General features: G+C 35.4%; 1 long non-coding RNA gene across 1 annotated transcript in view; it reads right to left on the bottom strand.

Moving 5' to 3' along the window:
• Positions 1-71,964: 71,964 nt before the first annotated feature.
• LOC116557584 overlaps positions 71,965-72,089 on the bottom strand; it is an 18,872-nt gene continuing 18,747 nt past the window's right edge. Inside the window, exon 3 of the long non-coding RNA XR_004271587.1 lies at positions 71,965-72,089. This exon is cut by the window's right edge and continues 553 nt beyond it. This is a non-coding gene — a long non-coding RNA (uncharacterized LOC116557584).

Consider the following 72,089-nt stretch of genomic DNA (forward strand, 5'->3'; position numbering starts at 1 on the left):
GATAGTGTTTTAAAAAATCTTTGACTGGGCCTGGTGGCACTTTGAGAGGCCTAGGTGGGAGGATACCTTGAGCCCAAGAGTCTGTGACCAGCCTGGGCAACATAGTGAGAATTCCTCACTTTAAAAAAATTAGCCAGTCATGGTGGTGTATGTCTGTAATCTCAGCTACTTGAGAGGCTGAGGTGAGAGGACCACTTGAGCCCAGGACTTCAAGGTTGCAGTGAGCTATGATTGAACTAGTGCACTTTAGCTTGGGCAACAGAGTGAGAACCTGCCTCAAAAATAAATAAATAAATAAATATAAAAATCTTAAAATATTGAAAGCAAAAACCTGAAAATATGTGTGATAAAATAATACTGACAGGTAAGTATTTTTTAAATGATCCATGTAAACATGATATTTACTTCCATTTTTATACTCCCAAATTTACACAGAAAATGTGTACTTAATAATAAAGCAAGGGTAATAGGTGGTTGATAAAAAAAAAAAATAGAAGATAAACGTACCTGACTCCCCTCACTGAGGCATGCATCCCCTTTTCTCCATTGTGTAGAGTCTGGATTATTCTGTAACTGAATGACGCATAATATGGTTTGGCTCTGTGTACCCACCCAAATCTGATTTTCAATTGTAATCCCCGCTTGTCAGGGGAGGAACCTGGTAGGAGGTGATTGGATCACAGGGGTGGATTCCCCCATGCGGTTCTGATAGTGAGGGGGTTTTCACAAGAGCTGGTAGTTTTATGTGTGGCGCTTACTTGCTCGAGCTCTCTTTCCTGCTGCCATGTAAGACGTGCCTTGCATCCTCTTTGCCTTCCATCATAATTGTAAGCTTCCTGTTGCCTCCCCAGCCATGCAGAACTGGGAATTAGTTAAACCCTCTTTCTTTATAAAATACCCAGTCTCAGGTAGTATCTTTATAGCAGTTTGAAAATGGACTAATGTAGAGCACTAATTTATCACTGTATCAAGTAACTGGTACATGCTGTCCTGCTTACTGATTCATCACATTCTAAATATTTTTAAACACATCAAATAGGTACATAGGACTTAATTATTGTAATTTTTTTAAAAATGTAAATGACCTCCATAAAAATTCCTTAAGGTAAGAAAAGGAAAAAAATACACAAATGTTGTTTAAAATTTTACATTGTTTGTTATCTTTTAGCTGTTTTATTTCATCATTCATCCTTTCTGCTATTTTCCCCCATTTATTAGTTTAATGTGTGACTACAACTATCACACATAGATTGTGGATATCTTCTAAAGCACACTTTGTTTCACAGTACAATGAAGAAAGACTATAAATTACCAATTTGCCAAATGAGGTGTTATCATAACTTTTACTTATAATGTTTTATATTAAAATGCTGTGATGAAATTATATGAAGTCTAATTTATTAATTGAACATATTGATTGAATCAATGCAATTATTGATTGCTTGCTATTAGAATAACATATGTAAAACGAATAAACTCAGAATACCTTCAATAGCTAACTTTAATGAAAGTAACATGTTCAATCTCTCGGCAACATTTTCTTTAGTGCATCTTCTGCTCTGTCCTGGCATGTGGGGCAAATTAATTAAATCTAATAGGAGTTTTTCTGCTCACCAAATAGCTATAATTCATTTTCTCCTCCCATTCAGAGGGACAGAATCTCTTTAAAAGCTAGTAAAGAGAAGCTGGGACGCCTGAATGAATGATTCTGTGGACGCAGTAAGCCTGAATTCACACTTCATTTTACTTGGTGTTGACTCTAGATCTAGTTTTCTGGACATCTTTCTTAGCTTCCCTTCTCTGGTTTCTTCCCTTAGCTCTGAGCCTTAAGTTTGGAGAGAATCAAATCCTTTCCATATTTGGTTTTGAAATAACATTTTTATTTGATTTAATGTCATTTGCCATCATGGAGCTGTTTTCAGCTACATCTTCCTCATTGCATTTGTAGCTTTTGATAGAGCTGCTGAGGTTTGTAGCCTCTGGCTATACCATGTTGATTTCTCGTTTGTTACCTACAATAATTGTGACTAAGTTAAAATGTTCCCTTCCAAGAATTAGTCCTACACTGTTTGCCATTGTGACACACCTCCAGAAAATAAATATAAAATGTATGAAGTCACAAATAGATTGCTTGCAATCCTGTCCTAGTTTTTGTTCACCTTCCTTCTTTATTTACATTAATAAGTGTAGACCTAAGTTCTCCCTCGCAAAAGTCACAAGCAACCTGCAACTTTAGACATCAGCTTTACAGTGTTCACTCCCAAATGTTTGCCAAGTAAGACTCATCCCTCAGCCTTGTATTTCCCAATAATTATTAAATATTTCTTGAGATATGTAGCAGATACTTAATTTCAAATGCTTAGACCTGAATTCTACAAATTCCCTTTAAAACTATCACAATTATTCTGCATTTTCTAATATATAGTTAGAAAGAAGAGAAAAAGGGAAGAAATGAATAAGAAGAAAGGAAATATGAATAGGAAAAATGCTGAGACAGAATTGTAGGTAACACCAAAATTTTATAGAAAATTCAGGAAACAACACTTTTATGAAATAATTTGGTAATTGATAGATTCATAGGAGAATTATTGAGTGAGATCATGGAAGCCAGAAGTGAGAGTTACTTAATTTTAGTCTATATCTACACAAATGGTAGTGAGATAGGTTTTAGAAAAACCTTGTCCAATTTTAAATCAGACAATCCAGGTAGACTTGTATAAAAAGAAGTAAAATCTTTTTGTACCTCAAACTGTTTTCATTCATTGTAGTTGATGAGATGCATTACAATGACAGCCAAAACGCTTGTTTTCACTTATAGCCAGGACCAGTAGCCAAAGGAGGAAAGTACTGTCCGTGCCTAACAAACAGCTATCAAATTATCATATAGCATTACTCTATCAGGGCTAATACACAAGAGTGAAACACTTTTCTCTTCTGAAATATTTTAGCCACCTTGTTGCATCATTTGATGCCTCAGCCATTTACTACTATTGCCATTTTAAAAAGTAAAATTGGGGAGGCATTTGCATAGCATTTTTTTTTTCCTCTGCCCAACTTTCCTCTTGCTGTCCTATTCTTCCTGAATACGATGTTCAATTAGGGAACAGTGGGAATTTAAGATCACTTGAGCTTTCAGGGTTCATGAGTACATGGGACATTGGCAAGATTTCTGGGGATGGAGTGTTCTGATAATAAACAATCACAATATGACTACAAAGAAAAGCTTAAGATTTAAGTGAAGCACTGCAAAACAACTAGAAATAACCTTTTTATGTATACTGTTCATTTATAGCTTCATCTGTGCAGTGTCAGGGACAAACTAAGGTCCCAGCTGCCTTTATTCATTTAATAAATTGTGATAATTAATAGCTATTATTCATGCATTTCAGCCTTTTCACATTTAATAACAGTTCATTCAAATCAAAAATATAAAAACATGATCAGAGTGGAGTGTATGTGGGTGTCACAATGCAAATAGTAGATTGGAAACCTGCTTATGTACTGTCATTTGACTTATTTCCAGCAGAGCATGTTTTCCATTGCCTCTGGAAAATGAAATGGGAAGCATTTCTGTGTAATTTTAAGAAAGATTTGACTGGCATCATAGTCAATTGGCCTCTTTTAAAATTTTTCCTCCTGTTCATTTGTTCAGATATAATTAGAGATTCTTTGCAAAATTTCAATGTCAATCCTTATTAATCTCTAATTTCTAATCATAGGCATAAGGGGTTTTGAAGCTGCATTTCACATTTTATGGCTTTGGAGAGAAAAAAAAATTGACATGCTTTTGGTTCGGTAAATTCCTGAATACATTCCTCTTCATGTTTCCCCCAGGAGACAGTGAGAATAAAATGGACTTTGTGGGAAGTGGAAGCTGAGTTCCAGCTCTTAAAACAATTATGGCTAGATTTATTGGTGGGCGTGATAGTTCTTGGTTGTACAACTCCAGTGAGAAAGAAGATAAATGAGGTGACAGCACCTGCAAGACATAGAGGCAAGATTAGCCAAGAATTAAGAGCCTCTTCTGAGAGTCACAGACACCTCTGAAAAGCCTGGCAAGAGCTAAGTATGTGAGGAGGCAGTGAAGTCTACAGGATGGGAAGTAAAAACAAATTTGCTATTTTTAGGTTGCTACCTGATATGAAATCAAATACTGATAGTTAAGTTATAACAAAAAGGCCAATCAGGAATTTAGTATACTAGTCTTAGCACTTGCTATTTGATAATTATATGTAATTCAGTATCCCAAGATGAGGAAAAATTTTTGGTAGTGATTCAACAGCAAGTTTTTATGCATATACATTTATTGTGATCACTGGTTGCTCTACTACAGTTTCAATAGTTTTCTATGAACTTTAAGGGGACTTACCTTCTATATGAGAATGATCTATATATAAAGTACTTTGTAATCCTAATTTAAAAAACTATTTTTAAGAGCAGTTTTGAGGTAACAACAAAACAGAGAAAAGTACAGAGAAATCCCGTAGACCCATGTCCCTAATTATGCATAGTCTCCTCATTATCAATATCCCCAGTCACAGTGGCAATTTTATTATAATTGAAGTTACATTGACACATTATTATCACCCAAAGTTTGTAGTTTACATTGGGGTTCACTCTTGGTATTGTCTATTTCATGGGTTTGGACAAATGTAATAATGACATGTATCTCCCATAATTTTCATTGACCTAAAAATCCAGTGTACTTTGCCCTTTGAGTTCTCCCTCTCCCCTAACCCCAAGCAATCATTGATCATCTTACTGTTTCCATAATTTTGACTTTTCAAAAATGTCAATAGTTACAATCATATAGTATTTAGCATTTTCAGATTAGCTTCTTTCACTTAGTAATGTGAATTTAAGTTTCCTCCATGTCTTTTCATGGGTCAATAGTTCATTTCTTTTTAGTGCTTAGTGATACTTCATTATCTGGGTGTACTGCTGTTTATTTATTCATTTTCATACTGAAGGACATCTTAGTTGCTTCCAAGTTTTAATAAACTATGTATAAAGCTGGTCTAAACTCTGTGCAGGTTTTATATGTAAATAAGTTTTCAACTCCTTTGGAAGTAAGATAACAGTATGGTAAGAGTATGTTTAGTTTTGTAAGAAACTTCCAAACTGTCTTCAAAAATGGCTTTATTATAGTCTGCATTTCCATTAACAGCAAGTGAGAATTTTTGTTGTTCCACACCCTTACCAGGATTTAGTGTTGTCAGTGTTCTGGATTTTAGCCATTCTAGTAGTAACTAATTGTCCTTTTAATTTGCAATTTGCTGATGGCATATACGTTGAATATCTTTTCATATGCTTGATTGCTATCTGTGTGTCTTCTTTGGTGAGATGTTTGCTGAGATCTTTTGCCCTTTTTAAAATCAGGTTGCCTGTTTTCTTATCAAGTTTTAATAGTTCTTCATGTATTTTAGATAATGGTTCTTTATCAGAGACTTTTTTTTAACTATTCTCCCCCAGTCTGTATCATCTTTTCATTCTCTTCAACATTGTCTTTTATAAAGAAGTTGGTCTTTTGTTGCTGTTTCTTTTGTTTTGTTTTTCTGGAGAGGAGGCCTATGAATATTTGCAACAAACTCCGGAGGGATTGTGATGCACAACCAGGTTTGAGAACCAAAAGCAGAGTTTCTAAATTGACTGAGGTCTGTCTGATTAACTCTTTCATGGATCATGCCTTTGGTGTTGTATATGAAAAAATTATCATCATACCCAAGGTAATTGAGGTTTTCTCCTATGTTTTCCACTAGAAATTTTATAGCATCACATTTTACCTTTAGGTCACTGATCCATTTTGAATTAATTTTTGTGACACATGTAGGGTTTGTGTCTAGCTAGATTCCATTTTATTTATTTTTTTTTTGCATGTGAATATCCAGCTGTACCAGCACCATTCGTTGAAAGGCAATCTTTGTTCTATTGTTCTACCTGTATTTCCTTGTCTCAGGTCAGTGGATTTGATCTGAAATATAGAAATATAGAAATAGTTATATGTCTATTTTGTCTGTTTTTCTGTTCTTTTGCCAATACCACACTGTCTTGAATACTGTTGCTTTATAATAATTCTTGATGTCGGGTGGTAACAGTCTTCAGACTTTTTTGTCTTTTGGTATTGAGTTGGCCACTTTGGGTCTTTTGACTCTGTTATAACCAAGTAAGTCAGAAGGAAAGCGCCACGGTCTGAGTTCCAAATTAAGAGTCCTTTATTTGCCAGCAACCAAGAGACAGCTAACGCTCTCTAAGTAAGGGGCTTGATTCCCTTTTATACCTTGTTTTAGGTAGGGGAAAGGAAGCCTAGCTGAAGCAGAATTTTACAGAAGCAGAACAGGCAAGTTAGATAAGGAAGCTGGTAACCAGGGGACAGGAGGTTCCCAGGATTGTTGGTTGTTAAAGGTATTTCCTTTAACAGCCAAGGAAGGTATTCACAATAGCAGGTAGACTTGCCAAGCAAGATGTGGTTACAGTGGTTACAGGTCCTGTGAACAGTGTGAACCACTTTTAATGGTTCAAAGCTTTGAGAGTAGCTGACCTAGTAATGTACCTGAGGGGCCATGGCAGGGAGGGAGAGGCTCAAGAGAGCTTGTCAGGTTTGCAGCTAAGATGGAGTCAGTTAGGCTAAGCCAGGTTAGGTTATTACACCTCTTCAAATAAACTTTAGAATCTGTTTGTCAATGTCCACCAAATAACTTGGTAAAACTTTGCTTGGAATGGGGTAGAACATTTTTAATTTATTTAGCTCTTGTATGATATATTTTATCAGAATGTTGTAGTTTTCATCTTGTACATATTTTGTTGGCTATATAATGAAGTATTTTAGTTTTTCATTGCTAATGTAAATTATAATGTATTTTAGTTTCATACTCCACTTGTCCATTGTTAGTACATACAAAATCCAAAACTAAAATTTTTGAAATCTGAATTTTATAAAACATTTATTTAATGAATTGCCTGTATTATATATGAAAATGAGCATATTTACATAAGAGTACATGACAAATTATGTTTAAAATAATATTCAGATAAATTTAAGGCACTCTTTGTATGAAAAGTCATTGTCATATCTATTGTTATCATTACAAGTCAAATATTAATATTAAATGGTTATCTATGAATCATATGTTAAATACTCCATTCGTATTAAATACTTCATTATTAATACCATGAAACTTCTTTTAAGCTCTCAATTTCTACAGTCTGGAGTGTGAGTGTGAGATTCACTACTTATTAACTATATGGCTTCTGATTATCAACTTTATCAACTGGAGTTAAAAATGGATTGTTGTCTGTGGGTGGGATGTAAAGATTAAATAAATCAATGTATGTTAAAATTTTACAAAGTTGCTCATAACATGTAAAATAAAAAGAGATCCAGAATAGCTAGCTGCTTTACTACTACCATTACTACCATCACTATTACTACCAATACCGCTGGTTATAATGCTACTATTATATAGCCAAGTGTAATTTAAAAAAGCTCTGGAGATAGAATCAGGAAAACTGAAACTGCCCTAACTAGATGTATAACTTCAGGTAAGTCAAAGAATTCTTAGCCTCCAGGATTCACTGTGTGACATAAAATTCATTTTTCAGCCCAACAAGTATATAGATATATATGAGAAAATATTATGCAATAATTAGAAAAAAGATATATTGACCTAAGAAAATTATAGTGCAAAGAGTATGTTTGTTGCTACAATTGGAATTTCCCTTAGTTATGTAGAATGCAAAGATAAATAACTAATTAATGACCTAAGAGGTCAGTTATTAATGTACATAAAAGTTATAGAGAATATCTTAGAAACTTCCTTGAGTTGTCCTTCATTAACTATAAATTGTTTTCTATGATTTATTCTTTTTTATTATGTAGGCCTTTAATTATTTGACCGACCTCTGTATTTAGGCTTGTCTAAACTTTTTTTTTTCCAAAATAAAGCATGGCAATGCAATCAGGTATTGTTGGTTTTTGAAGATAGCATGGTGACATTTTTTAATTAAAACACTAAATATCTTAAATCTTCAACAATGGCAAAAGAGCTCAGTAAACTATAACATAATAACTTGACGAAACTCTATGTAAGCATTTGGAGTTCTAATTACCAGCTAGGCAGAACTTCATGTAAGAATAATCACTTCTGACTTGTCATGAGCTCATGTTAAGGGAAAACAAAGAGAGTGTAAAAGTTTGCAGGTTATACAAGATTACAAGCATACATAGAAAGAAATATGCCCAGGAATATGGCAAATATTAATTGTATTTACAGTGGATTGTTGAATTTATATTAAGTACTGTTTTTCATCACTAACAAATTTACTTAATTCAGTGTATTACTTTGCTGATAAAAAGTAAAATATTTTAAACTAGTCATCATGCTCTATATTGTCTGCAGTAGTTTTTCATCATTACAACTAAAATTTGTACCCTTTCACCAATACTTCCCCTTTCACTTTTAAGATTCTACATGTGAGATCACACAATATCTGCTATTGTGTGTCTGGTTATTTTACTTAGTAAAATGTCTTCAAGATTCATTCATGTTGTAGAAAAAGTCAGGATTTTCTTTTTTCTAGGATCAATCGTATTTCATTGAGTGTGTTTGTATGTATCTATGTCACATTTTAAAAATCCATTAATCTGTTGACAGACGTAGACCACCTCCATATCTTAGCTGTTGCAAATAATGCTGCAATGAACATGAGAGTGCAAATATCTCATTGAGATGGGAATTTATTCCTTTGGATGTATATCCAGAAGTGAGTTTGCTGGATCAAGTGGTTATTTTTTAAATTTTTGGGAAAAGTGCATACTGTTTTCCATGATAGTTGTACAAATTATCATTCTTGCCAATAGTGGATGAACATTTCCTTTGTTTCACATTGTTGCCAATGTTATTATCTTTTGTCTTTCAGAAAATAGCCATCTTTTTATCTTAGCTTTTAATTTGTTTATTCTTTTTTTAAAATTGCCATTTATGTACCTATGCAACAATTCTGCATGATCTGCACATATATCCCAGAATCTAAAGTACAATAAAATATATATTTTTTAAAAAAGAATAAACAAAAGGAAAATAACCATCTTAACATATGTAAAGACGTAGCTCATGATTTTGATTTGCATTTTCTGATGATTAGTGATGTTGGGCACATTTTTGTATCCATGTTGTCCATTCGTATGTCTGTTTTTTAAAAAAATATCTGTTCAGATACTTTTCCCATTTTTTAATTGGAATATATATATTTGCTATTTAGTTGTATGTTTCTTATATATTTTGGATAGTAGCCTCTTATCAGATATATGATTTACAAATATTTTCTACTATTGTGTAGGTTGCTTTTTCCTTTGATTGATGTTTCCTTTGCTGTGCATGAACATTTTAGTTTGATGTACTCCACTTGTTTATTTTTGCTTTCATTGCCTGTGTTTTGAAGGTCAAATTAAAAAAAAAAAAAAAAAAAGAACTGCAGAGACCAATGTGTAGGACCTTTCCTCCTATATTTTCTTGTAAGAGTTTAATAGAGATTAATAATAATCAATTCAATACATTTTGAATTGATTTTTATAAATGATGTGAGAGAAGGATCCACTGTCATTCTTCTGCATGTGGGTATCCAGTTTTCAAAAAACCATTAAACGACTAACCTTTTTCCCAATTAGCATCCCTGCTGTCAAGGTCATAGATGAATTTATTGTATATAAGTGAGTTTAATTTATGGGTTCTCTCTTTTGTTCCATTGGTCTATTTATTGATTTTTATGCTAATACCACATTGTTTTGATTACTATAGCTTTGTTGTATATTTTGAAATTAGGAAATGTGAGGCTCCACCTTTGTTCTTCTTGCTCAAATTGTTTTAGCTATTCAGGATTTTTTTTGTGATTCTATACATGTTTAGGATTGTTAGCTAATTAGAAATGTGTTGTATATTTGAAATTTGCTAAAAGAGTAGACTTCATGTGTGCTCAACACACACACACACACATACAAACACACAAACACACATGCACAATGGCAACTTATGTGAGGTGATGGCCTTGTTAATTAGCTTAATTGTGGTAATTATTTCACAAAGTATACATATATCAAAACATTACATTTTATACCTCAATTGTATACATTTTGTTCATCATACCTCAAGAAAGCTAGGAAAAATAAAAGAAAAATTAAGCTTCAGTAATGTTTAAAATAAAATTGATAGTGGTATATGTATAACATGTATAGATATGTATAGAGAAAATTCAAAATGTCTAACAGTTACACATTTAAAGGAAGTTTGCAAATTATGCTCTTAAACCTGAGTGCCCATCCCTATTCAAGGTCCTGATGGTAGTGGGGAGAAGGAGGGACCCAATGAACAAGCTTGAAGGGAAGTACAACATCAACAACCATGAAGAAGGTGTTATTCTATATTACAAGGATATCAAATAAGCATTTTCTTTTTATAAAGTACAGATGGAGAGACCAAAAAACTTGTTGCAAATTTGAGTTTCTAATGGTGAATAAAAAATGAACCATTTAATCTACACACAAAGTTTCATCTTGCCTGGGATTTATTCTCTAACAGTAACAGCAAGTACAGTTTTCAAGACTTTTACTCTGTATTCCATTCTAGTAAAGAGGAAATGGAATTCAAGCATTAGCTATAGAAAGGTTTGGTTGAGCCTAGGTCCTATGATGTCAGTGTACATGATCTAGGCAGATATTTAAGTTCTTAAAACTTTAGCATGTAAATCCTTTGTGAAACGTAGTATTTTGTACTTTAAAAATAAAGCATCATTAGTGATTAGAAAAATGCAACTCAAAACAAAAATGAGATACCATTTAAGACCCACTAGGATGACTATAATCAAAAAGACATAATAACAAATGTTGAAAAGGATGTAGAAAAATTGGAAGTCACACTGCTGGTGGGAACATAAAATGGTACATTCAGCTTTGGAATGCAGCTTTAGAAAACATTTGGAATGCCATTTAGAATGACATTTTCTCAAGAGTTTAAAAATAGAATTGCCATATTACCCAAAAATTTTACTCATGGATATATACCTGATATATGAGAAGTTATGTCTACACTGAAACCTTGTACCTGAATCTTGATAACAGCATTATTCATAAGTGCCAAAAAGTGGAAACAACCCAAATGCCCATTAACTGACAAATGACTAAACAAAAACAGTATATTCATATAATGAAGTATTATTCAGCAATAAAAGGAATTAGGTGCTGATATTTGCTACAATATAAATGATAACCTTTTGAAACATGATTTTAAGCTAGTCACAAAAGACCACATATTGTTTATTTCTGTTTATATAAAATGTAAAAAATAGGAGAATTCATAGACAAAAGGATTAGTGGTTCCAAAGGGCTAGGAGTTAGTGTGATTTTTTTGGGGTGCAGAGGATAATATTTTAAAATTGACGTGATAGTTGTGCAATGCTATGAATATACTAAATCCCACTGAATTTTATTAATATTTTTATCCTAAAATGTAGGTTTCTTATGCTTTTATTAAAATATAACATTCATACAATAAAGTATATCTTGTTTAGCGTGTAGTCCTGTGACCTATGGCAATTTCATAAAATTGCATAACCACCATTACAATCAAGGTATAGAATAACACAACACCTTGACATACAAAATTTCTATCCCCACCCAACCCCCCTTTTTTTTAAGACAGAGTCTTGCTCTGTCCCCCAGGCTGGAGTGCAGTGATAAGATCTCAGCTCACTGCAACCTCCACCTCCCGGGTTCAAGCTATTCTCCTACCTCAGCCTCCAGGATAGCTGAGATTACACACACACATGCCACCACACTATTTTTAGTAGAGATGGGGTATTACCATGTTGACCAGGCTGGTCTTGAAGTCCTGGCCTCAAGTGATCTTCTTATACCTTGCCAAAGTGCTGAGATTACAGGCATGAGCCACCATGCCCGGACCCCATGTCCTTTTGAAGTCAACAAGTCAACAACACCTTCCTCCACCCCCACCTCTAGCAACCACTGGTCTGTGTGTTTTTGTTTTAAATCTTCGTAGTTTTATCTTTGCAAGAATGTCTTATATGAAATAATGCAACTTTGAGCCTGCCTTCTTTCATATAGCATAAGGAACGTGAGATCTATTTATGTTGTTGCACGTATCAATAGGTAATTCGTTTGTTATTGAAGAATCCTACTCCATTGGATGGAAGTGTCTGAATTTGCATATACGTTTTCCAGTGGAGGAACACTCTTATTTCCAAGTGTGGTCAATTATGAAAAAGGCTACTATAAGAATTCACATATGGGTGTTTGTATTAACATAAGTTTTCATTTCAGTTGAGTTAATGAATAGGACTGTGGTTGTTGGTTCATATGGTAAATTTATGTAAACTTTTTTTTTTTTTTGAAACAGAGTTTTGCTCTGCTGCCGAGGCTGGAATGCAGTGGTGTGATTCCAGCTCACTGCAACCTCCACCTCCCTGGTTCAAACTATTCTTGTGCCTCAGCCTCCCAAATAGCTGGGATTACAGACATGCGCTACCACACCCGGCTTATTTTGGTATTTTTTTTTTGTAAAGACAGGGTTTCATCATGTTGGCCAGTCTGGTCTCAAACTCCTGGCCTCAACTGATCCACTCATCTCATCCTTCCAGAGTGCTCAGAGTACAAGCTTTTGCCACTGCAACCAACCTATGTAAACCTTTGAAAGAAACTGCCAAACTATCTTTCAAAGTAGCTGTGTTATTTTGCGTTTGAAGAATAGATGAAGCAGATTTGTTCAGCATCTTCCCTATAACTTGTCATGAATGTCAGGCTTTTACTTTTAAAAATATGTATATTTTGAAAAATACCACAAACAACATAATTTTCCTCCATCTTAAACTCTTTTGTAAAAAATTAATTTTTTAATAAATTGAAAAATCTACATGGACCACATAGCAATTTTATTTAGAGAGAAATAAATAAACAGACGTGGTAGTGGACTCTTGTAATCCCAGTTACTTAGGAGGCTGAGGCACAAGAGTCACTTGAACCTGGGAGGTGGAGGTTGCTGTGAGCTGAGATCATCACACCATTGCGTGCACTCCAGCCTGGGCAATAGAGCCAAACTCTGTCTCAAAAAAAAAAAAAAAAATGTTTATATAGATTTACCATATGACCCAACAATCACAGTTGTAGACATTAAGTCTTATGTTAATACAATTTTATTTAGAGATAAATACAATTTCTCAGAAATTGATTTATTATATACCAGGATTTTTCTTTCCTTTGCTCCGAAACACCCATTGAGCTGATCTAAAACCCATTAACTGTAAATTTATTTCAGCTTTATACCAACTAATAAAGTGTGTGTGTGTGTGTGTGTGTGTGTGTGTATATATATATATATATATACACATACATATATGTATATATATATACTTTTATACTCATATAAAAAACATAAAAAGTGTATATATATATATAATAAAAGCATTGAATATATATATATAATAAAAGCATTGAATATATATATATATAATAAAAGCATTGAATATATATATATATATATACTTTTATTAGAAAATGTAGTAAGCAGACTTCTGCCAGCTTTCCCTGAACAAAACGGACTTTATGAATTCCAGTGTTTGCCCACCTTTGTCAGAAACTCAAGTATGCAAAGTTTTTTCAAAGTAAAAAATTATAAAATTTCAACCTCATGATAATTGGTGGCATATATTGAAGTTACACAAGGAACACAATACCCACTTTGTCCCCTGAGTCTTCCTCGGTCATGGAGCACATGAAGACCTCTGTGGCATTTATCCAGCACATTTTGATCCTGGTTTGTATATCATAACTTATGTAAAGTGAAGATGCAGAGTCCTACTATGCTTATAAATTAGCCAGATGACTTTTAGTGTAATCAAAATTGTTTTTATTAGCTTTGACTGTAACTGCTTTGAACTAGAAAATATTTTCAATCCTGGAAAAATTAGCTCTTTTCTTCTGAATGTTGAAAATCAGTCTTTTAATTAGGAAAACATGCATCTAAATATCTTGTTTATTTCTGCAATCATTTTAAATATTTTCTATTCGATATTTTAAATAGAAGAATATTTTAAGTAGTTTGAGTAATAAATGTGTAATTCTTCATATTGTCATTGATCATATTTTAAGCTCTATACATATGTAAGTATTCTACAAATATTTATAGTAAAATTAACAAATTTATCATTAAAGAAAATAATTCTATGGCAAAGATTGTGTTATCAGGAACAAAGATCTTTGGGGAGCATATCATTTTCAATATTTAATAATGTGTTTTATTATGCTTTCTTGCTTAATTAAGTCCTTATGATGTAGCAACTAAAATGTACACAATTCTAACTTCTTTAACCATTTACATGCTTATCCTGTGCCCAGGATAAGTAAGTAAATTGTCTCAATATCTTCTGCCCCACATGTCCCCATTGCTGGAGGGAGCCAGCAACAGAAAGCCCAGTGTCCACAGTCTAACAAGAAGATCCATATTTGTTCATAACTTCGTTCAGCTCCTGTGTTTGAATCTGTATTGAAGAGTGAGAGAGAGGGAGAGAGAGAAATCTGAAAGAGGAAAGATTTCTTATTTTTATATGCCTAGTACCAATAATTGCTCTGAAATTAAATTACAGAGAATGAGTCATAATATAAGCCACCACAATGGCTCTCTAAGGGCTCAATTCACTAATAACATATGCTCATTTGTGTACATTTTCAAGTGTCTGGCTCAAAAGGACCTCATGATCCACTACTTAGGAAATTATAGGTCAGTAATAGCTGTCACCTAAGAGCTTGCTTCCCATTTAATGGTTATTGCAGCTGTATCTGAGACATCACAAAAGGAGAGAAAGGATTAGTGAAGAAAGTAAAATAGAATGAGGGATGGCAATGTGGAGTAAATTGCTTTCCACTGTACATAAAATGGAGGAAGAGAAGGTACTGATTTAATCATTTCTTGAATTTACTCATGATAATACACAAGCATTCAAGTTTAATGTGTACTTGCTATGTAAAAACAAAAACAGATGCAACAAAAAGGCATTCATGTGAAAGTAACAGAAATATGTGTTTGGTCTATGAAAATCATATAAGAAAGTGTCAGAATCAGAGTATCTTTTCAGAATCTCATCTGCTGGATAGCTGAATCCATACTGCAAATGTACTTTTCTGTTTAGTCACTAGTTGAATGGCTTTCAGGATTGATGTGTCTTGTTACTGAGTGGACAGTCCTAAACCCAAAAGCACAAACAGTTAGTATTTTACTCTGCCAAAATTCAAAGCTAAGTATCAGTGTGAATCATTCTGGACTGCAGGCAGGAGCACTGAGAGAGCATTTCTGTCCTCTAAATACCAAAGGTGGCACTCACGGAAAGCAGAATTAAAGATGAAGGCGTTACTGATCACATAGCGTGTTGGGTCCATTAAGGGTTGGCAATACTTGGGAGTGAGTGCTTTTCAAGTCAAAACAAGAAAATGGGGAAAACAGGCGAAAAAGAATAAATTATCAGAGAAGTGGCACACATAGAAAAACACAAGTGTAAGACAAATGTCTCAAATATATGGTGCTGATTGAGGAGTCTGCCAATGGTGAGAGATGGAGTTAACAATTACGTTGGAAACAGGTTATGTACAAAATTGCTTGTAATGATAATTAGTGTTCCAGGTATTTACTATCATTTCCTTTTAATGCTTATAACTGTTCAATGGTTCCCCCAACTCATTTGGTTAATAAATATGTTTTGAGCGAATATTATGGCCAGGTATAGTACTTGGTGCAGTGGTGAACAAAACAGAAAGAACAGAATGCTATGGTAATATGTAAGGAAAAGTTTCTAGTGAGGTTTGAGAGGTCTATTAGTTTCCTATTGATGCATCAAAATTGTATACTTAGCAGCTTAAATAAGCAATAAATTTACTTCTCATTTTTTTCAGGAGTTTAGACACATAACTGGGTTTTTGGCTCAGGGTATTGTAAGACAGAAATCAAGATGTTGGCTGGGATTGCAGTCTCATTTGGAGTTCAGAGTCTGGTATGGTTAGGCTTTGTGTCCCCACCCAAATCTCATCTTGAATTATAATCCCCATAATCCCCATGTGTCAAGGGAGAGACCAGGTGGAGGTAAATAAATCATGGAGGTGGTTTTTTCCCATGTCGTTCTCCTGATAGTGAGTGAGTTCTCAGGAGATCTGATGGTTCTATAAGGGGCTCTTTCTCCTTTGCTTGCCACTTCTCCTTCCTGCTGCCTTATGAAGAAGGTGCCTTGCTTCCCCTTCTCCTTCTGCCATGATTGTAAGTTTTCTGAGGCCTCATCAGCCATGCTGAATTGTGAATGAGTTAAATCTCTTTCTTTCATAAATTACCCAGTGTTGGGGAGTTCTTTATAGCAGCAGGAAAATGGGTTAATATGGGGCCCTTTTACAAGCTTAATCAAAATTGCTGACAGAATTCAGTTCCTAGTGGTTATATGACTGAGGTTTCCTGTGACCTTCTGTAAAGACAGCTCACAGTGTAACTGTCTGCTTTCTTCTAGGCCAGCAGAGAGAGTTCTCTGATACTTCACCTTCTTTTAAGTGTTACTCTGGCTAGGGCAGGCCTACCCTGGGTAATATCCCTTTGAATTAACAGAAAAACAGCTGATCAGTAACCTAATCTTAGAGAGATATTCCATAATATGAGTAGGACTTGCCCACACTCAAGGAATAGAGATTATATAGAGTGTGGGTTATTGTAGACTATCTTTGGATTCAGTGTGTCACTCTAAAATTTCCCTGAGGAAGTGATATACTACATGATACCTAAAAGATAGGTTGAAATTATGCAGGCAAAGAATGGGAGTAGGTTTACTGAAGCTTGGGGAACCAGTATATGTACATCTGGGGGTAGTAGAGAGCACAAAGAATCTAAGAAACTTATAGAATCTTAGCTTAGTTTGAGGGAAGAAACACATATTTTGGAAGAATTTACAAGACCGTGTATGCACTAGCATCAGTAATGCAACACCTGCTTCATTTATCGCCACTTTCAGGCTTGAACTCTATACTACACGAAATTTCATTCTCTTCTTTCATGTAGTCATATTAAATTTCCTTTAGTTCTTCAAAGCCCCATGCTCTATCTTACCCCAGAGTTCCAGTGTAACTCTTTAGCAGAAGATTAACTAAACTGAAATAACAGGGAGGAACAGGAATTATCCTGATGAAATTATCAACAGCAAACACAGGTTAAGTGCCCTTGTTTTGTACTATGTTGGCAGATTATACTGGCACGTACCATCACATACTACACCTCATTGAAATAGTCCATATTTCCATTTTGTGTTGCCTTAACAAACGTAAGATCTGTATTCGCTATTTGCTATGGTCTGAGTGCCCTTCAGAATTCCGGTGTTGAAGCTTAATATCCATTATAGTAGTATTAAGAGGTGGTGCCTTTTAGGAGGTAATTTTCTCACGAGGGCTCTGCCATCACGGATAGATTAGTGCTTTACCAAGGGCTGGAATGAACTAGGCTCTTTCGCTCTTCTGTTTTTCAGCTATGTGAGGACACAGCATTTGAGACACCATCTTAAAAGCAGAGAGATGGGGCCCTGGCCAGACACAAACCTGCTGGTTCCTTGATCTGGGACTTCTCAGGCTCCAGAACTGTAAGAAACAAATTTCTCTTGTTTATAAATTAATTAGTCTATGGTATTTTTTATTGCATTTTAGGTTTTGGGGTACATGTGAAGAACATGCAAGATTGTTGCATAGGTACACATATGGCAGTGTGATTTGATATCAGTACAGGTGGAACAAGACATTATTATATCCATATCAGTTAAAGTTATCAACTAGCCTAACTTGAAGTAATAGATGTTGAATGAGGATTATGATGGCAATGAGGATAAGAACAAGAAGGATAAAAGAAATTAGTACAGTATTAAGAATAAACTTTTAGAAAAGATCAAATTACTTAGCCCCAAACCATGATAACATTGTTTACTCACTGATAAACTGCAGTCAATTTCAGCAATAATTGAGTCAAAGCAAAGCTCAATCAGAATACCAGTAGCCATGAAAAGCTGTTGATTTTATGTGTCTAATGCTGTTTAAGAGCTGAAAGGTTTGCTACATTTTGAACGTATTTAAATAAGCAAAGTGTTTTTTTCATTGCTTGCACTTAACAAATATTGTGCATCAGTCTTTTATTAAAGCGCTTGAAGGTTAGAATGCTACTGAAGAGACATGCTTACTTTGAGGCTATGCGTATACACAAGGAAGAATATACCACTGACTCACTTTCCAGCTCAGTAAGCTTCACTTTGGCCTCCAAAGTCAATTTTTTATTCTTGGTAATGGTTTGACAACATTACACTGATTAAGTTAATAAAAGAATATTTTTAAAAGTCTTCAGATAGAGACTGCTCCCCTAGGAGCAATTATTATTCTTTTTTTCCCCAAAAGTTCTCAGAGTTAAAATAATTCTCAGTCAAAATGTTTTGTGATTAGGTTTGGAGACTATAATAGAGGGGGCAACTCAGAACCAATATCTGTCAGCCAGTGAGCACTTGTTCTGTAACCATGGCTAATGCAGTAATTCAAAGACAAGTATTAATGACAGTATGAAATAAAACATCAATAGTAATTATTTTATACTCTATAGAGTTGGATGTTGTTTTCCTAAACATTTCATCATCAAGAGTCATATGACCTCAGAAGTATACTTTCATCATGTAACACTGACATTTCCATATAATAGATGAACTACTGGACATTGTGAAATATTGTATATATTTTTAATTGCCTTCGTTTACTAGGGCAGCCATAATGGAATATAATAAACTGGTTGTCTTTCAACAACAGAAATTTATTCTTTCACTCTCTGGAGGCTACCGGTGCAAAATTAAGGTGTTGGTAGGGTTATGCGCCTTCTGAAGGCTCTAGGGAAGAAGGCTTCTTTGTGTCTTTCTAACTTCTCGTGGTTCCAGGTACTCCTTGACATTCATTGGCTTATACCTGCATCATTTCAATCTTTACCTCTATTGTCACATGGCTTTCTTCTCCCATGTGTGTCTTCACATAGCCTTCTATATGGATACCAGTCCTTGGATTTAGGGCCCACCCTAATCCACTATGACTTCATCTTATATAACAACATCTGCAAATACCCTACTTCCAAAGGAAGATTGCATTCTGATGTTTCAGGCAGACATAAATTTTAGGGGAACACTCTTCAACCCCACACCTTACTGTGAAAACTTTCATTTTTTCTTCATTGGGACAGGGTAAATTTTAAATTTAATATTTGCCTAAGATTTCAGTATTTCATTATTTTATTCTTTTTTTTAAGTAGTATCCATTTCAATTTTATTTTCTACATGTTCACATTTAACTTGCATATATTTAGTATTTAATATTTATATAAAGAGTTTATTGTGGTTATACAGTAGCTATATTGAATACAAATGTATAAAAATATTTAATAGTAACTTTACCTCTTCTTTATCAAAGTATTCTTCTATTCAGTTTAAATTCTTGATTTATAATTTAGATTCAGAATTTCAAAATAATATTAAATTATAATGGTGATCATGGGCCTCCATAGCTAATCTGTGTCTCCTTTTACACAAACACACACAACACACATACACACACACACACACACACACACACCCATGTGCACACCATACATAATTTTGTGGCTTATTGAATCCCTTTCCAAAAATTACTAAGCTGACAATAAGATTATAATTTTATTTTTCTCAGTTGATCCTGCTAGACTGTAACTCTAAGCTGCTTCATGGCAGGGTCATAATACTTGTTTTATTTACGAATATTTCTAGTCCCTAGAATAGTGCTGTCATGCAGAAAGCACACAACGCAACAGACGTTTGCAATACATTAAGAACATAGGTCACGATTTAACACATTAATAGTTTTCTTGATATTAAATAATTCTATACCAGTCTGTTATATAATGGTAAAGTATTTTTAAGTATATTACTGATTTTTACTTATTTAGAATTTTCCCATCTGGTTTTTTTCTTCTTTTTTTCTTGAATATAGAAATTCTAACCATTCCTCAGAAGCAGAATATTAGTAAGGATTTTTTTTTTTTTTTTTTTTTTACTTTAAGTTATGTGGTACATGTGCAGAATGTGCATGTTAGTTACCTAGGTATACATGTGCCATGGTAGTTTGCTGCATCCATCCCTTGGTCATCTACATTAGGTAGTTCTCCTAATGGTATCCCTCCCCCAACCCCCGACCCTACTCCGCTATCCCTCCCCTAGCCTCCCACCCCCTGACAGGCTTCCATGTGTAATATTCCCCTCCCTGTGTCCATGTGTTATTGTTCAACACCCGCTTATGAATGAGAACACCTCTGTGTCTGCCAAGTTTTGATAAATGTTTTTAATGCTTCTTAGATTTTTCTGTTTTTATTCTCTTTTCTATAGAAATTTAAAATGGATACTCCCTGTTTCTAATTTGATTTAGTAACAAACTTGCAATTCCCAGAAATAGACACTAAGCTTTCTTTCACACAAAAATCATTGGTGCTTCTAGTGTATACAGAGAAGTAAAAATGGGGAATAACATGTTGGAGGGGAGAGAGACATAACTGGCTTTAGCCAACTCAGAAAATAATATTTAAGCAGATTCCATTCCCTTTTCAGATCAGTGCTCTTTTTTCACCAAGCCAGGCCCACGTGGAACAAGTGGCTCAAAGTTTTTCTTCCCTTCTTCCTTCCTGGCCATGCTGCTCTGGCTCTTTTGAGAAACTTGTGCATTGTTATAAAGGAGACTTTATCTCAAGATCCTGTAATGTTGTTGAATCTTCAGTCTTCATGTTGAGATGGATAGCGTGCTGAGTACCCCATGTGTATTTCAGTGGGAAGATGGAAAGTGTTGAATGATTGTGAAGCAGACTTTCATAATAAATTTAGATATTTTATATTAGAATGATACCATAGGTAACATCTATGTTATTGTTTTAAGTATGCTTTTATAAATTAGGTTATCAATTTTGTTTCATTAGGAGAGAAAATATAGTTATATTTCATATATAATAAATAGAAAATATAGTTTATTTTATATATAAACAGTCCTCCAAATCTGTTTTATTTTAGTTATTTTAGAAATAAAGTATAAATCTGAAGAATTCTCATACAGTTTTACATGAATTTGCTATATAAAAATTTTAAAAAATTGTTGACATAGATGTATTCCTTCAATTGAGTTGCCTTTAGAGACCAATTTTCTGTCATACCATGGAGTATTACAAAATGACAAGGCTGACAATTGTGCTGGCCTGACATTTTATAATAATAGGAAATTAATATTCAGAATAATGTATATTCATTAAGTGACTATGTCTCTTGCAAATGATAGCAATGATATGGGACTAAAGGGGCTAATTTCCTGTTTATTATAAAATAGCTTTCACTTCTCCAGGCTGGAAATCTGAAGCATTTGAATAGCATTGTTTGCTATTCAGCTTTATGTTTAGCATCCTCTTAATGAGTTTACATAATATTATCTAGCAGTGGCCAAAAAAATTTGGTGAATTTGCTTTTTTTGAGGCATATCTGAAAAGTGGGAATTAGGTATTTGTTAAATACAAAAAAAAAGTCTTTTTTCATTCTCTAGGGAACATTAATGAGATCAGCATTTTCAAATCTCAACAAATGGTTATTAGATTGGATTTAATTAATTTCCTATACATTACATAGTGGTTTGTCAACATATACATATGGCGATGTTAAAAAAATATTGAAACTTTAGTGAAATCAGAATTCCCACTTAGCTGTTTCTCAACAAGATAATATTTCTCAACAAATATTACAGATGGGATTCATAATTACTTTCAAGGGGATACAGAATCATCTTAATGGCTACTAAAATGTTGTGCTTTTACAACTCACAATGATGCCTGCAAATGTCACTTGCAATCTCTTCTGACCATATTTGGCAAACTAGAGAAATTTTAATACCAATCATTGCAAGTTTGAAAAGGCCATTACTGCATGGCATGCCTATTATTTTACTTCACTTATGTTTTAAAGACATAGCAGTTAGATTTACTCCACCAATGCTAATAAATTTTTAATGCCATTTAAATTTAACTATTTGGCTACGAGTATTTGGTTTAGATATTTTTATTTTGATAATTTAAAAATTGGTTGTAATTTTGTAAAGTGGTATCCTCCTCCATAAAATAATATGGGAATTCCATTATTTCAATAGCATGGATAAATCTGGAGGGCTGTTTTGAGAGTGCCCAACTAAATTTGGGTCAGTACCAGAGAAGTTAGCGACCCTAAAAGGAAATGCCATCAGAGGAAATGAAGGTGATATTGTTTGGATATTTGTCCCTTCCAAATCTCAAGTTAGAAATGTAACTCCCAATATTGGAGGTAGGCTTTATGGGAGGTGTTTGGGTTATGGTGGTGGATCCCTCAGGAATGGCTTTGTGCCTTCCCTACAGCAAAGAGTTCTTACCATATTAGTTCACACAAGAGGTGGTTGTTATAAAGATCCTTGCATTGGCCAGGCGCATTGGCTCTTGCCTGCAATCCCAGCCCTTTGGAAGGCTGGGACAGGTGGATCACAAGGTCAGGAGCTGGAGACCGGTCTGGCCAATATGGTGGAACACCATGTCTAGTAAAAATACAAAAATTAGCCAGGAGTGGTGGCGTGGGCTTGTAGTGCCAGCTACTCAGGAGGCTGAGGCAGAAGAATCACTTGAAGTGGGGAGATGGAGGTTGTAGTGAGTCGAGATTGCTCTAGCCTGGCAACAGAGCAAGAGTCAATATCAAAAAAAAGAAAACAAAAAACGGGGATCCATTAAACTTAAGAGCTTCTGCACAGCAAGAGAAACTATCATTAGAGTGAACAGGCAATCAACAGAATGGAAAAAAATTTTGCAAGCTACCCATCTGACAAAGGGCTAATGTCCACAATCTACAAAGAAGTAGCATCAAAAAGTTAGCAAAGGATAGGAACAGACACTTCTCAAAAGAAGACATTTACACAGCCAACAAACATGGAAAATTGCTCATCATCACTGGTCATTAGAGAAATGCAAATCAAAACCACATAGAGATACCATGTTACACCACTTAGAATGGTGATCATTAAAAAGTCTGGAGACAATAGATGCTGGAGAGGATGTGAAGAAATAGGAACGCTTTTACACTGTTTGAGAGTGTAAATTAATTCAACCATTGTGGAAGACAGTGTGGCAATTACTCAAGGACTTAGAACTATAAACACCATTTGACCCAGCAATCCCATTACTGGGTATGTACTCAAAGGATTATAAATCATCCTATTATAAAGACACATGCACACTTATGTTCGTTGTGGCACTGTTCATAATAGCAAACACCTGGAACCAACCCAAATGCCCATCGATGATAGACTGGTTAAAGAAAATGTGGCATATATATACCATGGAATACTATGCAGCCAGAAAAATGGATAAGTTTATGTCCTATGCAGGGACATGGATGAAACTGGAAACTATCATTCTCAGCAAACTGACACAAGAACAGAAAACCAATGTTTTGGTTTTCTTATGTTCTCACTCATAAGTGGGTGTTGAGCAATGAGAACACATGGACACAGGGAGGGGAACATCACACACTGGGACCTGATTCGGGGAGGGGGGTTAGGAGAGGCATAGCTGGAGGTGGGGGTATTGGGGAGGGATAACATTAGGAGAAATACCATATATAGGTGACGGGGGGTGGGGCGATGGATGCAGCAAACCACCATGGCATGTGTATACCTATGTAACAATCCTGCATGGTCTGCACATGTACCTCAGAACTTAAAGTATAATTTTTAAAAAAAACCTTAGTTTTAGCTCCCTTTTGTGTTAGTCTGTTTGTGTTTCTATAAAGGAATACTTGAGACTGAGTAATTTATAAAGAAGTTCTATTTCATGACCCCTCAAGCTTTATAGGAAGTATGCTGCCAGTAACTGCTTCTGGTGAGGGTTCAGGATTCTTACAGCTATTGGCAGAAGACAAAGAGAAAACAGGCATATGACATTGCAAAACAGTGAGCAAGAGAGAGACACCAGACTCTCTTAAACAACCAGCTCTTGTGCGAACTAACTGAGAGAGAACTTATTACTGTGGGGAGAACACCAAGCCATTCATGAGGAATCCACCTGCATGACCAAACACTTCTCACTAGGCTCCACCTCCAACACTGGGGATGTCACATTTCAGCATGAGATTTAGAGACGATAAATATCCAAACCAAAAAATATATATGTATATGTATGTCCAAACCATATTATTGTACTCCTGGCTCCCCAAGTCTCATGTCCTTCTAACATTGCAAAGTACAGTAATTTTTTACCAACAGTTTCCCAAATTCTTAGCTTGTTCTGACATCAAGTCCAACATCTCATCTGAGATTAAAGGCAAGTTCCTTTCAACTATGAGCTTGTGAGATTAACATAATGCCATATTTCTTGGAGGCTTTGTTTATTTCTTTTCACTTTTTTTTTTTAATCTTGCCTTCTTGTTTTACTTCGTTGAGTTGATGATCTTCAATCTCTGATATCCTTTCTTCTGCTTGGTTGATTTGGCTGTTGAAAATTGTGTATGCTTTGCAAAGTTCTCTTGCTGTGTTTTTCAGCACCATCAAGTCATTTATATTCTTCTCTAAGCTTTTTATTCTTGTTAGCATATCATCAAACCTTTTTACAAGGTTCTTAGTTTCTTTGCATTGGGTTAGAACATGTTATTTTAACTCAGAGAAGTTTGTTATTACTCACCTTCTGAAACCTGTTTCTGTCAATTCATCAGAGTCATTCTTTATCCAGCTTTGTTCCCTTGCTGGTGATGAGTTGTGATCCCTTGGAGGAAGGAGGTGTTCTGGTTTGGGGTGTTTTCTTCCTTTTGTTCTTGTTTCTTCCCATCTTTGTGGATTTATCTACATGTGGTCTTTAGTTGGTGACTTTCTGATGGGGTCTCTGAGTGGAAGTCCTTTTTGTTGATGATGAAGTTATTTCTTTCTGTTTTTTAGTTTTCCTTCCAACAGTCAGGGTCCTCTGCTGAAGGACTGCTGGAGGTCCACTCCAGACCCTGCTTACCTAGGGATCACCTGTCATGGCTGCAGAACAGTTAAAGGTTGCTGCCAGATTTTTCTTCTGTTATCTTCATCCCAGAAGGATACCCATCAGATGTCAGCCTGAGCTCTCCTTTATGAGGTAACTCTTTGGATATACGGAGGTCAGAGAGCTTCTTGAGGAGACAGTCTGTCCCTTATAGGAGCTCAAGTGTGAGCTGTGAGCTCCATTGTTCTGTTCAGAGCTGCTGGGCAGGCACATTTAAGTCTGCTGCATCAGAACTCATAATTACCTTTTCTCCTAGGTGCTCTGTCCTGGGAAGGTGGGGATTTATTTATAAGTTCCTGATGTGCTGCTGCCTTTCTTCAGAGAGGTCCTGCCCAGCAAGGAGGTAGCCTATGGACAGTCTGCCAGCAGCAGTGTTGCTGAGCTGTCATGGGCTCTGCCCAGCTGCTGTGTGAACTTCCTTGTGGTTTGGTTTACAGAGGTATAGTTTGAAGTGCCTCAATAATGGCAGATTGCCTTGGTAATGGCAGATTGCCATGGTAATGGTGGACTGCCTGGGTATTGGCAGACTGTGTCAGTAATGGTGGACGGCCATCGTCCCACAGACCTAGACCATCCCGGGTCCAACTGTGCTTGCTGTGAAACTCTCAATCCAGAGCATTTCAGATTCCTGGTCTTTGTGGGGGTGAGAGCCGCTGAGACAGATCATCTGGCTCCCTGTTTCAGCCCCCTTTTTTTCAGTTGAATGGGCAGCTCTGTCTCCCAGGCATTCCAGGTTCCATTTGAAACAGCTGCCCAGAGTTTTTGAGTTTTTGTGCAGAGACCTGCTATGCTAGCTGAAACAGCCGTGCTTGAAACTTGTGGTGCTTCTCAGCCCGGGAATCTCCTGGTTTGTGGGCAGTAAAAACTCATTGGGAAATGCAGTGATCACTCATCCTCTGTGTTGTTCTCACTGGGAACTGCACTCTAGAGCTGTTCCTATTCGGCCATCTTTGATCCACTCTTTCCTGTGTACTTTTCTAAGTTTCTTGTTCACTTGGCTATAAAATCTCATGGAGTCATGAAACCACATATTGAAAAGGCAATTTACTATCCCTTCAACTCAATATAAACCAAAATGTAGACCAGAATCGGAAGCTATTAGAGTCGCATTGTACATATACAGGTGCATCTTTTTAATTTTATGGCATAAATTAGAGAACGAAATAATGGCTTTTACTAAAAAATTATAAATAAAATAGAAACTAGGTATATGTATGTCTACGCATTTATACATATCCTTATCTATATGGCTTTAGAATTTGCTAAAATTTGTGAGATAACAGGAAGAGAAAATATCACCGTATTATCTTCTATATAAACTTACCCTCATGGGCACCTTCTATTAGAATGGCTTATGGTTCATTCATTCCATAAAATATAGATTTTCCAACTCTGCCAATGAATCAGATTCATTGGGCATGAAGTTTATGAGTCTCTGCTTTTAATAAGTACTTCAGATGAGTCTTGTTCTCACTTATATTTGAGTTCCACTGTCCGATTCAGCATGAAGTGTGTTAATTTCCTTGAAAACCACATAGAATCAATGAAAGTATTTATGTCCTGATGATTCTTAAAATCCTAATCAGAGGCATTATATTCTCTAGTAATTATCATATTTAGGTAGATACATAAAGAGGCCATTAAACTAAAACTATGTTCTAAACTAATCTAAAGGGCTAAATCATTTGATTGTTGACCACTCTCTCATGACAACATAGTCTAAGCTTTATATGCTTGGTGTTTGAAAAGAAGACTACTTTGGCTTGGCATAGTGGCTCATGCCTGTAATCCCAGCACTTTGGGTGGCTGAGGTAGGCAGATCACCCTGAGGTCAGGAATTTGAGACCAGCCTGGCCAACATGGCAAAACCCCATCTCTACCAAAAATTACAAAAGTTAGCTGGGTGTGGTGGTGCACGCCTGTAATCCTGGCTACCCAGGAGGCTGAGGCAGGAGAATTGCTTGAACCTGGGAGGTGGAGGTTGCTGTGAGCCGAGTTTGTGCCACTGCATGCCAGCCTGGCTGACCCAGCAAGACTCCATCTCAAAACAACAATAACAACAACAACAAAAGACTATTTTAAATTTTATTATTAGAATGATCTATTATAGGTTAAAAACAATCACTATTTATCAATAAAAAGACAGTATTTTGATAGATCAAAGATAGAGGTCAGTAAGGCAGATATTTAATATTAAAAGATATATACTAAGGTTCCTAAGACTCAGTGTGTTCATTTGAGAGACTCGGGTTTTGGTGTCTGTTTTTCTTGAGTGGACCTGTGCAAATGAGTTTTGTGTTTTTTATTACAATATGAAATTCAAAGTTGAGATTTTAACATTATGATTAGTGGCATCATTTACAGTCCTACTCAAAATTTCTGTATTTTTTTTCTATAAAACAAGAATAATAATTGTTTACAAATAATCTCTGGAAATAAACACAATTCATTTACAAACTAATGGCTTTTTAAAAATATTTCTTCTCAGAGATGCCCCATCTTTAAGAAAATAATTGGTTTATCTGTAAAACTTTTAAATTATTTCAATAATAAACACTGTTTGTTATTCATTTTGTTTGGTTTGTGTGCCTCCAAATGCTATCTGCTAAGTTGTTTAAGCAATATAGATAAGTGCAAAGAAGGAAATAACAACAAATCACTAAAATTCTCTCCACCCAAAAGTAAGTAATGTAACGAAGAAAAGTGTATTCTGCGTAGATACGTTCTGGGCACATGTTGTTTAGTGCCTGAAGGGGTTGTCTGAGGATGTGATTTATTTCCAGGCTAAAATTAAGAGTGCAAGTTGGAGTTGTATTTGCTCTGTTGAGGGGAGACCGCAACTGTGCAATGAGTTGCAGAGGAGGGGTTTGTCTCTCTCAGAAATCAAGGGCAGAGCTCATAGGCCTGAGTGATCAGAGGGCAAAGCCTGCTGCAGCCCGTCATGAAGGCTGAATAGGCCTTCAGATTTAGACAGGGTGTCCAATTCTGTTGATCCCAGTAGGACTGGAGGATATTACTATGGTGGATGAAGTTTCTCCTAGCTTTTTTTAACATAAACACATTTACACTCCCACCAACAATGCAGGGGAGATCCTGGGGCTAGATCCATGCCAACCCATGCTAATACAAAAACTTGACAACTTTGATGCCCTGAAGCGTATAAATAATATCTTATTATAGTGATATAGGTACTATAATGCATGTATATGTATGCATTATAGCAGTTTGCTTTTTCTAATTACTAGTGAATTTTTCTTTGAAGTGTTTCCTCTATAATCTACATATTTTGACTGTTTTCTACTTTTTTTAGTGAACGCTGACTTGAAAAAGCAAATAGACTATAAATAAGGCAAGCATGTTTGACAGCTATTCAACATCAAACCAAGTTCCATCATTCATAGCAGCCAAGCCAACAATGCTTTTGAAATCAACAGTCAGGCAGTGTGTTCCTTATTATCTGCTTGGACCTTCAGGTCCATTATGTGTTTGTTTCTGCTTTTCTCTGTGCCTCAGGAGTTTGATGACATGGTCTTGCATCATCTGACCTTTCCAGTTCTCTGTTTCTGTTTAGCATTGGCCAAAGAAATTTCCAAGGGCAGCTGGAGGATGGAAATATTTCTCTCTATCCCCTTGCTTTTGTAGCCATTGGTGTGGCAACAGTTTTTTCTTCTAGTCTCTGTGTGTTTTCTCAGTCTTGGTGGATCCCTTAATCTCATCCCAAACTTTATAAACTATCCTTTCATTAAACCTTCTTTAAGAACCACTTTAAGTACATATCTATGTCCTGGAGGACTCTGATGGAGACAGTCATGACAGATTTCTTGAAACATATTTGGCAGAATTGTATTTTTGAGTGATGCCAAAATCTGAAAAGTAGTCTATTCCCTATTGACAAAGGTCTTTGGTAGAGCTACTGAAACTAAATTCAAAGGGAAAAAAAATATCTTTTTAAAGGATATCACCGTTTCCTTAAAGTTTTACAAGTCAGCAGTATGTACTAAGAACACAAGGTCTTTAAGTTGACTTATTTATAAAGGCAATCAGCAGAGCCTATGATTTTTTTCCTTGAACTTGGGCAATGGTCTATTTGATGTATATTATATGGATCACCTTTACATCTTGGGAAGGATTTAAAATGACTCTGAATACAGGCTGCATAGGCTATGAAGTAGGAATTATGAGGCTAGGCTCAAATACAAAACTCCAAAATAGGTAAAATACTAAGCAAACTACATTTGCTAATGGAGACTATCAACTAAGCTGTATACCAGAAAATGTACTGAAAAAAAGTGTTCACATTTTGCCATTTTAACTTTATGATAAACCTTAGAAGTTATTACTATATCTATTTTACTTATAAGCAAACTGTGCCATGGAAATTTACTTAATTTGCAGTCATTCAGCAAGTGATGAACCTAGGGTTTAAATTCCATTCAGTCTGGTTTATTTAGTAACAGATGCCATGAAAAATAATGCCATTTTCCTTGATATCAAAATGAAGTCCAAGGAAACAGCCTCCAACAGTCTTAACTTTTAAAATTTATTTCACAACTCTTTAATTCCCATTTGCATTTTCAATTTTGAGTAGAAACTGTTTCAGTTATCTCTTACTACGTAAGTAACTACCCTAAACTTTAGTGGTTTAAAACAATTGTACTTTGCTTGCGATTTCACAGTTCAGGAAGTTGGGAAGGCTGGGTGGTTACTGTCTGATCCATATGATGTTGGCTGGGATAACTGGAGATGGGGTATACACTTTCAAAATGACTTCTTCACTCCCATGTTTGGCACCTCAGTGTTTCTTGTTCTTCTCTCCATGTGGATCCTCACAAATAGTGGTCTTGGGGTATTCATGCTGATTACATGGTAGTCTCTAGAAGACTGAGGTCTAAGGTATAAGCTGCCTGTGCTATTGAAGTTAGGCTAAGAATTGGCAAATTATTATTGCACTATTAACCAAAGCAGTTAAAAGCCAGTCCAGATTTATGAGAATAGAACAGAGATTGTTTCTCAATGGGAGGAGTGTCAAATAGGTTGGGACCATCTTTAAACTGTTATCTTTCTTTTGAACATAAACTGAGCTTTTACTACATTCTTATCAAGTACAGTGCTTACAGCTTTGTACTTTTGTCTCATTAAATTTTCTCAGCAGTCCTGTAAAGGGGTTATGGAAAAAATAACAACTGATTACACATTGATGCTGACCTTAAATTACTATTACGGCCCCACTAGTGTTTATAGCAAATATTTATTCTATTAACTATTGTGATGCTTATTTTTAAACTGAGGAAGCTAAGGCTAAGAGGTGTTAAGTAACTTGACCCTAATTATATAGTTCTTAAGTAAAAGTGTCAGAAGGCATTTGACAGCAGTTCTGCCTGACTAGCACCATTGTATTTTGTAGAATATCCTATCACTTTTCTCGGAAGATAATTCCATGAATATGCAATCTGCAAGGTCATTTTTTTTTACTTGAGCTCTGAAATACATACATTTTTCCTTTATCTTGTGTGTTTGCATTGATTTTTGTCAGTTAAAAAGTTAATTTTGTAGTTGCGTCCATTAAGGCCCTGTAAGAAGCAACACCAAGGCAATTTTAGATGTGTAAGAGGTAAGAGATCTATTAGGGAAAATGCCTGGGAAAGACAAAGAGGGAGGGGGCCAGAGTAGACATGGAGTGCCTTCAGAATATGATTCAGGTTTGCCCATTGTGAAAGAAAGAAACACAGAGAAAATTGGATATTACATTTCTTGTATCACAGTTCCGGTCATGAGAGTCAGCAAGCCTGGTGCAGAGTATCCAAGCAAGGGTTACCCACTGGAGGAATCTCATGTCGGACAGAAATGGACCAGCTCTAAGGTCCCCCTCCATGTTTAGGCATTGGCTAGAGGAAGCCTAGGGTAAGTGGCCTTGTTATGAGCACTGTGGTAGATTAAAAAGGAAGTAGCTGGAGACTGTTAGGAAGCTGCTCCCTGTAGCAGTTTCTCTTGAATGAGATCTGAGCAGTGTATCTCCATAGCCATCAGGGTTTATACCTTGCAGAGATTCTCAGATTTATACAGATGCTCGGGAAGAAGCTTTGTGGTTTTTATGGGCCATTCTTTCTGAAGAGAATCTTTTTAAAAAAAACCTGAGTAGAATGATCTACAGCCCCCATCACTTTATTTGGTCTCATGGCCACAACTAGTAGTCTGCCTTTTCCTCCTCCTCTACCTATTCCTCTCTGCTTTTGCTATCATCTTGGTGGGTAATAGAGGCTTACCTGGTGGTATAAACCAAATCTTTATTCCTCAGGGATTTGTGAATACATGGTAATCACTCCTCAGGGGTCTGAACACACAGTAATCACAATTTCACAAGCCAAGCTGCTGCACATGTCCACTCAAAGTTACAACTGGCCAAGGAAATACAGAGTCACCCAAGTAGATCACTTGAGTTCTAGATATATTCTAATTTGTAAAGGCTTCCTTATTTCCTCTTGCTGATCAGGGTCGTTAACCCTGTCAAGACAGTAAACACTCTTCCCTCCTGAAATTCAGTGGTGCCCCTTCTGTATCTGGACAGAAACACGCTCCCCTTCGGCACCAGGACCTCCAACTCTGCAGAGCCCAGAGTTTCGAGGATGAAAGGTAAAAAGACCCAAAGTGAACTACTTGGAATGATGTTAAGGTGGGTCATTCCTGCTTCTACTCTTTTTACACAGCACCACACATGCTTCCTGTTGGGGACATAGAGGTCTCCGATGTAATGCATATGCATCATCCTGACATATGGCTTTCAATCCTCAGAGACTTGTGTTCAAGATGGTACTTCTGCAGTGCAGTTCTTCGGTAGGTTGTAGTGCTTGAAGCTGGCTACTTCTGAGTGGTGCAGCACTTGGTATGAGCAGTTGGTCCCATGGTCATGGGCTTATTCACATAACCTCTTCACTGTGATGTTAGCTCCCTGCTTAGATGCTGTATTTTGTGGGCTTCTATGCCTGTGAACCAGACATTCTATCAGCCCCTGTAGCATTGTGATGAATGAAAACCTGAAAGCAAGGAAAGTGAAATGGACTGAATATTTTTTCTCCCCAAATTTATATGCTGAAACATTAACCCCCAATGCGATACTATTAGGATATTAGACTTCTGTAGACTCATTAGGTTATGAGGCCCTCATGAATAAAATTTGTGCCCTTATTAAAAGGTCCAAGAGAGCTTGTTTCTTCTTTGTTCTCCGCCGTGTGAAGACAGATATCTACAAACCAGGGAGAGGGTCTTGACTTTACCATGCCAATACCCTGATCTCAGACTTTCAGCCTCCAGAACTGTGAGAAGTAAATTTATTTTGTTTGTAAGCCATCTAGTTTGTGGTACTTTGTTATAGCAACCTGAGCTAAGATAAAAAGCAAACCCATACCAGAATAGGTGTCTACATCTATAGGGACAAACTGATTGCCCTTACAGATGAGAAAGGGACCTAATGTGTTTCATTAGATTTAAGTGTCTGGTTTTTATCTTCTCAAAATATATTATTACTTTATTGACTTAGCTCTGGTTTTTGTTGTGGCGAGTTGGACGTTCAGCAGTACTCAGAGCTTAGCATTTCATTATATTAATGATCCCATTGTGCAAATTCTGAGATGATGAATGAGGAAGTGTGGGTAATCCCAAGTAGGTAAGTTATTTGGTCTGCTTGGGTATTCAGTACCTATTGCATGGAGGATGCTTTCTGGTGAGAATGAAGCTGGTAGTCTTATGTAGTGTGTAGTATATAGGTTAAAGCTATAACATAGATATATAGCATGTGTTACTTCCAGAACCGGCAATGAGCTACCATGCACTATGCTTCCTTCTTTGTGGTAGGGAATGCTAAATGCAACAATCTGTGTTGTAGATTGGGTAGATATAGGGTCACACCCCTAATCACTGGATTCCTAACTTCATGAAGGTGACAGGTTCCTAAATTATTGGGGGAATATCTGATCCTCTGGAACACATGTATCATATCAAGAGCTTTAAGTACTAGTCGTTTTTTTTCTCATATTGCCCAAACTGCATGATGTCATTCATGAAGTGGATCAGTATCACATCTGTGAGATTTCCAGACAGTCCAGACATCTTTGAATTACAATAAAGCAAGAAAGTTAACAGAGCTATGAGTAAAATTGTGAATAAGGATTGTTTTTCTCATGTGAATGTAAGATGCTGCTGATCCCCTTTGCTGATTAGGATAGGAGAGAAGACATTTTCCCAATTAATGACAGCATACTATGTATCAGAGGATTAGTAAACTGCTTTCACAGTGCATGCCTCTGGCACAGCCACCGAAGTCAAGGCTATGATTTGGCTATGTTTGTAATAGTTTACAGTCTTCTCCAGGTGTCATCTGGTTGTTAAAGGGACCAAATAGGTCCATTTAAAAGGGATGCTATGGGAATTCCGTGTGTATATCCTGTACAGTTTTAAAGGTAGCACAGATCTATCTACCTCACCTATATTTTTCTCTGCCACCTCACCTGTATTTTTTAGCCTATATATTTCCTTATGGCCTGATATTGTTCTCAATTTAATATAATTGCAAGGACAAAGTAGCAAATGAAGCGTGCGGTTTCGGAAACTTCTGCTTGGCCTTCTCTACTATGATAGCTTTTACCATGATACATGCCAAAAATTGTACCAACTTTCAAGTTATTAATCCTCATTATAGACTCACGTGCTGGGAAATTACCACCTGGTGAGTCAGCAGACCCAGTGGACTTACTTACCGTAGGCTAGACTTTAGCCAGAAGTGCATTTATTACCTGCCCTCTGTAAACCTCATGTATTAGTTCATTAGGGCTGCTATTGATAGAGGCAGGAGGCAGAGAAATTCTAAGCAGACAGGATCAGGTCCCTGGTGAAACCTCACCTTCAAACCAAAGTAGTCTGAAACCTGCAGTTCGAAGTGAGAACTTCTATTCCTATTCGCTTACTCTCTCCCAGTTGGTTCTTTCTGAATAAGTCTTTTTACCAGTCAAATGTTGCCTTTTCCATAACTACCTATGGCCTGCCCCACCCCAATCTCATGCCTATCAAGAGCCCAGACTCAGTCAGTAGAAGGGTGAGATGGCTTGACTTTGGAGAGAAGATAGCCAGACTTTAGGCAAGATGAGACAGCTTCGCTTCAGGGGAGGGATAGTTGGACTTCATGGAAAGCTATCTGCCCTTGCTGTTCCCTCTCCAGCTACCCTCTCTGCTGAGAGCCAGTCCACCACTCAAAAAATTTTTTTGCCTTCACCATCCTTCAAGTGGCTGCATGACTTCATTCTTCTTGGATCCTGGAGAAGAGCTTGGGACCCACTGAGTATGGGTACCCAAAACATGCTGTCACATCGACCCTTTGCCCTTGACAGCAGAGGGAAACTGCACAATGTGATGAGGCAAGAGACCAACTGAGCAGCTAACACACAGCCATTCACAAACAGCAGAACTAAAGGACCACAGTAACACCCCCTCTGGGGCCTTGGGGTCACAGGCACCCCACTTACCTGGGCACCACCACATGGAGCTTGCTCCTACCAGCACCCAACATGCCTGGCCAGGTCCTACACTCATTCACTTCATGTGCTCCCTCCTGCAAGGGGTTGACAGGCCCAGTAAACATTCATCCTTGTCACATGTCCAACAAAAGGGCCAAGAAAAATCCTGCATCACTATCTAACAACAGAAATTCATTTTTCACAGTTTTAGAGGCTGGAAAGGCTGAGATCAAGGTGCCAGAAGATTAGGTATCTGACAGGGACTGTTTTTCTCATAAACAGCACCTTCATGCCATGTCCTTACATGGTGGAGAGGGCAAGGTTGCTCTCAGGGGCCTCTTTACAAGAGCACTGATCTCATTTTTGAGGGTTCAGACCTCATGACCTAATCATCTCCCAAAGGCCCGACCTCCTAATACCATCAGAGGGCTTCTCTCCATGCATGCTAGCTAATACTTACAGTGGCTTCAGAATGCAACCTACTTTCTCCCTTACTAAGTCCAGTCTTTCTTCAGATGAATTAAATCCTAGTTATCAGCCAAACCTTCAGCACTGAAGGTTTTAGCACGTGAAATGCCATGGCACTCCTACCTGTGAAAAGAGAGGGCGAATATGATGATGCTTTGGCTCATCACATGTAAATGTCAGTTAGGACTGTGCGTAATCATTCTGTAAGTAGTCCCCTTTTCTCAGTGTATAGTCACCAGAGTAAACAATGTCTCTAGGTCCCTTTGAAGAAAGGCTGAGAGGGTCATTAAAATATATACTTGCTACAATGTTGCAGGGTCCTTTCTCCTGGGCATCTGGTCACCTCTTCAGCCTATAGATTTAAAACTGAAAATTTAAGTCTAGAACATGATGAAGGGATTATGACTTTTAATGTAGCCTTTTCATTGTAGATGCTAAGCAGTGCCCTTATTGGCTGACCATGGCTTTTGCCCTAGGGATGGTATAGTCTATAAATCCCCTTCATAATTCTATGGAGGTTGTTCCTCTAACCTTGCTAATATCCATCAGTTGCATCCCCCTGGTTTGTGGCAGTTAGGCACTGCCGCCTTACTTATATTTTAAAAGGTCTCACTATGCTCATGGATATTAATGAGCCCAGCTCTGTGTCCACCTCTCTTATGGTCAGGCCCAGCTGTAGTAATGCCAGTATACTTATACATATGTGCTCTTGATAGCTTTAAATCACAGGAAGGATTACAGCCCCTCCAGAGGTTAGAATTCTTTGATGGGGCTTCTGATGCCATCTAATAAATACACTCTAGCATGATGGTATTTTTTAGCCTTTTTGTTCCTTTTGCTATGTTGTACCAGAAAAATGGAGGCATTGCTATTTCACTTAGCATAGACTACCACTTTCTGTAGGCTTCTTGGAGTGCATAGCAGCTAATTTACCTGATCATCTATTTTTATATTCAGATCCCTTTAATCACAAAAATATCAAAATCCAATCAGAAGGCTTCTCTCCATGCATGCTAGCTAATTCTTACAGTGACTTCAGAATGCAACCTATTTTCTCCCTAACCAAGTCCAGTCTTTCTTTAGATAAATTAAATGCTAGTTATCAGCTAAACCTTCAGCAATGAACGTGTGGACAGCTCCTTCAGGGGGAATCTACCAGCAGCAGTTGCACCTACCACCTAGTCGGCAATGTACCCATTCCCTGTGAAACAATGCATCTGTCCCCTGTCCACAGCATACCCATTCCCTGGTCAGCAATGCACACATCCACCTGGTCAGCAACATACCCTTCCTCTTTCAGCAATGCATCCCCTGACCAGGTCAGCAGTGCATCCAATCCCCTGTTAACAGTTTATACATCTCTCAGCATTGGACCCATTCCCTGTCAGCAATGGTCAGTCATTTACCCATTTCCAGTCAGAATAGTGCACCCATCCATCTGGTGAGCAATGCACTCATCCCCTTTCAACAGTGCAAGCATCCCACTGGTTTGGTGCACTGTACCTCCGTGCTCCTGTTTGCAGTGCTACCATTCTTCTCATCAGCAGTACACTCATTCCCTGTCAACGGTGTACCCAACATTTGTCAGCAGTATACTCATCTTGTATCAGGAGTGTACCCATCCCTTTGCAACAGTGAACTCATCCATCTGGGCAGCAGTGAAACAATCCCCTGCCAGCTTTGTAGTCATCGTCTGTCAGCAATGGGTCTTCTGAAAAGAAGAGAAAAGGGAGTCAGACAATCAAGCTGAGTCTATGGGAATAGAGTCTTTTTTATGGGAATAGAGTCTTTTTTCTCTAGTTCAAATGCTGGGCAAGTGTGAGCATGGGAGCTGTGTAGTTTCAGGGCACAAGAAAAAAAAAAATGACACATCCATGTCCTTCCACAAATAAGCCAATCACAGCTAGCAGATATTCCTAAATGAGCTTGACTTAGGATTATGACTATGGCAAGTAATCAAGTTGATTAAAAGAGACTTTTTAAAATGTACTTAAATTTTAAAGAATTAACTAAAATCTCTGTGGATTAGGTCCTTCATCTATAAAACCCGGTCTCCTAGGGTTGTTTTGAGGATAAAGTAAGTTTTTGGTGAAGGAAAATATTTGAACAGGGCCTGCATTGTAAGCACTCAATACAGACTAGCTATTATTATTAGTTCCTCCATATTTATTTATTGTAATATCACAGATTTTGGAGATAAAAAAATACCATTAAATATTTATTACATACATCATTTAACATAACTACAAATTCAAGTACAGTTTTGTAAATTTTTGTTGAGTTAAAGAAGCAATAATGCATTATTTTGTTAATCGCATTTTGTTATTTAAATTATCTATGAATATCTGTAATATTAATACATACAAAACTCAATAGCTGCTCAATAAATATTTACTGAAACTATTCACAATTCAGAATCTCAAAAATTAATGAGAAGAGTCTTTATTGATCTATAAAATGAAGGAGGTATGTTTCAGTTTTTTAAATTTGGTGCGAGAAATGTCATGAATGCAATTTGTGCATTTTATTATAGCTTTATGGATTAATGTATAAGGTGATACACACAAATTGAACATGTGCTTTTTGTCTTCAATTATTATTGTGCTAATATTTTACATTAGCAGAACAAAAACACAATTCAAAACAAAATATTTTACAGATCAGGTTCAAGACATTAGTTTTTTTCCTCTATATCTAAAGATAATTTGAAGTTCAAATTAATCTTATAGTCTTTAAAAATGCTTTAAAATATAAAGCACTGGATGTGATTCCACATTTAACAGCATCACCTAGAAATACAGAATCCTGACATCCAAGATAAATGAACAACAAATAGAAAAGGCTACAGAAAGGGTCAAATCCATTTGATGTCTGGACAGTTGTAAAGAATGTTGAGCTTTCTATTGTTTACTTGTTTGGATCTATAGACTGCAAATACACATCTGGAAACATTTCTTAATGTGTCAATTTGGAAAAACTCTTTATATATATTTTAGTTAATAATCATAAAAACATTCCAACACAATAATTTATTGTAGAAAATAATAAAACCATCATAAATCATTCCTAAAACTTTCCGTGGAAAGAAATAATCAAATAAGATATAATATGTAACACTTGAAAATATAAGTGTCCAGTAAAAATGTGGCAGTAATGAGGATATTTTGAGAAAATGTTTTTCTAAATGGGTCCACAAGGAGCTCCCTTCCCCACACACCCACCACACAGTCTCTAAGAGGTAATCAGAAACTTGGGGAAGTTTTTAATTGACACATTTGTTTAGTGAAATAAGCCAAGCACAGACCGACAAATATTTTATGTTTTCACTCATATGTGGGAGCTAAAAGTATGGATCTCGTGAAGATAGTACATTGGTATTTATCAGAGGCCAAGAAGGATAGAGGAGGAGAATATGAAGAGAGAGGTTTATTAATAGGTACAAGTACATAGTTAGATAGAAAAAATAAGATACAGCATTTGGCACATCAGCAGAGCGACTATAGCTTACAATAATTTGTTATATATTTTAGAATAGCTAGAAGAGAATAATTCAAATATTTTTAGAAAAAAGGCACATCTTTAAGGTAATAGATATATACTTACACTGATTTGATCTTTGCAAATTTTGTGATTATCACATGTACCCTCAAACTACATACATTATTAGATATGAAGAAACTGAATTTTAAAATTTGTGGCATTTTTAAAATTTTCGCAGTAACTGATTGTATAGGTGAGGTGTTTTCAAGTTTACCTATTTGAGTGTTAAATTCATAGGTTAAGTTCAAATGCATTCAATATCAAAGCTGATACTCTTTACATTCCAACAGATAGGAAAACTAAAATCAATTTGGAAATGCATCTCTGTCTCCCTGTGTTCTCAACATGGACTGTTGATGGTTACATGTGGAAACGGAACACTAAATGCCATAGAAAGAGGCTACTAGGATTTCAGGGTCAAGTGACAGGATTTTGCAAGGGTGAAAAGCGGGCTGTTTAGATAAAGGAAATAAAAAAAGGAATTAAAAATATTTTGATTCTAGCTTTAGAGAGGTAAAATCAATGGCACCATTAACAAGAATTACCAGTTGTGATTTCAGCAAGGTTAGAGCCAATAAAGTTTCAAGAACAAGCTTGAAATAAAGGAGCTTAATCCCACATTGCTCATTAGCCCCATAACAAGGTGCTTCCCAAAACCCCACTCCTCCCATCCATTACCCACCTCCCCCAACACTGTGTAAATAATACAATATATGCTTGGTGGACAAGCGTATCTGCAAAACATATCCCTGGATTTACAACTCACATGTTTTTTTGCTTGTAACTTTGAATTCCTCTTATTTTTTTTTCTTTATATTGTACTTTAGATTCTGGGGTACATGTGCAGATCGTGCAGGATTGTTGCATAGGTACATACATGGCAATGTGATTTGCTTCCTCCATACCCCCTGTCACCTACATCAGGCATTTTTCCCCATGTTATCCCTCCCTGACCTCCCCAGCCCCCTGTTGTCTATCCTTTGCCCCCCTCAACAGATCCCAGTGTGTGATGCTCCTCTCCCTGAGTCCATGTGTTCTCATTATTCATCACCCGCCTATAAGTAAGAACATGCAGTGTTTGATTTTCTGTTCTTGTGTCAATTTGCTGAGAATGATGCTTTCCCGATTCATCCATGTCCCTACGAAGGACACAAACTCATCATTTTTTATGGCTGCATAGTATTCCATGGTGTATATGTGCCACATTTTCCTTGTCCACTCTATCGTCGATGGGCATTTGGGTTGGTTCCAGGCCTTTGCTACTGTAAACAGTGCTGCTATGAACATATGTGTTCATGTGTCTTTATAATACAGTGATTGATAGTCCTTTGGGTATATACTCAGTAATGGTACATACATGGCTGGGTCATGATTGCTGGGTCAAATGGAATTTCTGTTTCTATGTCCTTGAGGAAGCGTCACAATGGTTGAACTAGTTTACACCCCCACCAACAGTGTAAAAGTGTTCTTATTTCTCCACATCCTCTCCAGCATCTGTTGTCTCCAGATTTTTTAATGATTACTATTCTAACTGGCATGAGGTGGTATCTCAATGTGGTTTTTATTTGCATTTCCCTAATAATCAGTGATGATGTGCATTTTTTCCTGTTTGTTGGCCTCATATATGTCTTCTTTTGAAAAGTGACTGTTCATATCCTTTACCCACTTTTGGATGGGTTTGTTTTTATCTTGTAAATCTGTTTTAGTTTTTTGTAGATTCTGGATATTAGCCCTTTGTCAGATGGGTAGATTGCAAAAATTTTTTCCCATTCTGTTGTTTGCTGGTTCACTCTAATGATTTCTTGTTTTGCTGTGCAGAAGCTCTGGAGTTTAATTAGGTCCCATTTGTCTATTTTGGCTTTTGTTGTCAATTCTTTTGGTGTTTTAGTCATGAAAGAAACTTTGGAGGTAGCACTTTTTGGAAGAGAATGTTAAGCGATTTTTTGATGCGTTGAAGTGAGTTTGAGAATCAGAATCAGTAATACTCTCTTGATGGAAATCCATAAGTGGGGAGAGTAGAAGAAAATTAAAAAAGGAAATCTGGTGTTGCTTGACAGCCCATTTTGGAATATGGTTTGAGAGCAGAGATTTTAAAATAGCAAAATATTTTTTTATAAAAATTCAAAACCACATCAGATTGATTTTGATTGGTTTCACTTGGGCTGTGTTTTTTCAGCTGACAAAACTATATCTAAAGGCTCCATAATGATGGACAAAATGAGTAACAAAAAGTGTACATTTCAATATTGTATAGTAATAAAACCCTTAGATGTGATGGAAGTGTCACAAATGGCAACTGCCTGCTCTGTTGCTGTGCCCCTGACAGTGCACCCTCCTCTGTCTTTTTGAAGGCCACTCTTGATGTGTTTGTTTTTCTAGCAGCCCGAATACTACTCTCAAAAACCTTTACTTCTGAAAAATATGACTTCCAGTTGCAGTTCTTTGGGAATCCAACATTTCTAGTATTGTAAAAATAGAACATTTCAAAGCAAGTTCTGCTGGCTTCTAACCTCTCCCATTGGCCTATTACTTTTATTATTATTTAAGCAGAACTCAGTCTTCCAAGTTCCCTTATTCTCTACATCCTTTAAATCCTCAGCACCATTAATAAATAGTAAAATAACCTCCACTACAAACTATGATTATGAACTTGAATATTAACAAAAATAATGCTATGAATAGCCAAAAGATGCTACAGTACTCATATTCTAAAACCCATGCATGTAACTCAAAGGAGCGCTTATATTTTTTATTTAATATTATTTTGGACATGATTCTAAGTGTGTCCTAATGATTTCTAACTATGAATCTATTTAATTGTCAATAAACAAATACAAATCCAACTCAAAGCTCAGAATAAAACAAGAGAATATAGAATTAGTGCAGAAGTTTTTATTGCAAAGAAATACCCAGCTAATGTCATTGTAACTTATCTAATATCTCAGCTTGTAGTGTATTTGAAACAAAACATGGGAAGGCTTTAGGTGTGCTACAGTGAGATACACTGTCAGCGGAACAAATTTAGAGTGGACAGCTTTCTGGTGAGGGAAGAGAAAGAAAACTAGTAGAACAGCGTACGTAACTGAAAATAGGCCAATATAGTTATTTACTATTTTACATTACTCCAACACTCCTATGTATAATTGTATTAGGATTAAGGTTGTGTATAGTGTTGGCTGTTACTGTGTAGGAATTAAGTTACAACAAATACATACCATTTCAGAAAGCAGGGCAACATAGCTTCAAGGACTTATCTTTCTCAAATTTATTTCACATTCTTCCTACTCTTGACACTGGATGCCCTGGGCCTCCTGGGCCTGCTTTTGATGGTCTTCAATCCACTCTTTTCATTGTGCTTAAATTTTCTCCTAAGCTCAGTTGATGGCAGTGATGGATATATTTTTGTCAAAATAATTGGCTGCTTGAAAGAAAAAATTTCACTAACTAAAATTAACTGACTTGGAATACCTGCTCTCCTGGAAATGTCAGACAAAGGCCATGTTGTGGAGTGGGAGGCAAAAGTCATGTTAGATGAGTTTGTTAAGAGTTATTTTTCATTTCTAACTTTCAATAGCCAACTTCCAATGAAATTTATTAGCTTGACATAGTTCTCATTTACATCATGTCTAATTTATATTAATAAACCCAACTGGATAGGTATCAAATTGACTATTTTAAGCAAAATGAAGTAAACTTTAATTTAGTAATTATTCCAGGGGAAAATATTTTGTTTCATTGATCAGTTTAATTTTCTCAGTTGTGACCCTTTCATTTATAGGATATATACTTTATCCTAACAGAATTGCCCAGATATTTTAAAGAAAGTAAACCTCAAGTTTGCAAACATTTCAGGAGGAGGAATATTTGTGATGCCTTTTATCAATACTGACACTTTTGTCTTTTGTAGATGAGGAATAAAAATAGAACAGACAGTTCACATTGCTTTTTTATGCAAACCTCCGTATTAAAATGTACAATTACTTCTCACTTTTCTCAATGGCAACATTTTCAAGATACAGAATTCTATTTAATACCAGATACTTTTCTTGAGGAGCAAGAGAAAATATGGGTGTAAAGTGAACACAACAGTTTAACAATCTGATTTTTGTTGAGAGCAAGCACATTGGGATGTTTGGAAACACAGGGTGGATCGTTACCATGAGACCTCTGCGTCCACATTATGCCATCAAATCAAATTCTTTGAGGAAGTGTTTGTTTCTGTTGATGGAAAGGGAAACAACCAAAATTTTAATCACTGAAAATTTAATATATAGTGTGTCCACATAAAAAAAAAATCTAACTCAAAAATTTTGATCAAAAACACTCCTGATCAAAAAATAAATAACACTCCTGGCAGTCTAGCACTCTCTCTCGCTCTCTGTGTGTGTGTGTGTATGTGTGATACAGAAGCAATGTTTTGAAGAGAAATTCATTATTTATAATGAATCTTCCATCAGCCTAAACTATTTAGCTATAGAAGCAATGCAATGCAATGCAATGCAATACAGCATAGCTATACAGTAATATCTTTTCTCTATAACTTGGGAACAAAAGTCCAAAAAATACTTTCTATTTAATTAGGACTTCCACCCTGCAGAGCCAATGACATATCAAGTTATTTCATTTTTCTTGATAAAGCTCCAGATGACCCCCATCATTTCTTCTTTTCTGTGCTAGTCTGTTACTCACCTGTGCTTCCATTTTAGTACATTCAGGCTGTTAAAATATTACAAACTGGGTGACTTATAAACTACAGAAATTTCTCACAATTCTAGAGTCTGGGAAGTCCTAGATCAAGGCAGATTTGGTGTCTGGTTAGGGCCTGACTTTTGGCTCACACAGGGCAACTTCTCTCACATGGTGGAAGGGGCAGCTAAGCTCATTTGGGTTTCTTTCATAAGGGCCCTAATCCCACTCCTGAGACCCCCACCATCAAAACCCGACCACCTTTTCAAAATCTTACCTACTAATATTACTGTCTAGGAAGTTAAGATTTCAACACATAAATTTGGAAAGACACAGTCTGTAAATACCTGCTTCTATCTCTGGTGTCTTTAATCAGCAGCCACTGCCCCTATGACCACTGATAGAGCAACTCGTGCTAATTTTCCCAATTTTGATTACTTTTAATGATATTTCTGCTCTCATAGCCAGAGTGCTACTACCTGTGGGGTTGAAAGGAGAGGGCTACCAAGCCTATAAAGCTGGGGTTGTTTTTACTATGAGGATGGCCTTGAATTATTCCTGTTTCTTATTACTTTCTATTTAAAAGCACAGAAAGAATTTCTCCATTGATGACTAAGAGATTTGAAAGGCAATATCCCATTTTTCACTCAAAATTACCTTTTCCTTTTTGACTAAGAATTGATATTCTAGGACAGAATCCAGGCAGCATTCCACAATAAGAAAACCTTAATTAAAATTTAGAGAAATATTTGTTCTGTTCAATTATTTAATCCCACAGTATAGGAGCCTAGTAGTCTTCTCTCAAATAGACATAACATTCTGGAACTTTTCTTACATTGAAATAGCAATGTAACTTTACGTTTTTTATCACAACCCTCCCAATGACCCCCTTTGATGGTTTTAAGATTTTTCAATTTTTTATATCATTCCTTTTTCACTGTAATATAAATTAGCTTGTTTCGATCAACAGACATTCAAGTGATAAGAAAGAAGCAAGATTAGGAATGGAGTGGTTTTTTGTCTGTTAAGGCTGAAGGTCTGAGATTTCAATAATATTAAATAATTGTCTTGGTGGATCTTAATTGCCCTAACACTAGTGCTATTATTATTTTCCCAGTTAGGAAATATTTTGGCAGTCAGGTTTACTTTGCAGAGTTTTAAGAGTATTAGAGTGGCTTCCCAGATTTAAACCACAAGTTAGCAATGGAATGGGGACTGCCAACAACTCTAATCTATCAGACTCAGCTGGTCCCTCGTTACTTGGCCATGACTGTCATGGTGAAAGATGAACTCTCTTATACTTGGACTGTTAATATAAATGAGCTCTATTTCACATTGAGATGTCTTGATTGAGAATTCCTGAGATGACTCAGGTCAATTTTCTGAGAGGTTACAAGTAATTTAGAACTTACAAGTGAGTATAAATAGCTTAAGCTGATCGTTTTAGTATGACATACTTTACTCTTGGGTTGAATTTCATTTGCTACCCTGAAACCAATTATTTTGGTTTTTAAAATCTTTCCAGAGATCTTACAAAGTCCCAGCTAACCAAAGCATAAATTTCTCTCCTAGTAACAGACGTTTTGGTGATATATTGAATTCCAATGTGCAGTACTGATCCCTTGGGCACCCCACTGGAAAATTCTGTGTCCTGAGAATTACCTAGTTATTCATTTTCTTTGTTTCCTATATTTTAATCAGACTTTAAATTCTCTATGATTTCCTTAGTTTTATTAATGGAACTGCAGGAAAAGCTAAACCAAAACCTATTTTGCAAGTTTGAACAAATTAAACCAGTTTTTTCTTCATATGTAATTTATTTTTGATAGTTTTTCTTTGATGATTTTTGTATGGTAACTCATATTACATTTTTACAGACTCAAGATAGATTATAGACCTGACAGTTATTTATCCCTGCTAATATTACTTTTCTGTAATTAAAAATAATGTCCTTTTAAAATTATTGATTTATAATTTTATATACATATAATTTTACAAAATATATCTGTATTGGGTTTTGTAAAAGAAAAATGACACTGGACAAGACTATTCAAAACTGTTACAAATAAGAGAGAAATTAACTTGACTTTCTTGAAGAAAAAGGTGGGAAGGTCTTAAGCTTCCAGATGAGCAAGTGGAAAAGTACTGGAGGAATTTGGAGAAGGGTCGGTCATGGTGATTAGCGTTCGCTTGTGTTTGCTAATGGGCTCTTATTGAAGTTAGGCTTCTCCCCTGTCACAGAGAAGGGAATAGGGGCTCTGTCTTTCTTGATGATTTTATTATAAAGGATTGGCTCTCAGGTGAAAAGATATTCCTGGTTTGTAAAATGACAAGAAGCTAGGAGAAGATTTACATCTCAAAGAGACAGAGAAAGAATTTACAACTGCAAATTCTCTAATGTAAATGCTGTAAGAAAAGGAAGGTCAGGGGCCTGTTGCCGGGAAAAGGCTTGTCTGAACTTTAGTCAAGTTGAGAGGAATAATTAAGGTCATCTAGGTCAGTTCAATAATTACTTATAAAAATAAGAAAATGAATTCAATATGACCAGTAGTTCCTTACATAGATGAATATTTTCAAATTAGTATTTCGGTGTCAAAGTATCAGGTTGCATTTTGCTAATGGCTGTAAGTGTGCCAATGCAGAATCTAATAATGAAGCTGAGCCCACAAAGTAGTATTAAAATTTTCTAAAATGTCTTTATATTTCCATCTATGAAAGAAAAATGAGTAGTATTTTATATCAGGTCCATAAAATTATTGACAAAGATAATGGATTAACTTGTAACCTATTTATAAATGTGTAATCTTCAAATCTTGATTGAGTGTCCTGGCTTCTGATAAAATCTTAGATTCTCTACTTTTCTGCAGTGTCATGACCTGTGAAGGATCTGAGATTTTTATGCGGCTTGGAAGCTAATAAGTTAATTGCTATAGTTTTACAGATGCTAGTGAAAGACAAGACTCCAGGACTATACAGGACTTTATTACTAAGAGTGTGGCAGGCAGCACAAGCTTCATGCTCTCATCTGTTCTCTTGGCCTTCAAGTTCCATGAGGAGTGATGTGGAGGCAGCCCCATTTCATATCACATACAATTGATATGTATCATAGCTGAGAAACTCTGAATTTAGGAAATCCCCAATCTCATAAAGGTAACCTTTATTTTTCTAATCAAGGAACAAATCTGCCCTCTGTCCTGAAGAAAGACACAATCTTCATCTTTCAACGATAATCCTGAAAGATGTTCTAACAGTAAAAACTTATGTAACATACACAAACATCATGCAGAATTGTCTTCTAACCCTTAGAACTATTTTTTACTTCGGTTTTCTTTTTTTGCCATCATACCTTATTGTCCATCTGGTAATACCATTTTATTTTAATAGTTAAATACATGTATATATGACACCAGCTGGAATCTATGGTTAGTATAGGGTTTGTTGCACCCTAATCAGAAATTCATGTTCCAGAGGAGGCTACATAAGTATTCCAAATATCATTTTTAAAATCTACATTACAGAATTATTAGCATAAGAGATGTTTTGATGATTTTTCTTGGTAAAGGAAGTGGTGTCCACAATATGTGATTGATTAGAAAAATAGTACCAGCATTCTCTCTGCTTGCAAAAGGCCTAAGAAATCAGCATGCCCTAGAAATTAATATTTTCAGAACAGGATTCTAAGTGAGCAGTTTTTTTTTTTTTGCCACTGTAAGAGGACTCTGTAAACTTAAATGACTTATAATTTTGATTAGGTCTTTTATCTTGATGTGTCATCCTAGAAGCAAATCTTAAAAACAGGATTCTTGTCAGAATGCCTGTAGACTGAGTGGGGATTTTACAAAGCCTAGGAGAACTGGTCATGTAAATGTTTTCTTTTCTTCTTCTTTAATGCATATAAGATTGCCAGGAGGAGGTCTAATACGATATGAGATTTGCTTTCATTCTCACCTATCACCTAACTACAAAGTTGCGGAGAAAGAGAAAGGCATATTAACCTTCACCTCTCATCACCTGAGTCTTCTGACATTTATCTAAAGCATCGGATACATGTTGTATGAGTGTTCTGGCTTAGATCAATTTATAATCTAATCTCAGGAGGATGCCCGTAAATGATTCACACCTGGCTCGGGGACGGGAAGGGGAATATGGCATCCTAATAACTTTGGTGCTGTAAGTACTCCCACTTTGGCCTATTTTAAGCTATTATAATGACACTAGTGAACAGAAAGTTGGGAAGATGCATGCATAATTGGCTTTCATGGGACAGTAAAATCCAGCTCCAGTAAGAGCTAACTTCAGCACACCATTGTATGGTACTCTAGTTTTTCTTATAAGCTAGTTATAAAAAGTGGAAATGTTCATTTTTGGAGACTAATTCTCACATATTTGGGGGAAATCAGTAACTCAGTTGTAGGAACATTAAGTTACACTGCAATTTAATTGAAACCTCAAAAAACTTACATATAAATTTCTATTGTTGACACTTTCATCATGAAATATGACAAGCATTCCCACTTTTTCTATGTTTCCAAAGCATGTTTGTCTATGTAAAAATAGTAAAAATGTATAGTTATCTAGGTTTAATAGTAGGAAAACAAAGACAGATTAATACATTACTACAGGTAGACATCATCGAATTTAACAAATGGAAAAGTTCTTGGATTTGAGACAAGAACTTTTTGAAGTAAAGGTAAAGACTCAAACTGTTTAAACACTGTGAGTTACTTTGCCAAAATGCATTAACCTCCCTTTTTTACTTTGGAATCTGTGTGTCTGCTGCAGGCACCACTACAGAGTGGTCGATAGGTACAGTCTGTGATCTAGACTGACACATTCTGCAGCAGCAGTCGAGAGTAAGTTATTTCAATGTGTGCTAGTGTGGCTGGAAAATTTACCTTCACACAGCTGCAATTCCATTTCACTCTGTCATGATACACTACACTGTGCCTGCTTCTTCATGAGGCAGAGCAGCATTACAACGTGGTGGCTAAAATTTCTACCTCTCAAACATAATTGCTAAAGCCGAATGCCAAAAGGAAGAGGAAAAACTACAAAAAAAGAGAATACCTTCTTAATGAAAATACCAAAATAATCGAGGGATGCAAAAACAAATGTATAAATATTATATTTTCATTTTAATTTTAGTAACTTCTGTGCTTCATCAAATGCCTGAAAAATGATGAAAGAGTGAGATTTTTTTTTTTTTTTCACAATTTTTGACGTTTAAGTTCAGGGGTACAAGTGCAGGTTTGTTACCTCGGTAAACTTGTGTTATGGGGTTTGTCAAACAGAGTTTTACCCAGGTATTAAGCCTAATACCCATTAGTTCTTTCTCTTGATCCTCTCCCTCCTCCTACCCTCCAATCTCTGAAATGCCCTAGTGTTTGTTGTTCCCCTTATTGTGTGCATGTGTTTTCACCATTTAGCTCCCACTTATAAGTGAGAACATGTGGCATTTGATTTTTTTTCCTATGCAAATTTGCTACGGATAATAGCCTCCAGCTCCATCCATGTCCCTGCCAAAGACATGATCTCCAAGAAATACAGGATTAGGTGAAGAGACCAAATCTATGACTGTTGGTGTGTCTGAAAGAAATCAGGAGAATGGAACCAATTTGGAAAATGTATTTCAGGATATCATTCATGAGAATGTCCCCAACTTAGCTGGACAGGTCAACATTCAAATTTAGGAAATGCAGAGAATCCCAGTAAGATATTTCATGAGAAGATCATCACTGAGATACAATCGTCACATTCCCCAAGGTAAAAATGAAAAAACAAAAAACAACTTAAAGGCAGTTAGAGATAAAGGCCTCGTCACTTCCAAAGGGGAGCTCATCAGACTTCACATTTTTTTTTTTTTGGTTTTGTAATTTGTGAAGTTAAAAACGAGCGATAAAAAGTAAAAACTGCCATACCATTTTTTTTGTTGTTGTTCTCAGTTTCACTCTCCTCTTGAACAGATGAAAAGACAACTTTCCAGTCCTGGTTTTTTTTTTTTTTTTTTTTATTTGAGACAATGGAGTCTTGCTTTGTCACCTAGACTGGAGTACAGTGGCATAATCTCAGCTCACTGAAACCTCTGTCTCCTGGATTCAAAAGATTCTTGTACCTTAGCCTCCTGAGTAGCTGGGATTATAGGTGCCTGCCACCATGCCCAGCTAAGTTTTTGTATTTTTAGTAGAGACAGGGATTCACCATGTTGGCCAGGCTGGTCTTGAACTCCTGACCTCAGGTGATCTGCATGCTTTGGCCTCCCAGAGTGTTTGGTTTACATGTGTGAACCAAGGCACAACTTTTTAAAAGATAGCTTAATACAACAAGAAATTAATCTGTACCTATATAAAGTAAAAGTTAACAGTCCCTTGGTTAATTATTTAATAATCATTTATGACAGAGAATCTTCTTTGTTTAAAATCAGTGTTCTTAAGTGATTTTGATATAGATTTTATAAAATTTTATTTCATTTCTGTTTTTAGAGACGGGTCTCACTCTGTTGCCCATGCTGTAGTGTGGTGTGATCATAGGTCGCTTTAGCCTCAAACTCCTATGCTTATGTTATCCTTCCTCTGGCCTCAGCCTTGTGAGTAGTTTAGACTACTGGTGTGGGTCAACATGTCCTGCTAATCAAAAAAAAAATTGTAGAGATGGTGTCTCACTTTGTTGCCTAGTTCTGGTTTTGAACTCCTGGCCTCATGTGATCCTCCTGCCTCAGCCTTCAAATTCCAATCCTCCTGCTGGGATTACAGGTGTGAGCCAACAGGCTGGGCCTGATTTTGTAAGTAATTGATAATGGGACCTTATATCACTAGAGTGTGGGAATGGGATTCAATGAGTATGTGAAAATTATGAAATTATGTGAAAAGTTTTGTAGATATGGGTAGTTTTACATTTATTGCAAGATATTTAGGGGCATTTATCAGTTTCTCAAAAGGGAATGTGACTTTCAGAAGTTAGGAACCAGTATTCTAATTTGTATATTGTAGTAATATAATAAATGGTTATGTAAACATGGAAATACAAATATGTCTGCTAAATTCATGCCGCTCATCAACTTGATGGGGTACTATTTCCCTTTTAGCTTGAGCTAACAGTGCAACCAGTAAAGCCATCCCACTGATTTGGATAGAAAGACTGTTATAGGAAACTGAAGTAAAATTACAAGAATATTTCTTGTAGAAAAGACACTTATACTGATCTTATTAGCAGATTATTGCAAATAAGCTTCCAAGCTGAGGCAGTTAATATTTATGATGCCAAAATGAGGAACTCTGTGGCAGTGAATAATTACAGCCTGAATATATATAATGTTTTTAAATTTAAGAAGTCAAAAGTCTGTGAAATCAATAGATAAAGCACCCAGGCATGGACCAGGTATCAGTATTTTCATAAAACTCATTGGTATATATATGGTGAAGCAAAATTTGAGAAAAGCCATTCTAAGAGAAAAAACAAAACAAAAGGCTTCATTGTCTATGTCTAAGGAAACCTTACCATTACTCTCAGCCTGGCTACACTTTAGGCAGCCTTCTTTCTGACTCAAGGGTCTGACCTCCTTTTCCTCAGACTATTTACTTTAGAAAAGCTTGTAAATCCTTTCTACTCCCTTTGAGGTATAAATCTTTTTAAAAGCTTCTTGACAGTTTTACAACCAAACAGTGGTTCCACTAGTAGGTCATTCTCAAGGACCTACTAGTGGAGCCATTTCTTTGAAACTTTAAAATGTAAACGCTGAAGGAGATCTCACTTCGATCTTCCAGTCTGTATTAGAGATTAGGACTCTAAGGTGGATCCCTTGTTCCAAAGTGTGAAAACTACATTCTGTCATGGAGATAAGAGACAGCTTACTCTCCATTGGGTAAGGCCTAAGATCTTCCTGACCCAGCCCTTAGCATCTGTTCTTCTTTTTGTTTAGTGGAGTGTAGACTGCATTTTCATTTCTCCCTACTATTGCATAGCCTTGAATAAAGTCTTCCCTGCTTGCTTAACTTTGGTGCAATTTTTGCTTTGATTACTGTAAGAATGGGGATTAGCCAATGAAACTACTGTTTCCATACTAATGTACTTATCCTTTGCATAAAGCAGATAGTAAGACCTACTTGCCCTGTATGTTCTCAATCATAGAGCATGTGAGAATCACCTGTGGTACCTAAAAAGAACTCTGATGATTAGACATTTCCCAAAGTGATTCTGATTTCCTTTGTTAGTGGGTGGATCTCATGGTGGATAGTTTTATATTTCCCCAGTTGATCACAATGTGTACCTTGGATTGCAAAACAATCATTTTGTACTGATGCATTAGTAAGAATGTCACAGAAAAGGAAGAACAAAGGATTCAGGAAAAACAATTTGAAATGCAAACCTGAAATTGTGTTGACCATTAAATAATTTTCTTTTGGATAGTGTTATTATTGGATTGTATTTATTACTAAAGATTAGTTTTATAATTATGTAAGTTTTTGCCTAGTGATATAAGTAACATTGTAGCAAAGTCAGTTTCTTTGTATATGAATAACAGTCTAAGTAATTGAGAAGTAAAACAAGAAATGCCATTTATATGTACGATGTTAAGACCCTAATTGTCTATATAAGAGACTGTGCATTTCTGCGGCGTTTGTTGATTACTCAAGGCTTATATAGAGATATAAAGATGATCTTTTCTTCCTTTAGATATTAGTTAATAAGGTTTTCTACAAATCATTCACAGAAACATTTACTTCTATTGATAATTTCCAAATGACATAAGAAAATTATACCGTACTAAAATGTAAAGTATAACCAGAATTAACCCTGGATTAAACCAGAATTTCTTTAGGCCAGCAACTTCTACATTGTGGCAGGGGTGGTTGTGTAGAAACTGTCTGGTGCATTGTAGGATGTTCAGCTGCATCCCTGGATTCTACCCACTCTGCTTTTTTTTCCTCACAAGATGAAATGTGATTGTAGAGAGTCATTTCTAGGGAGAAGGCATTATGCTAGCATTTTCACATAGATTATTTCATTTAATTTTAGGAACTACTCCATGAAACAGGCATGATCATCACTTTCATTGTTTTACAGGTAAGAAAACTGAAGTTTACAGTCAATTGCTTATCCATAGTTGCATGTGTAGTAAGAGGGGCAAGAGAGTAGGAATTTGATATTATTTTCAGCTCTTCAGTTGTTAACCATTGTTTTCCTTTAGAGTTATCTCCTGGTTTTCCATGATAGTAAGTCTTTCTTGGACTTTTGTTCAGTCACCAACATTCTTCTACATACCTGAATTCTTCACAAATAGCGCTGACCTTTCTATTAACTCTAAAGTGTAGTCTATAGTCCAACAAACTATAAAAGTAAGAAGTGTTAAAATTCTTTGTTTAAAAGCATATATTATTACTTACATTTCTAAATGAATGTAAGAAAGGCAATAACTTAGCAAACAAAGTTCAATCAGATTTGCTCAGGCAGGGGTCTTACGGTATTTCAATAAGGAATGATGTGCATTCCATGGCTAAAGTGGCAGGACACAAAATGTAATGGAATTGCACAAATTCAGAACACATATTCCTAATTTCAGGAGTTATGAACTTCTGCATTATACATGAATCAGAGAAAAATAAGGCATTCCAAGCTATAAAAAAAAAATGCCTCTCTTGATTAGCTATGTTACCGTACTATGGCTCTGTTCCTGTTCATATTTGCATTTGTCCAGAGTTGTCCTTTTGAGGGAAATCAAAAAGTTTCACCCCAGGATATACTTACTTAACTTTGCGATTCAGAAGACTTATAAACAGAAGGAGCCTTGCAAAGCTGTCTTTTGTGGGGGAGACTTGCATCTGTAGCACATGTGCATTGATGGGTCCAGGTTTTCTCTGAAGCCTTCCCTTGCAGAACAACCCTAACAAAGATTAACTGAGAGTCAGACAGCTTTCAAGATCTCCAAGAAACATCTACCACTTCTTTTCAGGGCTGCAGCCTGTGGGATTCCATCTACATAACAAAGCCAGTTTTGCTAGTCAGGTCTCCTCTTCTCCCCTCCTGTACCCTGTTTTGCCAGAGCCAAGCCCCATTCTTTCTGTAATCTCAGTATGGCACATGTGCTTTTGAACTACACTCGAAGGTTGGGGGTAATCACTTTGTGGTTCTTCCAGATGTGCACGTTAACACATTTGTATGCCTTTTCTCAAATCAGTCTTTTGTGAGTTGACTCTAAAGCAAAATTTCAGAGGACAAAGGGAAGTGTTTCCCTTAGTCCCTACACTTTAAATTTAAAAATTTTTAATTTATTTCCATTGAATGAAGCAGGAGCAGCCACAAACCAACCTCTCAAACTGGGAAGGAAGTAGTGATTTCTTCGGCCGCAAGCTGCGCAGGTACGCATAAGATATGACAACTGAGCTCCCTGACTGGAAAATCCTTGCCCCTTATAAAGGCTTACAATTCTAGAAATTACATGGGAAAGGGTCTTGATCCATGAAGTAGGCGTGGGTATGTGACTTAGGTGGAGTCTGATCGTGTTTAAGTAAAAACAATGCCTTTTGGAAAGATTCCTCTATACCATGCCTGCCATCTACAGGAGTGCCATTAAGGGTGGTGCCCAGTCTGCCAGCTTTTACCTCTCCTATTGAAATGCAATGTAGAAGGCTAGGGGGAAGTGGTTTTAGAATCTTGAGAGGATGAAGGCTCTACTTCCTCATGACTTATGCTTATATTTTAACTGCTACTACAAAGTAATAAAAATATGAAATATTGAATGTATGGCTGAAGAGATCTACAGTAAATGATTATGTGAAGTTTTGCTTTGTGATTCTGACTACTATGTGTGCCTGTGTTTATCAAAAAAACATTTTAATTCATAAAGCAGTGTGAGTTTGAGCCAGAGTTGTTTCTGATTCTGTCAATGCTGAGCTTGAGTATTAATTTTCTGAATTTAGTTACAAGAATAAAAGGTAGCTGGAGTGTCTGGGGGTTCAGGAGAATGCCTCATAGTCTTCACTGACTCACACAGTAACACCAAATAAACGAGAACCTAAGAAAACACCATTTCCTTCATATGCAGTTTCAGACTATTTCACCTTACCTTTGTTACTCAGTGGAGCTTTTTAGAAATGCAGAAACCCAGGTTCCATTCCACACATGTCACTCAAAATTTGTTTTTAACTGTGTCTTTGGGCATGAGACTTACCATTTCCTATGCCCACCAGAATACAACTCATAAGCCCTTCTTTCCTTGTCTAGAGATTCTGGCTTTCCCACTGTAAGAATTGAAGATCCCGCAGCTGAAATGACGTCATGAAAAGGTCTTCATTCAGGTAGAGTTGGTTTTCTTGTGTGGTCTCTATTTAATAACTTCCACTTCTGTACATTTCAATTTCTGTGTGTGAACACTGAGATAAATAGCCAGAGTCTTTAAGTAAGAGAGACAACAACTAAAAAAAAACAAAAATGAAAACTTACTCAGTTATAGCCACAGCAATATATAGGTCTTTACAAAAGTAGTAGTTCCATTGTGCAGGCAGCGATAAATGTGAAACCATAAATTCTGGAAACAATCGTGGTAGTAAATAGATAGAAACAAGAGTGGTTCACAGATAAGGATATGAAGCATACACTCTGTATTTTACCAAAAATGATGTTCATATATTTTGTAGACTAGAGAGCCTTTTTAAAGAAAAAAAAAATTTATAACCAAATGCCTTCTAGAATTCTCTAAATTGTCAATGTAGTATTTTATTTAAAACATGGCACTGTAACATATTTCATCTATCATTTTATAAAATATCTATAACCAAGAAAACAATGGAATGTATCTCCTTTAACATTTTCTACATAATATGTTATACTCTTTCTAATCTCTACAAATCTTTGCTCATTTAAAGAACCTATATATGCATGGCTTTCATGCTTTTCAAATGAGATTTGTAATTTATTGCTTCATATTCTCTTTATTAAGTCTCGTCTAGAACAATAGAAGTTGAAAGATAAATGCTCAGCATACTTGCTTATTTCCTACATATAACTGTAGTAAATTAGCATATTTATGTCTAATAGAAGATACTAAAAAGACTAGAAGATAACATCAAAGAAGCCATTTAATTAATTTCATTAAAGTCATTTTTGATGTCTTAATTAAGGTTATGGTTTCTCCAGCCCAGTGGACTTGAAGTTGACTAAGTGTGGAAATACCAGTATAAGTTATTTTACATTTAATAAGCTATTGTTTTAGCAAGGTAAAATTTGATAAATTTTTAAATAAAATGTATTTTTAACTTGTTACCAATAAACTATACTATTAAATAGTACATAAGCTTTAACTTTATCCATGTCACTGTATTATCAGTTTTTACTTATCATATATTAGTCGGTACTTTTTTTATTTCTAAGGTTTATGTTACTATGTGTACTTAAATCATTTTTAACATGTTATCCCTCATTATATTAGTTTGCTAATTATCCTAAGGCCATCAACTTTGTAAAACAATTCAAAATTAAGAAACTGTATTGATGTCAGCTTACTATAAAGAACTTAAAAGTTCTTTATAGTAAACTGACATGTATTTGTGGAATACATTGCTTGAGGAGTCAAAGAACATTTTCAAAAATAATGAGGGCTCCAAAATTTTTATTACTCTTCTTGCCTCTCAAACATATCAAAGAATAGAAAGTTAATAAAAGAGAGACTAAAGGGAAGGAAGAGTTAAAGTACCAAAAAGAGATAAGGCAGGTGGGGGTCTGATGACTGATGAAAGATGACTGATGAGGAGAACAAGAAATAATAGTGGGAGACTTTAACGCTCCATTGCCAATATTAGACAGATCAACAAGATAGAAAATTAACAAGGATATCCAGGACTTGAACTGAGATCTACCAAGCAAACCTAATAGACATCTACAGAACTCTCCACCTGAATCCACAGAATATACATTCTTCTCAGCACAACATCCCACCTACTCTAAAATTGACCACATAATTAGAAGTAAATCACTCCTCAGCAAATGCAAAAGAATGGAAATCATAACAGTCTCTCAGACCACAGTGCAATCAAGTTGCAACTCAGAATTCAGAAACTAACTCAGAACTACACAGCTCTTGAATGTTGACTGGATAAACAATGAAATGAAGGCAGAAATAAAGTTGTTCTTTGAAACCACTGAGAACAAAGACACAACATACCAAAATCTCTGAGAAACATTTAAAGCAGTGTCTAGAGGAAAATATATAGCAATAAATGCCCGTATGAGAAGCAAGGAAAGATCCAAAATTGACACCCTATTGTCAAAATTGAAAGAGCTAGAGGAGCAAGATTGAAAAAAAACTCAAAACCTAGCAGAAGACAAGAAATAACTAAGATCAGAGCAGAACTGTAATAAATCCAGGATCTGGTTTTTTGAAAAGATCAACAAAATAAATAGACCACTAGCCAGATTAATAAAAAAGAAAAGAGAGAAGACTCAAATAGATGCAACAAAAAAACGGTAAAGGGGATATCACCATGGATTCCACCGAAACAATACAAACTACCATCAGAGATTACTACAAACAATTCAATGAACATAAACCTGTAAACCTGGAAGAAATGGATAAATTCCTAGACACTTGCATCCTCTCAAGCTTTAACCAGGAAGTAGTCAAAACCCTGAATAGACCAATAACAAGGACTGAAGTTGAGGAAGCAATTAAGATCCTACCAACCAAAAAAAGCCCAGGTCCAGATGGGTTCACAGCCAATTTCTACCAGACATACAAAGAGGAGCTGGTACAACTCCTTCTGAAACTATTCCAAACAATCCAAAAAGAGGGACTCTTTCCCAAATCATTTTATGAGACCAACATCATCCTGATACCAAAACCCGGCAGAGACTCAACAATAAAAGAAAACTTCAAGCCAATATCCATACTGAACATAGATGCAAAAATCTTCAATAAACTACTGGGAAACCAGTTACAACAGCACATCAAAAAGTTTATCCATCACAATCAAGTAGGCTTCATCCCGGGGAGGCAAGGCTGGTTCAACATACACAAGTCTATAATCGTAATCCACCACATAAACAGAACCAAAGACAAAAACAACATGATTATCTCAATAGATGCAGAGAAGGCCTTCAACAAAATTAGCAGCCCTTTATGCAAAAACTCTCAATAAACTAGGTATTGACGGAATGTATCTCAAAATAATAGAAGTTATTTATGGCTAACCCACAGCCAATATCATACTGAATGGGCAAAAACTGGAAGCATTCCCCTTGAAATGTGGCACTAGACAAGGATGCCCTCTCTCACAACTCCTATTCAATATAGTATTAGAAGTTCTAGCCAGAGCAATCAGGCAAGAAAAAGAAATAAAGGATATTCAATTAGGAAAGGAGGAAGTCAAATTGTCTCTATTTGCAGAAAACATTATTGATTATTTAGAAGACCCCGTCGTCTCAGCCCCAAATCTCCTGAAAGTGATAAGCAACTTCAGCAAAGTCTCAGGATACAAAAATCAATGTGCAAAAATCACAAGCATTCCTATACACCAATAATAGACTTTAAGAGAGCCAAATCAAGAATGAACTGCCATTCACAATTCCTACAAAGAGAATAAAATATCTAGGAATACAACTAACAAAGTATGAAAAGGACATCTTCAAGGAGAACTACAAACCACTACTCGATGAAATAAGAGAGGACACAAACAGATGGAGAAATATTCCATGCTCATGGTTAGGAAGAATCAATATCATGAAAATGGCCATACTGCCCAAAGTAATTTATACATTCAACGCTATCCCTATGAAGCCACCAATGACCTTCTTCACAGAACTGGAAAAACCACCTTAAACTCATATGGAACCAAAAGAGAGCCAACATAGCCAAGTCAATTCTAAGCAAAAAGAACAAAGCTGGAGGCATCCTACTACCTGACTTCAAGCTATATTACAATGCTACAGTAATCAAAACAGCATGGTACTGGTACCAAAACAAAGACATAGACCAATGGACCAGGACAGAGGCTTCAGAGGCAGTGCCACACATCTACAACCATCTGATCTTTGACAAACCTTACAAAAACAAGCAATGGGGAAAGGATTCCCTCTTTAATAAATGGTGTTGGGAAAATGGCTAGCCATGTGCAGGAAGCAGAAACTGAACACCTTCCTGACACCTTATACTAAAATTAACTCCAGATGGATTAAAGATTTAAACTTAAAAACTAACACCATAAAAACCCTAGAAGAAAACCTATGCAAATCCATTCAGGATGTAGGCATAGGCAAGGACTTCATAACTAAAATGTGAAAATAGACAAATAGTACCTAATTAAACTCCAGAGCTTCTACACAGCGAAAGAAACAATCATTAGAGTGAACCGGCAACCAACAGAATGGGAAGAAAATTTGCAATCTACCCATCTGACAAAGGGCTCATATCCAGAATCTACAAAGAACTAAAACAGATTTACAAGAAAAAAAAGCCCATTCAAAAGTGGGCAAAGGATATAAACAGACACTTTACAAAAGAAGACATATATCAGGGCAACAGACATGAAAAAATGCTCATCATCACTGGTCATTAGAGAAATGCAAATCAAAACTACATTGAGATACCATCTCATGCCAGTTAGAATGGTGATCATTAAAATATCTGGAGACAACAGGTGCTGGAGAGGATGTGGAGAAATAGGAACACTTTTACACTGTTGTTGGCAGTGTAAATTAGTTCAACCATTGTGGAAAACAGTGTGGCAATTCCTCAAGGACCTAGAAATAGAAATTCCATTTGACCCAGCAATCCCATTACGGGGCATATATCTATAGGATTATAAATCATTCTATTATAAGGACACATGCACATCAATGTTCACTGCAGCACTGTTTACAGTAACGAAGACTTGGAACCAACCCAAATGCCCATCGATGACAGACTGGACGGGGAAAATGTGGCACATATACACCATGGAATACTATGTAGCCATAAAAACCGATGAGTTCATGTCCTTTGTAGGGACATGGATGAACCTGGAAACCATCATTCCCAACAAACTGACACAAGAACAGAAAATCAAGCACCGCATGTTCTCACTCATAGGCAGGTGTTGAACAATGAGAACACATGGACACAGGGAGGGGAGCATTACACATGGGTCTGTGGGGGGTGGGAGTGGGGAGTTGGGGAGGGATAACATGGGGAGAAATGCCAGATATAGGTGATGGGGAGGAGGCAGCAAACCACATTGCCATGTATGTACCTATGCAACAATCTTGCATATTCTTCACATGTACCCCAAAACCTAAAATGCAAAAAAATATATAAAAGCATGGTCTCTGAATCTCCAACACTGAAGAATGGTGTCCTTAATAAATGTGAAACCTGACCACTGTAAGACTTAACTAAATACTGAACCCACTCTTATCACTGTTGCCCTGCAGAAATCCTAGATCTATTTGGAAGTAGCATATAGTAAAAGAAAAAGGCAACCTATACTCAGCACTAAGTAAACTATACTTCCAGAAAATCAGTAAAACAAATCCAGTTCCTGATTGATGCATTTCTGTCAAATACAGATAAGAAATCAGCAGCACAGCTTTCTCTTATAGGTGTACACATTTCTGGAGTCTGTTACGTTTTGTGCAGCATATTCTATACTATCTCTCTTATTCAGGGGTTAAACAACTTCATACCAATATGTGAGTGCTTTTGTACTAATAAAGAAAAGAAACATTGCTTTTTTTGTTCTTTGACTATAGCATTGGTAGTAGAAATTCTCATTCCAAAGCCCACTGCAATTTCCCATATAAAATTTATGTCTAAAGTAAATGTGTTATATAATCTAATTACTCTTACTTATTAAGTATGAGAAATACTTTTGATACAAAATGGGATAATTAATAATTTATGTCAATAGCCAAAGACATGCATTTATTTTTTATAATGGAAAGTTCATCTTCACCATAGAACCGAGACAGACCAGGTCTCTTTGTAAAGTAGAGATGAAGAGACCCAGATTAAACTTTTGTATACTTCCCTATCCTCACCTAAATATGGGGATAGCAACCAGTATTTGAGGATTCTTCTGAAGGGTAAATAAAAAAACTGTATAATATGTTTAGAAGTGTCCTAACATATATTTGGTGCTAAACAGTTACTGCATGTCTTTCTTACTTAAAAAATGGCAGGAAAACCATCAATAAAATAAAATTCAACTGGAAAATTTAGATAAAATAAGTTTCTATACAAATACAACTTACCATGACTGAATCAGAAATAAATCTGAACTGACCAATAACAACTAGAAAGATTTAATCTGTAATAAAATGTCTTCCAACACTGTAAAGCCAGGAATGGATGGCATCATTGCTGAATTCTACCAAACATATAAAGAAGAACTAACAGCAATTATCCTAAAACTTTTTCAAAAATTTTAAGAGTGGGAAATTACTCCTAATTTATTCTACAAAGCCAACATTATTCTAATATCAAAACCAAACAAAGACAAAAGAACAACAAAAAAGGCAAACTAAAGACCAATATCCCTGATAAACATAGACACAAATATCCTTAAGAAAATACCAGGAAACTGAATCCAACAGAACATCAAAAAGGTAAAACACCATGATCACGTGGGATGTAAAGATAGTTTAACATATACAAACCAATAAATACATCACAACAACAGAATGAAGGAGAAAATTCATGATTATCTCAATAGACACAGAAAAATAATTTGATAAAATTTAAAAGCCTGTCATGATAAAAACTCTTAACAAACTAGGCATAGAAGGGACTTTCCCCAACATTGTAAAGGCCATATATGACACAATCAGAGCTAACATCATACTAAATGGGGAAAAGGTGAAAGCCTTTTCTTTAGGAACTAGAACAAGATGAAGGTGCCCACTTTTTCACCATTTGTATTCAAACTAGTGCTGACAGTTCCTGCCATGGTAATCAGACAAAAAAAAAAAAAAAAAAAAAGGGCAAAAAAAAAGTAAAAAAAGAAAGGAGGAATTCAGGTTGTTCCTTTTTGAGGATGACGTAATCTTGTCTTTAGAAAAACTTTTAAAGACTCCACCCAAAATCTCTTAGATAAGAAATTTCGTGTCATTGCAGGATACAAATCAACATATAAAAATCAGGAGTTTTCTATAAGCCAATTGATATGGTTTGGCTGTGTCCCCACCCAATTCTTATCTTGAATTGTAGTTCTCATAATCCCCACATGTTGTAGGAGAGACATGGTGAGAGACAATTAAATAATGGGAGATATTTCCCTTATGCTATTCCCGTGATAGTAAGTTCTCACAAGATTTTATCGCTTTTGTGCCGGGTGTGGTGGCTCATGCCTGTAATCCCAGCACTTTGGGAGGCCGAGACGGGTGGATCATGAGGTCAACAGATGGCGACCAGCCTGGTCAACATGGTGGAACCCCGTCTCTACTAAAAATACAAAAAATTAGCCAGGCGTGGTGGTGCATGCCTGTAGTCCCAGCTACTTGGGAGGCTGAGGCAGGAGAATTGCTTGAAATCAGAAAACGGAAGTTGCAGTTAGCCTAGATTACGCCACTGCACCCCAGACTGGCCATAGAGCAAGACTCTGTGTCAAAAAAAAAAAAAAAAAAAAAAAGATTTTATGGCTTTTAAGGGGCTTCCCCTTTCACATGGTTCTCATTTTCTCTCTCCTGCTGTCATGTGAAGAGTGACGTGTTTGTTCTCCTTCCACCATAATTGTAAGTATTTTGAGGCCTTCCCAGCCCTGCGGAACTGTGAGTCAATTAAACCTCTTTTCTTTATGAATTACCCAGTCTTAGGCAGTTCTTTGTAGTAGCATGAGTACTGATTAATACACAAATAATGAAATAACTGAGAAAGAAAACAGCCAATCTCATTTATAGTAGCTACAGAAAATTAAAATATTTTGGAACACATTTAACCAAGGAAGTAGAAGCCTCTAAAAGGAAAAATACAAAACACTGATGAAAGAAATTACAGAGAACACAAAGAAATGGAAAGATGTCTCATGCCCATGGATCCAAAGATTTAATATCATTTTAATGACCATATAATCCTAATCAGTCTACAGATTCAATGCAAATTCTATCAATATATCTGTCATTTTCACTGAAATAGAAAAGTACATTCTAAAATTTGTCTGGAATTTAAAAAGAGCCTGAATAGCCAAAGCAATTCACCCTACCTGACTGCAAAAATATATTACAAGGCTATTTAACCAAAATAGCATGGTGTTGATATAAAACCAGGCATAGAGACCGATTGAACAAAATAGTGAACCCAGAAATAAATCCATGTATTCAAAATCAACTGATTTTCATCAAATGCACCAAGAACATACATTGGAAAAAGACACCCTCTAACATAAATGCTATTGGAAAAACTCGATATTCATAAGCAAAAGAATAAAATTAGACCCCTTATCTCTCACAATACATAGAAATTAACTCAAAATCAACTAAAGATATAAATTTAAGACCTGAAACTATGAAATTCCTAAAAGACAACAAAGGAGAAAAACTCCAGGACATTGTTTCTAGGCAAAGATTGTATGGCTAAGAACTCAAGGGCACAGTCAAAAAACTTAAAACATGTTAGACTATATTAAACTAAAAATTTTTTGCACAGCAATGGAAACGTTGACAGAAAAAAGACACAATCTGTTGAATGTGAGAAAATATTTGCACACTATTTACCAAACAAAGAACTAACATCCAGAATATACAAATACAAACAACAACAAAAAAGCAAATAACCCCATTAAAAAGTGGTCCAAAACCATGAATTAGACATTTCTCAAAAGAACAATTGCCAATCAGTATATTTTTAAAAGTTCCACGTAACTTATCAGAGAAATGCAAATTAAAACCAGAGTGTAGTATCATCTTACTCCAATTAGCATGGTTATTATTTTAAAAAATTAAAAACAACCAAAAAACAAAAGATGCTGGTGACGATGCAGAGAAAAAAAAAGCTCTTAAACTCTGTTGGTGAGAATGTAAATTAGTACAGACATCATGAGAAACAGCATGGCAGTTTTTCGAAACACAAAAAATTGAATAACCATATGATCTAGCACTTCTGCTGCTAGCTATCTGTTCCAAGGAGAGGATATCAGTATGTCAAAGAAATATCTGCACTCCAGTTTATTGCAGCAGTATTTACAGTAGCCAAAATATGGCATCGACCTAAGTGTGCATCAACAGATAAATGGATAAAGACTATATAGTATATATACCCATTGGAATACTGCTTGTTCGTAAAGAATGAAATTCTGTCATTTGTAACAATATGTGTGGAACTAGAGCCCATGATGTTAAGTGAAATAAGCCAGGTACAGGATGAGGAATATTACATGTTTGTCCTTACATGTGAGAGCTAAGAAAGTTGATTTCATGGATGTAGAGAGCAGAATGATAGTTAACAGAGGCTGGAGAGTGTATGGTGTCGGGGGTGGTGATAAGGTTAATGGCACAAGCATACAGTTGGATAAAAAGTAAGTTTTAATGTTTGATAGTAGAGTGACTAAAGTTAAAAACAATGTGTTATATATTTCAAAAGAGCGAGAAGGGAGGGCTTGAAATGTTCCCAACACATGGAAATCATAATAACTTGAGCACCTTAAATACGTTACATATGTTGACTCAATCATTACACATTCTACACATGGATTGAAATATTACATGTTTCCTCCCCTCACCAAAAGAGAAAGATAAATAGAAGAAAAAGAATTCAGCATAGTATTGTGGGACCCACATAAGAAACAATTCTTTATATAAAATAGTTTTCTGCCTCACACATTCTTTTATAAAGGTATATATTTCACTCTTGCATTGGTCTCAAAGAGGAATTTTTCAGGAATTCTTGGTCTTAGTAAGAGGAAAATACACTTTCCCACTGAGAAATATAAAAGTGCATTAAGTAGCACAACTGTCTTTTAAAATTTCTGAGGTTAAAAAGCCAAGGTTGGTAAACATTTGAACTACAAGTCTGTCACCTGGAAGCTAGATTTTTACAGCTTCTCTAATGAGCCTTAAAAATAAGAATTTTTCAACCTATAACACTCTCACCTTTTAAATTAAAACCTGTGGTAAAGCAATTTTTACAGATGCATTGCTTTTAATAATCATAAATACATTAAACTCTTCGGATATGTGCATGTACATTTAATGTGCCACTTCTCAAAGCAAAATATATTAATCATTTAAGGAAGTCTGTTATAAAGAGAAATTCACAACTAATTAAAATATGTTAAGTTATACAAATAAAGTTTACATAAAAATTTAGCCAAATATTAACATAATATCCCTACATTACCTAACATTCTGTAGGGAACATTCCTAATTTAAAATGTTCCTATTTGCTCAATGAAGTCTTATTAAATACATATTTCACTTCTATAAGAGTTTAATGTAAGCCACATACTCTTCTGAGTAGCAGCATATTTTAGTACCATATTATCTCTTATACTAGTCATTGCAATGACAAGACAACGAATAGAAAATTCAGGTCCAAAGGTATCTATCAAAAGTAATTTTTAAAATTTCACAGAAAAAAAAAAACAAAAAAAAAACCTACCTTTTAGGTATGTTTACAATTTTTTTAAAAAAACCTATTTTCTAAGTTTTAAAATTGTATCCTTGATATAGTGAGAAATGTGATTCAAAACCAGTGATTAACAGTGTCTCCCCAGTAACAAATAAAAGATAACCAATAAAAGATAGGAAATATAGGGGCTTATGCTATAAACATGAATTTCAGACTTCCAGTATCATGACTCCACAGAATACATTTAATTCACCCCCTCAGCTCCAGTTGAAGATAAAAATAGGAACTAGAAAAAATAAACAGGTTCAGAACATAACAAATAAAATAAAACTACAAAATTGTCAGTGAGATTGAATCATGAAATCACTGGGTTCTTAGCCAAAAAAAAAAAAAGGAAATAGATACCAGTGTTTTAGTTCATTCAAGGTAAGAGTTTAAAGGGATTTGACAATAGGTCCCTGATTCATTATTTGGAGTCAGATGCTAAGGATGAATCTCCTTATGTGTGAATAGATAGAAATTAAAATAAACAATAAGTAGGAGCAAATCATCAAAAGTACTATTTCCAATCATCATCATCAAGGTAGACTTAGAAAAGCAGGAAGACACAGATAAAGCCATTTAACCTGAAACTATATGAAGCAACTCAGGAGTATTTTACCTGTATCTTTGATATCCTTGACTTAACCATGTCATAGGAGCCTAAAAATACAACTTTAAAGCCTGTTTCTGACTGGAGAGTCTTGGAAGCCAGCAAAGGGCTTCACAAAGTATTAGATGGGGAGGAGTAAATGCAAAGAAATTAGAAGTGAGGAAACAATCCTCTAAACATGTCTCTTTGCCAAAATTTTGAGATTCAGGAAAACTGCTCACAAAGTCAATATAATCAATAACCAGAAAATGAATAAATTCTACAAAAATAGCTTTGGGGGAATATCTGATAAAGTCTTCAAAATATATGTCAAAATTTCTTAATGAGATAAGTAAAATGCTATCATCCCTTTACAAAAGACTGTACAATAGACAAAACTAGAAAAGTAAGATATGTAAGAACATCAATTAGAAATATTGGGGAAAAATAACAACCCAAAACATCAAGTTAATTAAACTAACTCCATACTAAACAAAAAGACATAGTGCCTGGTAAAAATTTACTTGGGAAATCACCCAGAATGTACTTGTGAATTAATCCCAGGTTCAGCCATGGTTTGTGGGACTCCTTATTTAAAGAAGAACAAAGTTAAATATTTTCAACTTCTCCTCAGAGGCCATTCAAACAAGAATAGAGTGGTGTAAAATATTTAATGTTCAAAGCACAAAACTTCCCCACCAGTCTAGAATTCTGCACCTTGCAATATTATCCTTGAAAAGGGAAGGATAGTTTATCAGACAAACAAAAATTGAAGGAATTTGGTACCAGTAGACCCACCATGCAAGAAATGTTAAAAGTAGTTCTTTAGAGAGAAGGAAAATAATATAGGTCAGAAGCTTGTCTGTGATAAAGAAAGGAAGAACATTAGAGAGGGAATAAGTACAGGTAAAATAAAAACTTTTTTAAAACTTACTGTTATATATGCTTATGTATAAGTAAAATGAATGAAAGCAATGATACAAGAAATGGGGTGAGGAATTACGATTATTTTGTCATTATAATGTACTCTTGTATGCATGAAGTGGTATAGTATTATTAAAAATGTAGTTATGTTACTTGTATGTATGTGTATATATATATATATACACATATATATATACATATACATATATATACATATACATATATGTATACACATATACATATATATACATATACATATATATACATATACATATATATATATACGTATATATATATATATTGCAAATTCTAGGGCTACTACTTAAAATATAAAAAAAAACTGCAACTTATGAGATAAGAAAGGAGAGAAAATGTGACCATATAAAATGCTTAATTAAAATCACAAAAGACAGAAAAAGAGTAGAATAAAAAATAGAGACACAGAACAAGGACAAGAAAACTTTTAAAGTAGCAAATATGGTAAATATTAATCCAACTATATTTATAGTCATTTAGAATATTAATAACCTAAATGCACCAATTAAAAGATTGATTTTTCAGAATGGATCAAAACCTAAATCGCAAATATACATTGTCTAGATGAAAACTAAGTATAAAGACACATATAATGACACATATAAATGGCAAGTAAATAGATGGAGGAGAAAAATATGCCATTCTAACACTAATCCAAAGAAAGTGGGATAGCTATATTGTTTTTGACAGAGCAGATTTCAAAGCCAGGAAAGATATTAGGGATAAAGAGGGGCACTATACAATAATAAAAGGATATTTCATGAAAAATAACAATTTTTAATGTATATACATCTGACAATAGAGCATCAAACTATGTAAACAATAGAACGGCAAGGAGAAATGTATTAATCCAATATCATAGTTGGAAACTTCAAATCGTTCTATCAGAAAGAGACAGATCTAGCAGGCCGAAAATTAGTAAGGACATAGTTGAACTTAGTAATATCATCAATCATCGGGATATAATGAAAATCTATAATCTATTTCATCCAATAAAGCAGAATATGCTTTCTTCACTGGCTCACATGGAGCATTCACCTAAACATTTATATTGGGCTATAAAACACATCTTAATAACTTAATAGAAATCATACAATATTGATTTTCAGACAACAATGAGATTGAACTAGAAATCATTATCAGAAAGACAACTGGAAAATTCCAAAATGTGTAAAAATTAAACAATGTGTTTGTAAATAAAATATGAGTTAAACAAGAAATCTCAAAAGAAAAGTAAAAATATTTTGAACTTAAAAATGAAACCACAACTTACCAAAATTTGTGGGATGCAGTCAAACCAGTGCTTAGAGGGACATTTATAGCATTAAGTATATTAGAAAAGAAGAAAGATCTAAAGCAGGAATCTGCAATTTCACCTTTAGGAGACTAGCAGAAAAGAAAATGAGATCTAAAGCAAGCAGAATAAAGGAAATGATAAAAAATTTGCACCAATGATGTTGAAAATAGAAAAGCAATAGAGAAAATTAACATTAAAAGCTAGTTATTTGAAAAATTGATAAAATTAATCTCTTGGCAAAGCTATGAAAAGGAGAGAGAACACAAATTATTAATACTGGAAATAAAAAAAGAACACCATTGCAGATCCCATAAACCTTAAAATAATGATATAATTCTATGACAGATAAATTATTGTAACAATTACTCTGACAGAGAGAGCAAGGAAGGGTGCAGTTAGGACAAGGGCAGCAGCCAGAAACATATACTAGGCAAAAAGAGTCTTATAGGAGATAGCCAGTTCATCCCTTGAATCCTTATGAAATGTCTTGCATGCATTGCTAAAATAGGCCTATTTTTCTTTCTATAGTGCTAACACTGAGAGAGCCAGCCATGATGAAAGTAGAATAATTCAGCAGGAGTTTGAATATGGACTCTGCCACTTTCTCCAGTGCAACCTTAATCCAAACTTCTTTAAATTGCAGTTATATAATCTATAGAATGTGGTTATTAGATAACTTATATCATAGAAATGATAGGATCAAATTAGAGACTGATTTTACAAAAGCATAGCCCCAAACTTGGTGGCATATAGGAAACTTCTCTGGCCGAGCATGAACATTTGTCAGAATTTTTATTCAATAGTTTTCCTATCTGAATCTAACATCAAAATTTGTAAACAGTGAAGTCATATTCAATTTGTGTATTATTTCTAACAGTCCCAGTGCAACTATATGGTTTTCTTTTATTCCTTGTCCCAATGTTGCCCACACATATTGTGCTAAATACAAAGCAGTGATATAAGTTTAAAAATGGGGAGTTATTTGGTATATAATAAAAAACTACTAACTACTTTTTAGAACTAGTTTAGACAATTAGCCAAGGATAAGCATAAAAATTTAACTGTTCTGCAGTGTGTTAATATTTTGTACTTTTAGTAGCAACACTCCTCACATTTCTCTGTTGACAAAGTCACCTAAGACTAACTTAAAATGGGCCTATGAAAATCCATCACCTTTTATTAAGATTTTCTCTTTTATAGTTATTTAATATATTTTCTTAATTATACAAGAAGAATCTTCAATCCTTCTATTCTAAAGGCAGTCAAAAGTGGTGGACGGTTCACAGATTGGCTCAGGCCTCTTGGGAAACATCATTCATTAGTTCAAGAACAGAAGATACATAATACATAAGTCATCTCTAACTTCAAGAGGATATCTTCGAAAAACACAGTTATCATTTTTTTTATCACTTAAAGACATTTTCTACTATTAAAAGAGATATAAATAATTTTGTATTAACTTTATATAAAATTTGTTAAATATATTTAAAAATACTCCAAGAATGAATTTTGTTGCAATGCTGCAGATGTGGTATTAATAGTGAATGATTAAATGCATGTATTAACAAAATATCTGTAAGACATGATATTGCAAATAAAAAATCAGAAATCCTTAATGATAAACATAGAACAGTATAATTTATAGAAAATATTTTTAATAACCCACATCTAGCAGCACAAATCACTGGACCTAGAAATGCACATTATTGTCCAACTTTGAATCACCATCATTTTGTATTTCATATCCTGAGTAAACTTCAAAATGAAATAAAAGATGACATTACACATGAAGTACTTTAGCTCTGGATCCCATTATGAAACTGCCTAAACATATAACCCTGAAGCAAGAATAGTTATTACAGATTTAAGTGATCATCACTTCTCTTTTCAAATTGTGAAATGAAATGTCCTGTAAGAAGCAGCAAATCCTAAATGTTGGACTATTCTAGCTGATTAGCAAATAATCATGCCCTGGCATTTTGCCAAATTCACAAGTGTTCCATTGCTAATGTATTTTATATATGATGTACAGATTATTTAGAGGTACTCTTATTATCCTTTCCTTTCAAACAGGCCTTGAGATACTTGTTATGACAACAATACATATTTGGTAAATGCAGGATAAAGTCTTTTGAACATCTAACCAGGTTAAAAAGCTCAGCCAAAAAATTAGTACGAAACAGTATTTGGGAAATTTGACTCCAAAAGAGAAACTGAAAAGATCAAGTCAAACAAATGAGATCCAAATGGCGAGTTAGAATAGCAGATACAGAGAAACAATTTTTGGACCGTGAGCAGTTCAACAGTTTAATATTTACATGGGATTCTAGAAATTAATTGGCGAACTAAAGCAAACTAGAGCTGGGGGTAGAAATGACCAATTTACTAACTTAAGCACTGCTTTTTGGCAAGTGAATGAAACTTTTTTGGTGACTTTCTTCAGGAGGAAATTAAAAACAGATTATGGACTTGAAGCACAAAAAGTATATAGATTGGATATATACAAACATTGCATATGGCAGCAGTACTCATCAAAATAGTTCTAGATTTTGACTAATTTTTGTTTATTGAAATATTGCAAAGATACAAAAATTGGGAAAAATGTATTTTGTTAACAAATTTCTCTTAAAGTTTAAATTGAATTTCATTTCCCTTCAAGTTTACTATTTTTACCATTGAAAGTATAGAAAAGTATATGGTTATAATTTGATATTATGCAATTTTCAATGAAAACAACTTGATAAAATCAATTCAATCACCCTAGCTGATAATGGGTCTACAGTACATATAAATATTTTTTCCAAACTTTTGTGAATTTCCTTTTTCTAGCCTCTACACTAACATTTGTAGGTGTGCCAAAAAGCATTAAGCCACAGCACATCCCTGATAAATTTCACTAGTCCATCCTCTCTAAAATAAATGAAATTCAGTCTCCATTTATTCACATGAAGCAATACTACAACATGCTTCGAGTAACTTTTAGGTGTTATGTCAATTAGAAAGCTTAGGATCACTGATTACATAACTAGATGTTACTAATTATAAAACCTTCCAGTGATAATTAATAATCTATTAAAATCAATGACAAAATGTTAAAATGAGTCAGTTATCTCAGCAACTCGAGTATTTTAGATAAATTCTCTCATTATAGTTTTCATTCCCAGTCTAAAATGACTAAAAATAATCTTGTAGAAATGTAATATGTTGTGTTTGCAAATTAAAAATGAAGTAGATAAATCAATCAAATATATGAGTAGCTTAATGCCCTGGTTATTAAACTCTGTTTGAAATATTCAGATATATAGGATACTTTTCAAAAATATATATATTTATATAAGCTTTAAATTTAATTTTCTGTATATACATGCAAATTTCTATTTGTTAATTTGATTCATATAAGTCAATATAGTTTTGGCTTAATCATGAAGCCTATGCTTGCATTTACTTTTCACTTATCTGTAATTTCTCTCAGCCAGTCCACAGGCAACAGCTTCTTTATGTGGGTAAAGTCCTTTAAAACTATATAATTAAAAAAATTTAAAAATGATTTAGCAATAACAAAACAGAATCAATGCTTGTATAAGCAGATATTCTATGATACTGGCAGAAAGGCAACCTTGACTCTGCCAAAGAAAAATTGCACAGAACCAACATAATTGTTTAGATAGGAAAGACTTTATTCAAGACTACTGCAACAGGGGAGAGAGATTAAATTCACATCCTTTGAAACAAAGGGCAAGAGAGTTTTAAGCACTGGGTTGAGCTAGTGGAAATATACTGGAGGACACTGGAGGAAGGTTGATTAGTATAATTAAGCATTCTGTGCTTGCTAGTTAACATTTATTGAAGTTAGGCTTTTACCCTCCCACAGACACCATGGGGATAGGTTTCCTGTATTTCTTTATAATTTTATATCAAAGAGATGCTCTGAGTTCTTTGAGAAAGACATTTCTTTTTTTTTTTTTAGAGACAGGGTCTTGCTATGTTGCCCAGGCTGGAGTGCAGTGTCTGTTCACATGTGCGATCCCACTACTGATCAGCACCAGAGTTTTGACCTGCTCGGTTTCTGACCTGGGCCGGTTCACCCCTCCTTAGGCAACCTGGTGGTCCCCTGCTCCCAGGAGGTCACCATATTGATGCCGAACGTAGTGCAGACACCCGATCGGCATAATGCACTACAGCTCAGAACTCCTGGACTCAAGAGATCCTCTAGCCTCAGCCTCCCGAATAGCTGGGATTACAGAGAAAGACATTTCTATGTTGTCAAAATGGCAAGAAGATTTATAGCTCAAAGAAGCAGGGAAACAATATAAAGCTGTAATTTTTCTAAATTAAATGCTCTAGAAAATGA

The sequence above is a fragment of the Sapajus apella genome, unplaced genomic scaffold (assembly GCF_009761245.1).
Source record: "Sapajus apella isolate SASKATOON/1434 unplaced genomic scaffold, GSC_monkey_1.0 scaffold19, whole genome shotgun sequence".
Lineage (NCBI taxonomy): Eukaryota > Metazoa > Chordata > Mammalia > Primates > Cebidae > Sapajus > Sapajus apella.